The sequence below is a fragment of the Corvus hawaiiensis genome, chromosome 2, assembly GCF_020740725.1.
Source record: "Corvus hawaiiensis isolate bCorHaw1 chromosome 2, bCorHaw1.pri.cur, whole genome shotgun sequence".
NCBI classification, from domain to species: domain Eukaryota; kingdom Metazoa; phylum Chordata; class Aves; order Passeriformes; family Corvidae; genus Corvus; species Corvus hawaiiensis.
This window is the reverse complement of record NC_063214.1, coordinates 2,698,977-2,771,065: the sequence shown is the minus strand read 5'-3', so window position 1 is coordinate 2,771,065 and position 72,089 is coordinate 2,698,977. Positions and strand designations below refer to the sequence as shown.

Genomic DNA, 72,089 nt, shown 5'->3' with positions numbered 1-72,089 from the left:
CAAAACTGTAAATCAAAGACTTCTGAAGAGTTGCAGCGAACTTTCTCCTGAATCAGAGATTGCTTCAAATTGAAGGATCCAGATCCAAACCCAAACAACCTATTCACACTAAATAAAATCCCTACAATTATACAAATTCATTCCTATTCATTCCAGCTTAATTCCTATTTCCTTTAGGTGCCACTCCGACGAGAAAAATCTTAGTAAAAGAGATTTCTCCCACTCCTAGGATGTACAGCACATGTTGCTTTGTACTGAATGTGTGAACATGCCACTGCTGAGCTCTTTCAAAGAGCACATGCTAACACCTCAGGATTTCCTGGAGTACAACTTAACAACTGACACACAGAAAACTCAGAAATATCGTTCCAGCAGTGTTTCCCACCTTTCCCACTTTCTCTGAAATGCTACTGTTAAAAGATCACTTTAATACCTCTGCTTTGATTTATTTACACTCTCCCATCCCTTATAACTGCCTTGTTATGATTCATTCTGGCTTCCCAACATTTCATCAGTCATATCAGCTCAGGGTGCAGCTGTATTTCAAGCAGAGATTTACATAGAGGGCACCAAATTTCTCAGCACCAGAATGCAGGATGTGCCCTACACGCACATTCCACTCGGGCTGCAAGGTCAAGCTGGAGCAGGGGGCTTCCTTCTCTTAACAAAGAGGGGAAAAAATTAAAAATCCAGGCTGCTCTGAGACGAGGCCACTTGTTTTCTCCAGTGTGCCAGAGTCTGACATTTATGTGATGTCAGTATAAACTGTGTGACATTATTCTGTGACACACTGTGGCACGCAGCAAGAATTTATGTCCTCATCTGACAATCTATGGGCTTGGTTTGAAGCTCGGAAAAATATGCACTGCTGATCCTTCTTTAAATGGGATGCCTCTGGAGAAGGTATTTTCCTGCCTTGGATCACTTTTATCACTAATCATGACAGTTGCTGTTCAAAGGGCAACTTGCATTCAGAAAAATCATTGCAGTGGTATTTCAGATACCAGGTTTTGGTCATTATCAAAGAAGGAATGCTGATTCTTCTGTGGAAATCTTTGCCCTAGAAGAACAAGGAGAAAACAAAAAGATGAATGATCAAATGAAAATTGAAAGGAATTAATTTTGCCTCCAAGGAAATGTAGGTGTCAGCAGCACAAGTGAATAAAGGCTTCAAGAAACAGAATTTTATGCAGGTGTTAGAAATTCCTGTTGCAAAACAGAACAAATTGCCAAACACACTATGAAAAAATCCACTTAGAATAAGTAAAAATTTAGCTGTTAAGAAATTAAAACTTCCTTATTAAATTTTTAAGCCTTAATGAAGCTCCATATTATAAAAATAGTAAGAAAACAAATTGAGGGGGGGAAAAAAGCACTAGAGAAATTTAAAAAATAAAATCTTCAAGCTTACTGGTTTTAGCCATTCTCCTGCCAAAAAAGAATCTATCTTAGTTAAATTTTCTTCAAAATGTTTTGCTTTTCACAAGATTTCATTTCCTAGTAGAAGGCATTTCAAATAAAAAATTTCCAAGAACTGCTTGGAATTTATAGGGTTTGATAAACAGTATTTGTCTTGTGCTTCAGGTTTCTGTGTCATCAAGAGCTACCATGGCACAGGTGAACAATAAAATAAACAGTGTTACTTCAGAATTGATCTTGGTTTTATAAAGATTTACAGATTGTTAGCAATTTTCCAACAAATCCATCTTTCACAGAGAAGTTTGAAATGTTACAACTTCTAAGCGGTGCCAGCTGCTTTGAAAAATACATTTTGAGGTCCTTTATATTTAAAGGCTAATAAAATACAGATTCTGGGAGAGGGAGAGCAGGAAGGGAGCTTCTGCCCTCTCTCTTAGCATGGATTGCAAAAAACGTGTTGGGATGTGTCTCATAGAAATGGGAAAGAGGAAAAGACAGGACAGACAAGCAATTGTGACAGCGTTGGGTCAAAATCCTTGAGTGACAACCTGAAGGGACATGGTGGCATTTCCCTATGAGTCTAGTGCAGGATGGTGCCCTGCTGATCAGGGTGTTCACTAACTAATTAGTTTAAAAGTAGAAGAAAAATAATTAGTGAAGCCTATTGCAAAAAAAGTAATGGAAAGGGAAAAGAAGAATAATGGATAGGGAAAGAAAAAGTACGACAAATTCTTTTATGGTGATATAATTAGCACCTGGAACAAATTGCCAAAACCGGAGCAGGCTTTTTTTCATTGCTAGAAACTTTCCCATTTGAACTAGATAATTTCTTAATTTGAAAATATTCTAATTCAAACAAGATTCATTTAAGTTATAAGATATTTGATTTGTGAAACAAACAAAAAATAAGCAATGGCATCTTCTTAATTAGTAATTTTTTTTCTTTTTACTTTCTCCTTATTTAGTCTTAAAGCTGAAGTTCTGAAGGCCTTTATTCATTGGAGAACCCAGGCCCTGGCCCATGTGTTTTCCCCAAGTGCACACTGCACCATAGATAAAAAAAAAAAAAACCAAATTCAATAATGCTGGGAAGAAAAGCTGAGTATTTATTTTGATTTTTCTGGCTGCTGCTCACATGTTCTCCACACTCAGGACTGGAAGGCAGTGCACTCCATAGTACAGTGATGAGGTGATCCTTTATATCATCCTGAGTGACAAGAATTTCTGTTGTCCAGGTTGGACCTTTTGATCTCACCACAGCTCTGTGTAAACCTCAGGACTTCCTTCACACAGACAAAATCAGAAAAACAAAATAAATCCCAGATCCATCTCTATTTTGTTTCCAGTGAACTCTATCTGTTTAAAGTAGAGATGAATGTTTTCCCAGAAAATAATAAATATTCTGCTTGGAATTTATTTACTTTTAGGTGATATTGGCAGAGAGATTTTGCCCTTCAATTGAAATTTCCATATGAAACACTGGAAAAATTAAAGAGTTCTTTACCTTAACCTTATTCCTACCTTGAAGTGAAGAAATGTGTCTGTAAAGACACATTCTTAGTAAAAATCTGAGTAAAGTATTGGAAAGGCATCAAAGTTACCCAAAGAGCCTCTCTTTAGATGTCTGTGCTTCTCAGACTCATCAAGCTGTTTCCTTCTATATTTCCTGGCATACCAAGGCAGAAATTAAATTGCCTCTCTTCCACTTGGAAAGCAAAAATCCACAAAGTTTCTATTTTAATAGAAACCTTGTCTCTATTCTGCCCCAGCTTCAATGAGAAGCCCTGTGACACACGATCCACCCGTGTGTTAAACACACCAGGGCAGGATGGCCCAAGTCAGACCCTGAACACACCACTGAGCCTCCAAAAGGAACCTGATTCCCTTTGTCCCTGGGTGCCACAGAGAGCTGATGTCATGGAATGCCTCTGAGGAAGAATAATACCATCAGCACTGTTTATTTAATTAGTAACGAGGGTAAAACCCTCCTAATGCAGCTTGATCAAGGGTCAGCTTGAGGGGTCTTTACCCAAGTATGGGTAGCCTTCAGTGGCTGAGGCTTAATAATAATCTCTAGACTTCAATTTCCTACTAATAAAGGGTAATATAATGTAGGGTAAGCCCTCTTATTTGTTCAGATCTTTTTAACCACTGAGGAGCTAATATGCAACAACTGAACAAACAGTGGCCACACAGGTTTCATTTTTAGAAGCACAGATGACCTCCGATGAAAGAAATGATCAGTCAAGCTCTGAGGCAAGGATGGAAAGCCAGCTAGCAAGGGCACTCCTTTTTTTTTTTTTTTTGCTGTACACCAAAAGAAAAATTACTTTTAAATAATCATTTATGATACCAAGTAAAAGTGCCTAAAAATGACAGTTGAAAATACTAAAAAAATGTTCTGGCTTTCAGTGAACTTGTGTTCTAGGTTCTGATGAACACTGCAAGTGTGTTTTACTAAATAGAGGCAGTAGAAATCTCAGAGTTGTTAGCACTTCATTTGTGATGGAGTTGCTGAAGTCTGAACATGGTCTCTGTACCGTTTAACAGCACCAAAGCTCACTGCGTTGTTGACTCCCACACACACTACCCCAAATATCTTCTAAAGTTCAATCTGCCTCAGGAAACCCCTGCCTATGCAGCTGCAACACAAAAAGATTTTTCCCACTGCAGAAAAACATGACGAAAGCATGACTAAAACATGACTTTGCCCTTTTTTTTTAAATTCTAAAATCTAGATCCTGCAGTGGCCTCCAGATGTCAGGGCCGATTTCAGCACAAATGCAAGACAGCAGAGACACGTACAGCATGTCCACTTGCTGGAGGGAGAAAACAATTCTCTTTAATCCAGGATTTTTAAGAACGTGTTCCCCAGATTTTTTCTGCTTGAAACTTGTGGGGTTTTGTTTCCAGTATGCCCACAGGGGTTTCAGTTTTGTTTGCAGTTCTTTGCTTGCCCACTGTTCTCTGGCAGCCACCTGCCCCATCTTTCCTCTTAATTTGCCACCTTCTATTTTACCTGGATGGTTGCTCTGACAGCACTTCCCTCAGGGATGACCCTGAGTTCCCACTTCAGGGTTTTTAATCCACTGAGTCTTTTTCCTTGGGGTGGGTGATCAATACTGAGAGTCAGATTTGTGTCCCTCTAAATGTATTAGTTATGAAATAATTGTTGCTATACTATCAGGAAAGAGGTGCAATAAAAACAGTGCTATTGTGTTTTTTGCTTCTTTGACCAGAATAAATTTAAAGGCAAAGTTTTTAAAATCAAATATTGAAAATACTTGCAAATATGCTGTAGTATTTTACTCAACACCAGATTCCTTTTACCTGTGTACTGAAAGAAAGAGAAGCAAATTAAAGAATATGGTCTCCAGTGAACAGGAAATGTAAATCCTATTAATGCTTATAGGAATTAAACCTACACATTTAAAGGGCACTATAGGCGACCTTTAAATTGATTACCTAACAAATGGCTATAAAATGAGAATAACCTTTTTTTAAACCGCTATATGACTCTATTTCAAACTCCACATTTCATGGATTTTACAGCCACAGAAGCAGTTAGTAAAGGTTATAGAAAATGTGTACAATATAGAACAATGGAAAAGGGCACAAAAACGTAGTGTTTGCCAAAATAATAATATTAATGATCGCTAAAAACTGTGGTTAATTCAACATCAATAAAATAGGTGACAATATGGTTGTGATCATCAGGCAGGGGCACCATATTGGATAAAGAAGGAAGTTCTGGTGGTTGTAAAGTAACTTTAAAGCAACTACTTAAAAGCCAGAGAAATTAAATAGCAGCAAGGTTTTGGAGCATCTCTGGGAAACTTGCACTGGGCCATTTTGAAAGGTCCAAGATTGGTGTAAACAAAATCCTGCAGCAAGTGAGAGAGAGGGAGAAGGGCACAAAGCGGGGAGACAATATCAACTCTCTGATTTGACAAAAACATGATCTGAAAGAATCTGATGAAATTCAGAGACTCTGACAACCTCGTGCTTAATTTTTCCTGCAAACATCCACAAATGGTACAGAATTCTCAGCATTTATTCTGATTCTCCCCTTGCAGCAACAGAAGAGGGATTATTTAGGATATTGGTGGGAGCAAACGCCTTGCCAACTCCTTCCAGAAATGCTTGATTCCAATGAATCCTGACACAGTGAGAATTTAGATTGTTTCAGATAAGGTTATTGACGAGGTGTTTGAGGCACATACCCTCTTCAAACCTTCTGGTAGCGCAGCAGTTTGCTTTCTGTTCATGTATTTCATAGAAGTTTTTTGTTATCAGCACCCCCCTTCTCTCATCCCAACTCTCCTCTTTCACATCTTCCACTCCTCCATGCCCTGGATTTCTGGTCTTCATTCTGATTGGTTTCTACAAAGGCATTATCAATATTTTTTCCTCTCATCTTCAGATTGACACAATTTCTGGTAAGTTACCTGCAGCTGGATTCCCATCCTCCAATCCCTCTCTGATGACCAAGCAGGAAACTTTCCCCAGACAGATCCTCAGCCAGCAATGATGGAATAAAACTTTAACATCATTTCTCATCCTTCCAGAGCTCCTAAGCCCTTTCTGCTTCATTTTTCACTGTCATTGGCATGGCATAGACAGTGACTTGCTAGATTGGAAGAGGTTGCATTGCAAATTAATAATGAACTAGCTAAAGTAATTAGCTAAGGACTGATTGCATCCTATGTCCTCAAATGCTGTAATCAGCCTTCAAAAGCGGGCACAGTCAAACAACATCAAACCACAGTATTCCTAGGGAATAGAAAAAAAAACTCAAATAAAATAACCCAACCAAAAACCCCAGGCAGTCTTTTCTCAATCTTGGTTAATAAAACAAGCTAAAAATTTATTCCTTGACAAAAAGCAAACTCTATGATCACATATAAAATGGGGGAATTAAGAATTTACTTGCAACACAATACAGGATGTTTCTTACATGTAATAAAAAATGTACATAAAAATATCACAGTTGTTGAGTTGTGCAGGTCAAACAGATGTCCAGGTTAAAAGGTCCTGAGCAATTTAGTCTGCAAACCTCTGCTTTTCAAATTGTTGACTCTCTGCGATGCAAAATGAAATAAACATGGGGCCTTTATCCTGCATTGCTTGCACAATCACATCATTAGATAATTAAAACAACAAAAGACACACAGAAATATTGGCTATAGATAGAAATCAATTACTCCAGAAGCAATTACTTTGGATCTAAATTAGCCAGGGTTATGTGGGAGACATATAATATTTAATTTGCTGTATGACTCTGGCACATATCCAGTCAGCAGCAGCAGCAAACAAAAGTCACCACTTCTCATTCAAGGGAAAGAACAACCCAATCACTCTCTACTGGTGACTCCAGCTCTTAAAGCAAAGATGTAATTAGTGCTGCAACAAGTTATGGCATGGAAAGAAAATTGTCCTATCACAATTCGACTGGGAATGAGAAGAGCTGACCAGAAGGCAGAATGAGAACTGGGATCACAAACCCTTCCAGGAGAAGGCAAAGTAAGGAAGGGAAGATTTCTTTAGCTTCTCTCATTTTTCTGTCTTTTTTCCTGCGTGGTTTTACCTCATCATTTTGAAAGGCACTGGTTCTTGCCTTTTTAAAGGAAGAGAGAGGACACCAGGGCAGGCCAACCCCAGGCAGAGAGACATCCCCACACAGACAGTGTCTTACCTGGCTACAGATGAGCAACCAGGGAAAATTCCTCCAAACTGGAAATCACAGGTGTTTCTTCTATTTTGAAAAGCTCCATCCATTTGCTCATGGTAAAACTCACTGCAACACTTCATGGTTTCTTTTTTCCCAGTCTCAGCCTGTGCTACCCTTCTCCTGCCATTCTGGGATCTGCTGCCTGGCCCCCAAACCCCTCAGTCCTGCTCAGGGCAAAGCCTCAGGGGCAGCTTGGATTAGGGCTGCTTCAGGGTTCAGTATGTGGTCAGGTGCTTTGGGCAGTATTTTCTGTTGTTAAGAAGGACCTTATGCAGGGTATGCTCTGGAATTTTCAGAGGAAAGATTTGCATTTTCACCCGTTTACAAAAAAAAGTCAAAATCTTGGTCCACAGCTACATAAAAACATCTTTCTTTTCTCGGTCAGTCACACAGATTTGGCAAGGGGTGCTCTGGCACACAGCCCAGGAGCACCAGGGAAAATCTTCACCACCATGTTCAAGTTCACTTTGCATGGGCAGAAGTGTACAATGAATGATTTTACTTCTCCAAAAGCCAAAAAGCCCCTTGAAAACAGCTGCAGCTCTAAGAGCTCTGACGTTTGGCTGATGTTACTCCTGTCCCAGGAAGAGAAGTCGCTGTAAGTGACCAGTGAGAGCACAATCCTGAGGTACAGCTGGCCATTATCAGGGCAGGTAAAATACACTCACGTTAGTTGTAGGACATGCAGAATCTCTCACATGTCCCAAAGTGCTAAAAAAAGCTACATAATTTCAGATAAATTAATTTCTGTGTCAGGCCAATGTAAATCTAAAGCCACAGTTAAGCCTTTTCTTTTTGGTGGAAAGCCCAGTGCAGGCAATATAAAGTTTCATTTTAATTCCCCCTTAGAGTGAGAGGAGGTGGGGAAAAGAGGAGAGTTGGGGTCTTTGGTCAGAGGGAAGGAAGGAATAAATGCTACAAAAGGAGAAGGGTAATAGCTACAGCTCATCAAAAAGAAAATTGCTCAAAATACCATAAGTAGTTCCAAGAAAACCTCAAATGCCTCTTAAGAACTTAAAATAGGACAAAACTGGGGCTTGGAGTTGTTCTGAATCTTAGTCTGTGCTGCTAAATCAACTCTCTTTCATTGCACATTTAATCTGCCCCTCTCTAAACAAACATTTGGGTGAGTAAAGTTCAAGGACAGGGTAGGGATGCAGGAAGGTTCCGTTTTGGGAGCCAGTCTCTCCAAACCAGTAACTTCAAGACAGGCTTTGGAGAGCTAGCCCCTTTTAACACACTAAATAAAATAACCCATTAAGGCAGGGGGACAGAAGCTTTTGCCATGCCTGTGCCTCAGCCCTCACCACCTCCTGATGAGGGGAGTCACAGCACAAAGCCCCCATCCCTGACCCTGTGCAACTACTGGAAAAATAAATTACTGAGCTAGGAATGTGAGAGAAAGAGCAATTAATTTTTTTCCCCCTTTTTTAATCAAGGACTGTTTTGCCTCGGGGGCTTGGAGGGATAGGAAATCAGGCTTTTCAAGCTTTTGCAGACCAGGCTTTGGAAAATATCTGTAACAGACATCCCCGTCCTTTACAGATTGTGCTCTGCCCTTTTTCCTTTCCCTTATGGCACACGTGTGGGGGGGAGATTTGTTAGACCTTAAACTTGTCGCAAACGTAGTTGCCAACCATTTGCCCCCATGTTCAGATTGCTTTCTCCAGTAATTACTCAGTGGGAATGTCACAGTGAGCTCCATAAGTTACAGCTAATCACTCCTAAGTGCTGGAAGCAGGACTGTATTTGTGCAAAGAAACAGCAATCAAATACAGTAAGCAGATGGCTGCTCCTTGTCCTGTTACCACACTGAGCACAACAGATTAAGCCATGATGGATTTATCAGCACTGATGGATACATTAACACCATACGCTTTTATGGAATAAATAGCTTCTGACATCTCGTCATAACTTCTGATGCCCCAATTTTTCAAAATCTGGGTTTGGTTGGGCTTTTTTTTAATGAAATCATAGATGTTTCCAACAAAGCCTGTAGGTTTTTGTAGGTTCTCCTTAAAAGCTGCAGCTCAGCACCTTATATTATGAAAGACACGATTAAAATCTCAGAAACAGTTGAAGAAATCCACAGCATTTCTCTCAACCATAAATTCAGTATTCTAGAAGCTTTGTGACAATCAATTCTTGTAACTGATAAGTGCCAGTATTTTAAACTGATGAAAGCATTAGCTCATTTGCCATATCTGGAGAACAGCATATAACATTATGCAAACAGCAGTAAAACAAACGTACGTATCCAAACCCTTTTTCTTCCTGATTTATAGGCTGACCTGTAGGCTGGGGGAATGCACTTGAAGGCTTAACTGCTATTTTGCAATCCTAGCAGAAAACATACCCTCAGATTTTTCAAAAGCCCTCATCTTGTGAGATGAAGAAGGGATAAAAAAGTAAGCAATTTTCGAGGAATGTGGGTGTCAGCTGCCCAGGCTGCTCAGTAAATGAGCAGCTGAAATGTTTAATGGGTGCACGGGTGCACTGACACAGCAGACACTTCAAACCAGGTTCTGAGCAGCCACAGCCACCATACAAGGACTGATCAATAGATATTCATTTCTAATCCTGCTGCCTCTAGACAAGCAGAGAGCAGGCTGCTTAAACTACTATCAAACTGTCGACAAACCCATGTGCTTTCTGGGGACAATAGGCATTTTGGGGTTCCTATTCAGGGGCTCACAGTAGTAGAAAACAGGCAGAAAAGCCCATTCAGTGTCACCAATCAGAGCCAGCTGCCTGTGTGTGTGCGCTGCTGCACCTTCTCCATTCCTCTCTCTTCGTATTCGAGTTCCTGCACAGGTCTCAGCCTGGCGTTTGCTAATTGCCAGTCTGCAGTCTAGGTTTTAATCACCTGATCCATCAAAAGCCCTTCTTCCCCTGCCTATATTCATCTTGTCAGTTAGTGACATTTTTGGTAATGAAAGCAGCAGATGTATTGATAGCATCCCTCAACAGAGTGGAAGGCATCCTGCATTAGCTTTGTCTTCTAAACCAGCCTGTTCTATTACAATTGACCTTCTCCTCTTGATTACTGCACAAATCACAGTCCTCTCCCCACTCCTCCCCCTGCTTCCCTTCCCTCCCACCCCTCCCCCAGTGTCTCAGATTATTTCTTCTGTCGCCATTCAATTGCCTGACTGCAGCTGGTAATTGGATTCATGTTTGGAGCACAGCTTTCTATGTACAAGTCTGGAATAATTCAAAGAGGACCGTGGCCTAGGGCTGAGGCCATATGTTAAATTCAGATTTGAGTCTCTAAAATCTGGAGTACCCTAACAGAGGTATAATCCACTTAGCAGCACAAAATCCTGTCCTGTTTGGAACCTGCACTTATTCTCTTCTCTGAAAGCGACGTTTCAGCTCACTACTCCTGTAAGGCATTAAGGGCGAGGCAGTTTTATCATGGTGATGTGGTGAAATGTAAAGGTGATGCTACTTTGGCAGCTGTCTTGACTCACTCTAGGAAACAATTTGAGCAGTTTTCATGATAAATAATTAATAAAAACAATAATTAAACTCCATGAAACAATAATAACCCAACCTGAGAGCATTCTCTCTGTATAAAGCAAACCATTTCACAGGGTGTCTCCAGAGTCTGAAACTCACCACTGGGACCAAGCTCAGCATAACCAAGCTGTTACACTGAACACCTAAAGTGCAGTTAGTGGTGTCAGCTTTCCTGCCACAGATATTGTATGATTTCAGCATCAATTTACTCACCTAGAGTTAAATAATAAAGAAATGGAGTGCAGTCAGGTTCATCCTGCTCCAGCTCTGAGAGTGTGCAGTTTCTCCCTTTGTGTCTCTCACTCCCTCAGAGAACCAGCCATAGATTTTGTACTGACTATTTATTAAGCTTACAGAATTCAACTTAGCAGCATCATTTAAGGCTCCTGAAACCTTAAAAAGCTAATATTGCCATAATCTCCACTTTCAGTGTTCCCATCATGAGAAGTAGCTGTTGGCTCCACTCATGGTGTCAGCTTCCTACAATCCAGTTCTTCAAAACACAAGAGATTTACTAATCTCTTTTTTTTAGATATGGAGCTTAGAAATTAGGCTCAGGTGTTATTATATCCTCTCCACTAAAGTATTTTCTTCTGAGATCAGTTCCTTACTTGAGTTTCGCAGTGTATTCCAGCTTGAGACCAGGCCTCCACCTCTCTTTACACCTCTCTTTTAGCTGCCAGGGGAGCAGAGAGCTTTGAAAGCTCCTGTGCTGCCTCCCAGGTGTGTGGTTGTACAGGTGAACACCAAAGGTGCCTTCACAGACAGTCAATCAATGAAACAATCAGCCTCAAGCAACTCATTTCTGCCTCTACATCTTCCAGAATATCACAAAATAAAGGTGCCATCTTAAGAAAAGATTTCAAAGCTTTGACATTTGACTGAGGGGTCATCTCATACAGACAGAGCAGCTTTTGAGTTTCTGGCGATAAAGCACCTGCATGTGATGTGGAAGATCTGGGTTATGCTTCCAGCTGTTCTGGGTTCAGAGCAAACTGGGAGCACAGGGGTCTCTGACATCCCTGGGAAATGTGCTCTGGCTGCCCTGCCAAAGTCAGCCTTGCTGCTCCATTTCTGTAAGCAGCTCTTCTCTATTTAGCACTTATCTACCCCGTGCACACTCTGCAACTCCTGGTGTGTTCCATGGAGTTCAAAGCAGCAGAGTTTCCTTGAAACTCCCCTACAGAAAATTTAACTCTCCCTTGTTCCCATTTCACTCCACGTTCACTGCAAGGTCTACGTTTTCTGGCCGAACATATCACCCAAAGTGACACATTCCCGCAACAGCCTTCCTTTGGACAACTTTTCATTTCCAAATGGCCTTTCTCCAGGGACAGGTAGCTCTGGAGCAGCACACCACCTCAGGAGTCAGGCAAAATTAGCCAAAGTGCCACCAGAATAAGAGAAGAACTTAGTTAAATTTTTTTTCTCCTCCCCTCCAAGGCCCCTGCATAAAATTGATCACTGCCACCTCTTTCATCACTAAAATTCTGAGCTATAGGTTGATAATGTTCACCTGAGCCCTTTGGCTCATGTTATCTATTTACATCAAGAAAGATAAGTTAAACTATTTCCTAAGCCTACAAAATTCAGCTCATCAACAACTTTTACAGATCCTGAAACCTTTAAAAAAAAAAAAAAATCCATAATCTCCACTTTCAGTGTTCCCATCAGGAGAAAGAAGTAGTTGTTGGCTCCATCCATGGTGTCAGCTTCCTACATCCCAGCTCTTCAAAACACCAGAGATTTCCTAATAATTTTTGAACTGCTTATTTCTGACTCTTTTTTTTTTTTCTTTCTTTGCCTCTGGGACTTCATCACCAGAATCTGTCTCTGAGGTTTAAATGCTGGTGATGGCCTGATTTCCTCAACTCAACAAAAAGGAGTCAGCACTAAGCACAATTTATCTTTTCACCTACATCTATCCTACAAATAAAACTGGGTTTCTTCTGCACAACCTGATTGAAAGTGTACTGAAACGAATGGAATCTGTCTGTTGCTGACAGCATCAACACTCTTTGTGGTGGATCTTGTGTCATTTACTTTCCCTAGAATTGCAGTTCTTAAAAGTTAGCAATGAAGTAAAAACCTCATCTTCCTCTTTCTCATTTTCACTTACCACTCACCTTGGGAATTCCTACCACTACCTCACCCTGGAAACCTGAAAATGTTGCAGAAGTGAGCTTTAAAGCCATTAAAATGATAGAAAAAAGCCTTTTTCTTCCTTTCCTCCTACTATTTTATAGTTTTAAACTCCTGGCAAGCTGAAATGCCCTCCAAATTGAGATTAAAAAGGCCATTTCTGGCCATGCAGGGATGGAGAGCCTCTTCACAGGTGCTGATCAACTTTCACCTCACAGCAGGAGGTTGGAAAGATCTGAAAAGGGACCAAAGAGGTCCTTCAGATTGCAGAGTATGATTCACCTCCTGACAAGTCTTCTCATTACAGCTAAACTCACTTGGCCAGACATTTCCATCAGGTTTTTGGGCTGGAAGAACTAACAGTAATTTCAGTGGGAAAAAAAGCCCACATAAAAGAACAAATTCACTTGTGACAGATTACTTCTCTCTTGGTGGTCCTGCAAACATTGGAAAATAAAGAACACAGGTGCTACCATCTGTATTATCCTAGTTTGTGAAATTTGCCTTAAAATTACATCACAATGTCTCTACTAATGTAACTAAACCATAATTCTGTCTGTGGGAAACAAAACCTGTCAATACACTTATAAAAAGTGCCTTACTGCACTTATCTCAGTCAACATTTATTCTGTGAATTGTAATCAGGATGTTAAATGTTTCTGGGAGGTTTGAGATGCCATATTTTGCCATCTGTTCTAATTATTTCTGAATAATTTGGCAGATCTTGATTTTGTTGCTGAACTACAGAAGCAGATTTCACCAGTCTGAATTGCATTAAAAAAAAAAAAAAAAAAAAAAAAAAAAAAAACCACCAAAACAAACAAACAAAAAAGATGGTATTTAGTTCAAAACTTCCACATTAAAGAGTCACATACCAGCAGGATGCAAGCAGAGGTCCAGAACATCCTGGATGGGGAGATAAAGTAGAGGTAAGTCTTCACAATTCTCTGTGGGGTGACATAAAAGTGAGGAAAAAATAGCAGACACAGATAGGTGCTGGCATTATATTGTGCAGTACATTCTTCATTTCCTGGATTATTTTCCTTGAAGAACTCAAAATGAATTTTTCAAGTTATTCATCTCTTGATCAGAGGCCCTGAAAGGGAGACAATAATTATTGCCCTTTTTTAGATATGGAGAAACAAGACAAGAGGCAATAAATTACTTCCCTGAGGTCACACAGGACATTCTGGGGGAAAGCTGAGGGCAGCACCCAGTGCTCTCCAGATCCAAACTGGAATGTTGGGAATTATCAGGGGGTCTTTTTGGAACAGTCACTACAAATGGAGCTGCACTGTTCTAGGACATGGAAAACTCACTGAAATGTTGGACAGAGTCCAACGCAATGAGTTTCCACTTCCTAGTACAGTATGAAGGCTAACTACACAATATTCCAGGCTACTGGAAAAGTATGAGGAGCAGGATGACCCAGTAGGAATTGGTATTGAGTAGTGCACAGCAGATTGCCCAGTTATTTATTTTGAAGGTAACTCGGCCACTTCAACCTACCTTGTCCAAAACCACTCTGATTTTGAAGGAGAAAAACAGAACGAAACAGAAACATCCCGCAAAACCCAGCTGGCATTTAAGAGCCATGAGTTCTGATGCAGTTTCTGACACTGCTGGACACATGACCTTCAGCAAGTCCTTTCCCACCCTGCCTCATTTTCCCATCTGTGGAAGAGACCAGAAATTCCTCCCTCTGGTTTCCAGCAGCGGTGCTGTGAGAACCAGTGGATATTTGCACAGCTTTCTGAATGCAACAGAGACCAGGAAGAGATAAAACATCATCTGAAGACTGACCTTGCCAGGGTTTGTGTTATGATGACTCCCACGTGGATTAAATTTTACAGAAACAGCAAACAGCAGCTTCAGTAACAGCACCAGTAAGGCAGCACTGACAGTTTGCAGAGTATGTAAATAAATGTGCCTGATTCAGTGATTGAATCAGAGACAGAAAGGAAGAGTATACAGGCTTGCTGGGTTTGGTTTTTTTTCTTCAGACTGTATCTCTGTGCCAGTGCTTGGGTTCATGATCAAATCAGGGCTTTCATCCCCCAGGCTTAGATAAAGCTCAGGTGCAATGTGCTCTGGCTTAGATCTCTCTGCACAGCCTGCAGTGGTGCCCTCACAGCCAGATCACTCAGCAAACACAGGCCACAGGAACGCTCTCTTTTTATCAGCTGAGCAAATAATAACACTTCATTGTCTTCTGCAGGGAGCAAACAGGCTGCAGTGACTCAGGAATAGCAGCGTTGCTATTTTTGTCACTGTGCATTGAGCAATGTGTGGTGTGGACAGGAAAGATGAGACACCCACCCCTCCTGACTCTGCCCTGGCACCACCAGCAGGGTTTGACACCAAATTCCTCGTCAGAGAGGATCTCTCTCAGCCAGATCACCAGATGATTTCCATTATTTCATTGATACCGCTGCAGGGACTGAGACAAGCAAAATGCATTCTCATTTCAGACTTCACGACAGATTTTAAATGCAATATTTTCAAAGATTGCTCTTGATTTGGGGTGTGCAATGTAAGGTCTGACAGGGCCAAGGAGTCACTGTAAAAAGCAGAAATACAGGAGCAGGACATTATTTACATGAGTTTTTCTGTGACATATTTCTTTAGGAAAACCAAAATCAGTCTGTGGTAAGCAAGACCCATTACTCTCTCCCACTGTGATAGCATATAATATAATATTAACTTCTAAATTGCAGTAATTTCCTTCAGCACCATAAAAATACACATACAAACAAGGTATTTTAGTATATGAGACTACATTTATATGACTTCTGTAATTAAAAATAATTCAACTAATGTAGTTTCTTTTTTTGTGCCGGTCTCAACAAAATGTTAAAGAAACTCCCAACATTTGCTTGCAGTCTTTCACAGAGAAAATAGGAACATTTCTACAATGTTCAGCAGAAGCATTTTTAAGAAACTTCTTTTTTGTGAAATGCTCCAAATGAAAAAATTTGATTTTCCAATCAGCTGTAATGAGAATTGCAATGCTAAAGCAGAATTCACTCCAGACACAAAGAACATGCAGAAACAAGCAGCGTATTTGGATCAGTCAGTGGACCAAATTCAGTTGTGTTATAAGCAAGAGCTTGTTAATTTTACTGAGAAAGGAACCAGAAGATAGCAGGGAAAGAGAGACAAATAAATGAGAACTCAGAAGGATGTGGCAGATTGCCAGTAAGAGATGGAGTGTAAATTCAAGTTTACATAAGGGCAAAAAAATGAATGAAGATCAAAAGGAAAATTTCCCCAAGCTGTCTTAAAGGTGAGATATTGAAAAGTTTTTCTTGTTTTAACAAAAAATAATAACAACAACAACAATTTTATCCTAGGAAGAACAAAATCAGCCAGTAAGACGACCTGGGGGAAAACAGGGAAGACTTAGCATAATTCCTGATTTAGAACCTCATAAAGCAAGCAATAAAGAACGTAATTAGGACAATTTCACTCTACTTTTCAGACCTAATGCTTACTAAGATGCTGGGCCAAATACATTTCTTGTGCAAGTAGGCATAACCCTCGTTATCTTCAGTTCAAATTACACAGCTAAGATACATAAACAAATACAAACTTACAGTGGAATCATGGGCATGAGATGGCACCTGGGGAGATGCCTGCCTGAGAGAGGTTGGAGCATCTGGGTCCTTTCCTGAGCCTCCTGGAGGTCTCAGGATGTGAGGGATTTCAGGCTCACCAGGCACCTGTGGGTCCAAGCTGTAGCCTTCATCTTGCAAATGCCATTTGGCTCCTCTTCCCTCTGTGTTTTATTGAAGCATCCTCTCCCCCACACCCAACAACCATTTAGCATGTTCAGTTTATCAGTCAGATCTGGATTTGATACTTTGAAAAATGGTGACATTTTCTGCGAAGTGTGGCAATTCCTGTCCCCATCAGGTGCAAGTGCAGCTCAGTTGCCATCATCTCTTGCCATTCAGAGGTTGGAAAGAAGCAATGTTTTTGTTTTGCTTTCCATCCAGGATCTTCCTAGGATAAAATTGTTGTTGTTGTTATTATTTTTTGTTAAAGCAAGAAAAACTGCTTTCCTCAGTAAGGAAAGATTAGCAGTAAGATTGTTCCTTTGAGGTTAGGAGTCCATGCAGAATAGTCCTGTATCCTGCAGAGTAGTCAGGACCTAAGTTTGAACACAAATACCAGCTGTCTCTGAAATATCTCCTTAACATCAATTGCAGCAATTTCAAATATCTTGAGAGAGTTTTATGTTTAACATCTTAAAGTCCAAGCCTTCTTTAAGAGAAAGATTTTCCTATCTAGTCTTTATATACCAATCATCAGGGGAAAACTCAGCTGTGCATCCCTCTCTCCCTAAACAAGCAGCTACATCAGCTGGATTCTCACCTCAGAGATGTCTGAAGACAAAATAACATTAAGAAAATATTACAACATGGCATGGAAATGGATGAAAACAATCACATCCTTACTTAAAAACATGCCTACAGAGAAAGACTAAAAATCTCTAGCCTTGACAGTGGAATAAACGCCAAGCAGGTCAATTTTCGTCTTTCAGATTCCAAGAATTATATGGCTGGAAAATTGTATCTAATAAAATGTATAATTCAGCTAATTAACATCATTGCTCATAAATTCTGACAGAACTCACCCAGCAATCACAGTAAGTGCTGTAAGTGTAGGGTGAACAGTCTTTCTATAAATCCATATCTGCCAAAGCAGGTTAAAACATTTTTAAGTGAAAATTTTAACTGAGGAACTATTGCATAGTTTATATTAACACATGTAAAAGATGTATTCCCAGAAGAATACTCTCATATTGCCTCATCACAGACTGAAAAGTTCTGTGCTATGTTTATTTGCAGCAGGGAAACACAAAATGCTGACAGGAAATCCCACATCCAAGGGGGGGAAATGCATATTTAACAGAGAAATTCTGCATCCTCAAATTACAGCTGAATCCAGTACTATGATATGTTCTTCAAGAACCTATTTTTTTTAAGGAGCTCTACATAAAGTCCTCAAATAGAAAATTAGAAGGCCTGAGACTGCTCAAATTGTTTAGCACAGAAGATGGTGAATATTTGCTGTTGACATTGTACCAAGCACACAGCCATGAAAGTTGAAATTAAGCATGTCTTGGCCTGCTCAGATTAGCTGTTTATTTTTATTTATTTTTTTTAGTTTGTATTTGAAGCCCTGTTTGAAATGGAGCTTGAGGAAGGATGCCTTTGTACAACCTTCAATAAAGAAATATCCACATCAGAGACAAAATTGTAATTGAGCTCCTTTCTAGTAATCTGTACAAAGAGGCAGAAGGAAAACAGAGATCAAATGTCTTAGAAGTGGAAAATAACTGCAGACAAAAACAAAATCAAAAGAGACTACAAAGTTAGGTGAATATAGAAGTGTAATAAAAATCTGCTATGAATATATGGCTTACGAATAAAATAATGACCCACTAGAGCTTGAATACATTTTTAGGGCTTTTAATAAGATTACATAGTGTTTTGCTAGGTCATCCACCCTAATCTCATGCTCTGGATGTTATATGGATTCAAACACTAACTTCCACATACGGCAAAAAAGTTCTCAAGTTTTTTCTGTTTTGAAGAACAGCCCAAGAAGGAGGATTCTTAAATAAACCCACATTTTACTGGTCAGGTTCAGAGATAGCATGCCTTGAAATGTCTGTGGAAAGCAAGAAAAATTTACATTTAATATGTAGTTGATTACATTATGATAAGGAAATCAAAAATAGCCAACTCCAGGAGACAGATTAATCTGATCCCACATTCCATCACCACTAAGCAGAAGTACCACCAAGTCCCTGCTTTAGAAACAACCAGAAAAACCTTCTCATTGTCCAGATCAACCTGCAAACTCAGTTTGAGCCTTGCAACTGAACCAGGAATGAAAATCTCTATAGCGACAACTTCTGGTGGGAAGTGAACTCTCTTAAAGACATGGGTTGGCTTACCATGAACATTTAATTTTGGGACGAGTGGACATAGGTGGCAATGGCTCAGTTTCTGTCCCTACACTGAGATGAGCTGGCGACACAGGAGAAATGGGGGGAACAAGAGTGGTAGACAATGGAACAATGGGTGGGAGCTTTCCCAGGCAAGCCTGAGCACCTCTGTGTCAGATTTACGCTCTCCAGAGGGCCATAGCAAACACCAGGGCCCACAGCCAGCTCTTTCTCCCACTAATGACATTTTTAGAGGGTGAAGACCTCATTGAATCCATTGATGCTGACCCACAGGGCTCCATTTTCTCTGTGCTGCTCAGTGAATTAGGCAGGCAAGTGCTATTAATGAGAAGAGGAGATGTGCATATCCAGTTTCTAACTCTCAGGGTTGCTAACACACCCCATAATTTCAGACAATTATGTCTTAAAGGCTATGCTGGGATAGAGAAATCACTCGTGATGAAGCAATGTTTAAGCGGTGGAAGAATCTTTGTCCTAATGTTGAATGAATTCCTCTAACACAGAATTTCAAGCAAGTGTTGGATGAAAATCTCACCCTTGGAAATACCTAATTTAAAATAAGAGCTTATATCTCAGGTGCTCTGGAACACTGAAATGAGGAGGCCCATTCCTGTGAAGTACCTGCCCCAATTCTTTTTGTCTGGAACGTGCTGCCCTACTTAATCAAAACAAAATCTGAGACATGGACATTTAGGGGGTTTTTTTTAAGTGATTATAATGATTATGAGTGGAATTTCCATGCTGCTTTTTTCAGGAAGAGGTGGGTACCCATAAAAATCCAAGTGACCTACCAGCAATGCCATTATTTTAACTGACATCTGTGAACATACTTTCTTAGGTTGCATCAAGACAGATGAGGGCCCTTTGTGCTCTTCTGACAGTGATGGCAATCATTAAAGATTTACCAGGGTCATTAAAGTGAGAAATAGCAGTAATGCAGAGCTGAATACCACCCTCCCATGTGGATTCCACTGAAGTGCAAAGAAAGGCAGCACTGAATAAGCCAAGATCCTGCACTACCACCTTAACCTCATTTTCCAGAAGAAAAACAAAAAGGGGGGAAAAAAAAATCACCAACTTGTCTAAAACACATGAGAGAAGCACATTGCACTTGCAGGGAGGCATTGCCAGCAAAGGACACAACGCTTCCCTCCCCATTACAGCAATCCCTGTGCTTCCACACGGTGAGAGCTGGGGGGGGACCTGGGGTCACTGCGCTGATGCCAGCCCAGGAAATGTCTCTGTCACATTCTCCTGCAAAGGCAGCAGGAGGTGGCTCCTGGGCCGCCCCTGAATGAGTGCAAAGGGAGACCTTCAGGTGGAGCTGCCAGGGACACCCACCATCCTTCGCTGGCTGAAAGTGAGCAGAGCAATCCCTGAGTCAGAAGGTTGCACCTGACAGCCCAGCCAAGCCTGGGGACTCTTCCCACAGCTCCTGCCTTCCTCTCAATGCTCTTTCCTCTGAGCACAAACCAGATTCTTGCTGTTCATTACTGGCTGTTCAAATCCAATGCTGAAGGAACATCTCACCATACCTTTGAAATTTACTCCTTATGAAGGCACTGGGGCTATTTTTAGCAAAGATTAAAAGAATGCGAAGAAACAAACAGCTGCAGATTTAATCAGCTTTAACATGTTTAACTACAAGCCTGGTGACTCACAAGGCACACACCTTGCCAGAGCAGCTATATGTAAATTATTCTAAGGTAAAAAAAGGAAATTTTCTAAAATCATTATCACACATGTGTTCCATTATTGTAATACCTTGTGAGCTGACATCACAGAAACTGCTGGAAAAGAAGGTGCAAGGGGCTTCTAACCTTGCTTTGATTCTCCTGTTCATTATATCAAATGAAACAGGAAAGCGATCTCCTACGGAAATCAGTCACTGCTCTTGTTTTAATCGCCCCCCTTTGATTTCCTGAGCAGCTCAGATTAAAGATAGACCTTTCTCCTGTGTGTGATGTGGAGCTGTGGGCAGGAGCAGGCAGCACAAAGCCCTTTGTCTGCCAGAGGTGTGCTGAGCAGCCAACCCTCATCCCAGGGACAGTGCCAGGCTGTTCAGTGCTGCCGGAAAAAATGCTCCTTGTCAGTCACCTGAAAAATGAAACAGCTCACAGCACCAGGCAGGGGGCAAAAATAATCATGGGTTGAAAATAAACACGGTGGAGATCACTCTGGGCATGCAAACACTCCCATGCACAAATGTATTTGTAAAAAAAGGAATAATACACACCAGCTCTGAATGCTCCACTTGAGCCAATTACATGTGAGCACTCTCCTGCATTATGGATGTTGGGTTTGTTGAAGCTGTGCCACTCTGGAGCTCAAGTCCCTCTCAAGATAACTTTTGCCAGTCATGCGTATCCCAGTGAAAACAAAAAAACCCCAAACACTTCATGCTCCTATCGCCTCACACCTGATATATTGGTCCTTCAGAGTCAGACATAATTATCACATGATGCACAAGGCTGAACATGTTTTAAACATATGTTTGACATGGTGCAATCAATCACAGGGCAGCTAATAATGCTGGTAGCTGGTGTACAATGGCAATGCCCCCCCAGGCTCGTGCAGCGCTGAGATAAATGCGTTTCCCAGGTCACTGGAGGCACTCATTTCACCTCCTGCCTCATGATACTTCCAAGGAGCGTGTTATCTCAGGGCAACACATGTCTGCTGCTACCTGGCTGTTTAATTACTGTACACAAAATTCCAAATCAGAGTAATTGGCATCTCAAGGTACCGCCGTGTGCTGCAGGGTCCTCCCAGTGTAAGTGAGCAACTGATGCAGGAAAGAGAATGACCTTGATAGAGATTTCTCCCCAAAACTGATGGCATCTTGTGACTTTAAAGCACAACCTGATGAAGAAAACAATATAAATATTGTAATTATATTTTAAGCTCAAAAATTCACAACGGTTTGCAGTTTGATTTTATAGGTAATTTCTCTATACAGAAGGTGTTTTTTTGGGAAAAACATGATTCAGGATCTCTCAAAATACTTTCTTTAGGCCATTTTTTAGGAGTAGTGAATGCTTCAGTCATTCTTAGTGATAGATATCCACTTTATATAAACAAACACACACATTCACACTAAGCTTGGGGTGTGGGAGAGCCAGTCCTGAGTCGCCAGTGGAACCAGCACACACAGACATGAGTTTGCACCTGAATATCTGCTGTCTGGGGTTTGAACACCTAAAATACTCAGCATCTGCTACAGACACCCAACTGGTTGTACATTTCTTTTAGGAGAAACCTGATCCTGGAGCTGAGATGCATTTTCTCCTAATCAAACCCATTCCTACAAGCAATAGGATCCCTGATCAGTTGCTGTTATCTATCACTCCAAAAAGAAGTAAGGAGCAATCACCTCAATATCCACGTGCTTCCAAGTAACTCAAAAAAAATTCAGTAATTCGGTCACATCTCGTTTTCACTGATTTTTTTAAACACTCAAATACTGTGAAGCATTCAGACACATTTACTTACTTTAAATGAGGAACTTTGTGGGCAAATGAGGGACTTCATGGAAACAGAAGGCTTCATAAAATCTCTGTGCTGCTCTGAACTACGGCTGCACCACCAGTTCTATTCTGACCCCAAGAGCAATTGGTCCTGACCTGTCCTGGGATGGAAATCCAGCACTCGAATTGCTTGATATTTGCAGTGGCAACCCATTATCCAAGCTATTTGATACACAGAAAATATCTTACCATAGCTCACTAAAGGAAGATATGGAATAATAATAATAATAGTAATAAAATAGAGCCCTAGAGAATCAATAAAGGTGATGTATTGCAGTCCTCAACCCAAGAGCAGGTTCATTAATACCAAACCCCATCCTGAGTGATGTTTGTGCAACCCATTCTTTTACATAATCAAAACCGCCTTAGCATAAATGAGGAGCCAAGACACAGTAACAGTTATAATTAAATAAAGGGACTAAAAGGTAAAGAAAGTGGCAAAAACATCAATTAGCTCTTAAAGAGAAATAGTCACAATATTTTTTTATTTTTTCCTAGGGTCAGGTTATCTTCCAGAAGCACATGAGCCCTTCTAATCAATTTTTTATGAATACATGCAACTTGAATTCTGATTTTCTTCTTACTCGGACAGTCTCTTTCAAGACATCTAAACCTACCAGGACTTCTCTAAAAATTGCTTTTCTCTTTAATCCTTCCTTTTTCTTTTTGTTGATATCTCCATATGTAACTAAAAGTATTTTATGAAGATACCCAGCTCTACAAACTGGAATTTATTTAGTCTCTGTCTACATTTACAAGTCAAACTGCCTAAAAGAGAAAGATCTTCTTGTGCAAACCAATATTTCTGAGGTCCTCACATCTATGCTGAAGGCATTTTAGGGGTTTTGCTTTGGCCTACAGCGAGTCTAACAGCCCAGCTGAACACCCCCACTGTCCCATGGCTCTGAAATGGTTTAAAAAGAAAATTATACTAATTTCTAATTTAATTAGCAATTTCCCCTTTAAAGGAAGGTAGTTTCACACATAAAAAAGAGGCTGTTTGTAGGAGCACTCACACACACACACAAAAAAAACCCCCAACCCAACCAACCCCAAACAGACAAGCAGAAAGCCATCAAACCCACATCCTTTCATCTCTTGGATGGATATTTTTCAGCTCTAAAAGGTGTTGCCACAACTCTTGCCCACCTGTGATTTTTCAGTGTCGCTTTCCATTATGATCCTTCTCAGCTGCAAGAAAGGAGAAGAATTATGAGCTCTTTCACAAAGGATTTAGTTTGATTTTACTCAGGATGAGAAATTAAGGATGCCCTGACTGACAGCATGGGGTTTCTATTTCTGTCTATAAGCAGCCTCACAACAGTAGGTCAAAAGGATTAGAGGGAGGTCAGTGTTAGTGTTTCTAGAGGAAACCAGGAATTGTAGATTCACTTCAATGTTCTGGCTTTCCAAAGAAAGTGAAAATCTTTATATGAAAGGGTTTTTCAAACACCTGCTCTTATTCACTTTTTCTTTAGTAATTGAAGTAAAGGAGTAAGTTGTGGGATTGTTTACTCCTTTTTTCACTTTCCTCCATTACAAAATAAGCATTGTATGTAGAGGAAAAAAGTTAATTTGCTGTCTGATATAGGCCCTATTTTTTTTAACTACAAAGCAAAGAAGCAATAATATCAGTACAACACACATACTATTTAAGGCATGGAGAAGCTATAATAACTCTGGGAAACATCACAAGTATCATAGAAGAACAAAAAGTTCTCTGCTGTCCAGTGTTTCCATTTTCCAGTCTCTCACAACAGCCTAACCTTGCTGTTCACAAGCATCACAGGTGACAAAAAACCTGCTCAATTCATGTGGTTTTACATCAGTTATTGATTTATTGACAACTTGCTAATAACTGCCAAACCTTGACCTGTCTATGCAGATCAATTCCAACAACAGAGCAGGTGAACCAGTATTTTGGGGACTCAAAACCTGTAAATTTCTGCTTGCAAACATCCAGACTTCATGCTGCTCTTTCATTCCTCTTCTAGCTGAGGCCTTTTTCCAAAGTTTCCCTGCAATTCCCTGGGTTTTGTTTAATTCAGCTGATGGCTGGCTCCCTGTTTAGCCTGATGGGTGTTCAGTGTGAGTGGAGAAACTGCTCCTCTACACAGAAGAGCAAATGGGGCCCATTTGAATTTTCTGAATTGCACAGTGCAAGCCTCACTCTATTAGGAACTCGCTCTCCTTCCAGAAAAAAAAAAAAAATTAAAAATAGCTGTAATGCTCCAGTTGCTTTTAATGGATGAAAAATCATGTTCCCCTGAGTGAGAAGATAAGCTGAGAGGATTTTTAATTAAAACTCACTCTTCCTCATCTTTATCCCAAAAGTCTGTTTCATGCTACAAGCCAATCATTCCCTGACACTCCCAATGTCTTGCAGTCTACCTGGGTGCTCTCTTTCATAAAAAACCAAGGTTGCACAACCCAGACACCTCCTGAATTCATCTAAACCAACACATTTGTGCCAACCAGCCTGTAAAATGACACTGTTGCTCTGCTGCATGAAATGGATGCATCCATTCTTTGCATTGATGCATCCAAAAACCCCTCCAGCAGGGACATTCCAGCTGGGAAGGGCTAAAGTTAGGGGTGCCCCCTGCGATGCCAAGCAGCAAAAATGCTTCTAGCAGCCTCCAAAGTATCAGGTACACATCCTCAAATTCTTGGCCCTGGGATGATTTGACCCTGGAAGTGCAGATTGGCAGAAGGACGGGTGAAATTAATTTCCCAGGAACTTCTCTTTCAAGAGAAAAATGAGTGGGAATGGACTTTTACATGGATACATCATAGAAATGCAAACCTCCTAAAGAATCAGGGCTCATCCAGGGGCTTCACTGAAGTTGCTCAAGGCATGGAATTTACCCCAAAAGGCCAGGAATATCACTGACCAGAACTAAACCAAAATCAACAACTGGCAGGTCGAAAACAGTGTCAACAAATTAATCCAATACTGTCCCAACCCCAAAACTCTGCTTCCAAAGGCAGATTGCAGAGCACCAACGTGCTCTGCTCCTCCTCCTCAGTGAAAGCTCCCACAGAGCTGCAATATCTTTTTTGTACAGATTCCATGGATGGATTTTGCTGTGCTCACAGCTGTAGCAATGAAAAAAAGTGGGCAAAAGTCTCGAGAAAATCTAGAACCTCAGTTATTGCTGCCTTTAAAGGCAGCGTGTGGTATGTAAATAACCTTCTTTTGTGGGGTTTTTACATGAAAGTAACTGAAGAAGCAAAAAGGGTATAAAAAGAACCAGCTAAAGCCTAGACAAAGAAGGTCTATGTACTTAAGCAGAACACTTAAATATGGTGAACTGAGCTTTTTTTATATGCCTTTTCCTCAGTCTGTGTTTATATCACGGGATTTTTGGAGGTGAGGAAGGTACCAAGGCACTGGGGACACAATTTCCACTGCTTTACTCCCTCTCCCATTTTTAACATGTTTTGTTTGTTTAGATAATGTTTTATTTAGATTGGCTGGGGTTTTAATTCTTATTTTTACCACAACCTTGTTTATGCTGCAATTTTCATGAATTTGCCCTGAACTCCTTTGATTACTCATCATATTTTTATGACTTTCATTTGCAGCACTGTTATCTTTTGATCTTCTGCTGTTTTCCCGTATGTTTAAAGATTTCCAAACTAATTAAGACAATTAACTAAAAAAGACTAATTGCATTCATAAATGAGTCGTGGCGCTTCTGATTAGCAGGTGGCTCCTTTCTGGTTTAGATACATAAAAGCAGATGGAAATGTGGCAGACTTAGTTATATTTAATGTGCCCACTTCCTTCCAGACTGCTCCTCTTTCCAGTTAATGACAATAAAACCTATAAAATCTTCAGACTGCTCTTTTTCTTTTTTTGCTTTTGCTATTTCTTATTTGAAATCCTAGCCATTCTTGACTAAGAGTTTCCAAACTGTTTTTCCTAAATGTTTCTTCCCTTTTACTTACAGGCTTTGAGGTGCCTGGAAGAACAAGAGGATCAGACATACTCAAAAATAAGAAATCTGCTCCTCATTTTGATGTGCAATCAATGGTAAAAATAATTTTTAGTGATTTTTTTAAAGAAAATTTGCCTTAAAGGACAACTTTTGTTCTTATTTTTTGCTATATTTCCATATAAATCAGATATATATCACTCTTGTTCCTATAGCACAAATTTTTTCTGTTCACTTTCACGTATTTTCTCCAGTGTCCCAAAATTGCTTTCCAGAATGCATAATTAATTCCCAACCAAATGCATTGAGGATATAGAGAAGCGATTTCTTTGTTGCCCTGACAATCCATGACAATTTTAGCACAGCAAAAATGGAAAAAACCCAACAAAAAATAGCAGTACAACCACATGTCAGTGTGGGAAATTACCAGTTTATAGATGCCTGAGGAACATTAGTAACTCATACATTTTATATCTAAAATAAATACACTGCCTTGAAGTTCATGAAAACAATATCACATTTTAATTGTTTGGAGAAAAGAAATTTAACATGAATCCAACGTTGACCACCCTAAGTTTTAGTTCTTATTGTACAAAACTCTTTTCTATACATTTATGTGAGACTAACTCTGCAAAAGATTATCTGAGATTTATGCAAGTAAGTCTTGTTCCTATTGGGCAAAATGGTTTATTTGACATAACTTTTGGAGGGTGCAGCACTTTTGAGTGGAGGTATTTCAGAGTAAGTGAGAGGAGAAAAAAAAATTAAAATCAAACCATAGAGATTAAATTATGTTGAAGCAAAAAACCTGAAGTTCTTCCCTACCAAATTCTGGTGCTGTGATTGTCTTCAATCCATCTGATCACATAATTTTTATGTAAAAATGTAAGAAAGTAGTGAAAACTTTTAGATGGTGCCTAGCGGCTTCATTTGTGTTGTGTCATGCAACCAAAAGCTGGTTAGAGGATAATACAGACAGAAGGGGACACAACATCTGTTGTTTAGAGTAATGTGTGAAAAGAATGAAAGAAAAAAAATCATCTGATAAGCATGACAGGCTGGTGATGATCCAGCTTTTCACCTGCATCCAAGAGCAAGAAGTTCTCCCCTCCCTAACTTTGGCTCCCTTTTATCTCATTTCTCCTCCATTCAGAGACACCCACTGAACAATAGGGCTGAAATGCAAAGATGTGTAGCTTTTCAGATAGCAGTAATGAGAAAGTGTCCTAAGTCCCAACCACAAATTAAAAGCACTGCCATGGCATCCAAATTAGAAAAATGTGACACCAGGGGATTTCCTGAATTCAGGGCTTTTAATATATCCAGTATATTATTGTGAATAATAGTATGCCAGGATTCTAAAATAACTTCAGTCTTGTCTTCAATTCTTATTCAGGATATCTGTCTTCAGCAAAAAGTTCAGATGCATAAGGACTTGAGCATTTCATGAGTGCAGCTCTGTAAAAATACCTACTTGCTGTTCAGTAAACAAAACCTGAAAGTTATGCTGGCCCATAAATTTGAGTAAGTGCTCCTAGTGCAGATGCTATCGAGCACCAGCATCCTGCATCAGCTGTTTAAAGCCCTGCTGTAAGGAACGGGATGACTCAGGGAATTGGTAATGGGATCCAGAGCCTTTCACCCCCGGGTCAATGGTTATAATCTGAAACAGACGGAGAGAGCCCGGGAGTCAATGCCATGTCAGCCCCGTCTCCTGCCTGCAGCCAAACCCGTCTGTGGCCTCCAGACAATTCCTGCAGAAGAAACACTGCAACCACAACAGGCAGGAGAGAAACCCCTGGCACTGACAGCTGGCACCAGCAAAAGAACAGGAAAGCCAAGAAATCGTCTGGGGAAATATGCAGTGCTTTTAAAATAAGTAAGGGGAAGTGTTTCAGGAAAGAAGTTAAGGGGAAAATGGTTTGCAGCAACTTTTCATCTTTCTATGGCACTGACAATTCTCGAATCTACTTGAAATTTAAAGTGTTCACCCCTCACACAAAATGTCAGACAATGCTAATTTTGTGTCCCATAAATACGGAGCAGAATCCTTAACCTGCACATATCAATACGCTCTGTGATGTCACCTCTGTAACTACACACAAGCTTCAGCTGCCCTGACATAGCTCAAACCTGCAGAGAGATGTGTGTCACCATCACAATAAGAGCCATTCAGACTTATTTTCAGATCTGTTAACAGCTTTTTGCTGAGGCTTTCCAGGGATTTGCTCCATGTTCTGATCTTTGTGTGTCATTGTACAGCCTCAGCCTGTTGCTCCATCACACCCACCTCCACTCCCAAGGTGACAAACTGCACTGCAAAGCCCTTGCAGAGTTTAAATTTCAAAATGCTGAACACCACTTCCCATGCAGCAACAGACTTTCCACTATGGAGAGGCTAACAATGAATAATTATCAACAACATGAAGGAAAAAAAGCATGGTTCAGTCGTTCTGTATTGATCTGAAACATGTTTAACCTCACCACCAAGAATATCAGAGAAAAAGACATCAGAGGTACGTTGATCTGGGACACATGGTACTGCTGGGCAGCAGCTGCTTTCTGGAAAGATGATCAGGATTAATTTATTCTGCTGTTTATTGTTTAACTCCAAGAACAAGTGACAGGAGCCCTGTTAATCTTTAACTGTGACAACAGTGACAAATCTATCAACCTGAAAAATACTCTAGTGTCTCAGCTCATCATACACAAAGTTTCAATCACCAGGAGAAACGTATCAGACTATCAGAAACTTCCCTACAATCACATGGATGGACTTTTATTATTACACTTAATACTACTCTGAATGAGCCAATACGATTTCTTTAGCTGTTCTGTACCTTTTAAATTTATAAAAGTTCAGATATGTTAAGCAGGAATCATGAATTTTTAAGATAACTTATTTTCCTTTCATAAAACCTGCACTATTTACCTTGATTACCAAATGACAAAGGTCAGCTAATAGAAATTAGGCATGTTGGTCCTCTCTAACCCCCACAGCATTTTTATTTTAGAGCACCCCTTTAAAGCAAGATGTTACAAGTAGTAACTTTGTTAATATTTTTCTTCATGTCTACGGAAGTTTTTTTCACTCCTCAGTTGTGACTCATCTCTTGTGAATTATGCATATGAGTAAAACATATGGAAATATTTTTGTTAAGTGGAGATTAAGCTTTGACTATCTTTTCTTCACCCACTCTTTGAATGTAAAAATACTCTTGGTGATGAAAAAGAAATACATTTCTTAATTTCCATTATTTCCTCCTAGTTTATGCTAATACCTACAAAGACTGGCAGGTTCTGTACCTAGAAATAGTTTTCACTAGAATAGTAAAGAAATTAATGGTTTTTGTTGACTAGTGGGTTTTTTTTAAAATTTCCTTTAAAATGAAATTTAAATAAGAGAAGAATATAGTTTAAAAATGAAAAACATTTTCAAAAATACTTAGGTGGGTTTCTTCTCCCCATCCCCACCCCGCATTTTGGAGTAGGCAAAGACAAAAAGATATAAAGAAAAAAATTACTTTGAAACTGGTGTGATATCAGCCAGTGCCAGTCAGCTGAAGAGGCATTTGTCTTTCTCAACTCTCTCCTGAGTTTTTTTTGGTGCAGGCAGATTTATGAGGTCAACACCAGGATTTTGGCACCTGTTTTCCCACCAGTTTTTTAATGAGAGAAGAGCATCCAAATCCTCTTTGGACAGCTTTCAAAACAGCAGTCCCAGCTCCTTCATTAAGCTTTTTTTGGGGGACACAAACGTGGCTATTCCAGCGCTCAAGACCATGGGACCTTTCCAGGGTGGGGCAGCCACGGGATGACCGCAGGGGGAGAGGCGCAGACCAGAGCTGGGGTTGTCCCTGAGCCCCCCACGCTGATGGATGGACCCTCACCCACCTTCAGCCCGTCCTCTCCCTCACAAGGATCCCCAGCACCAGCGGGAATTAGGAACACTCATGCTGGCAGCCAGCTCTTGGTAGGAAAACCAAACCCACACACCTCGACTCAAACACCTCCTCCCAGCCCTGAATCACATTTGTGCCCTCTGGAAATGCATCCCACCCACCATGGCATTTACTTGGGTCATCCCTCTAACCCCACCTCTTCTCATCTATACTGAATTTTAAGTTTCAATAGGTACATATACAGGAAAATGATGCCCTGCTTAATGTGTTCAGTTTTCTGAATTTATCTATTAATGTTGGATCTCTTGCTGTTGCACATGCACCTTACACTTTTATGAGTGTCTTTTCCTGCAGCTGTGATGCAAATAGCTGTATATTTTAGATGGCTGAGATCATACCTAACTGGGTTTTCAAATTTGACTTTGATTTGGCCCAGAGGTGAGCTGAGTTGTCCCCACCAGGACTGCTGCTTCCTCAGCAATCCTGGCCTGTGACAAAATGGGGGAAGGAAAAGGGGCAGAAAAGAGAGGCAGAAAACAGGGATTGGAGAGGAAAACAGACAGGTATCTTGCTCTCTCCCACAACAAATTCATCCTTGCTGAGCGGAGGAACATCATTCCCAGAGGTCAGCATGAATACATTTCTCACTTGCATTTGCCTAAACCCAATTACCAGCTACTTGTTGGTTTGTTGGGTTTTTTTAAGCAGTCTTTTTTGATATTCATAATCTCCATGAAGATAATTCATGGCATTTTGTCCAGTATTTTCAGCTTGTGGAGCAGAGCTGGCTGAACTTCTTGCAGAGGGCGCTGGATTAAATGCAGGTAAGGGTTATGAATGGTGAGCTGTAATTTACTGACTGCTGCAGGGAGGAGACAGAGGGCATGGTGTGGTTTTCAAGGCATGAATTAGAGTTCTCTGGTGAAATGAGGGTGCTTTGAGCTGATTAAATTATAAGAAATGTGCACCTGGGCCACATAAAGATCTGACGTCCTCTCCCTGGAGTTTGACTGATAATATAAGTGATATACATCATAATTTCTGCATCATCTGAAAGTTTAATACATGTAATTGTGAGCTGCTTTTCTTCTCTGAAATAGCAAACACAGTGAAATTGCAGGCTTGGTGCCACTGATGAGTCATTGTTGGCCTGCTGGATCTGTATTACAATGGCCATACACAAAGAGAACCATGACACCCCAGTTTACCATCATTATCTGTTTCCTTTTGAGTTGTTTCCACAGCTGAGCAGCTCAGACAGAGCCTGGGTCAAGTAGCAGGGGGAGGAGGAGTTGAAATGGCAGCTTTTAAGGGAGATGAGTTAGGTATGATCTCAGCCATCTAAAATATACAGTTATTTGCATGACAGCTGCAGGAAAAGGCCCTTACAAAAGTATAAGGTGCATGCGCAACAGCAAGAGATCCAACATTAATAGATAAATTTAGAAAACTGAACGCTTTAAGTGGCAGGGCATCGTTTTCTTCTATATGTACCCATTGAAATTGAGAATACAATATAGAAGAGAACTATTTTGCTAAAATGGCATCTAAAGATACCTTAATTCCACCGAAAAAACTTCAGCAGTTCAGTTGTTGAAGCACTCTGTTGCCAATGATTTCTTCTTTAATCTTGTTTTCATCACAGTTCCAGAAATCTGTAATGTAAATGTAGACACATTATTCTTTTCAGGCACTCTGAATCTGAATTTAAAACCCCCAAATGTTCTAAATTGGGGGTTAACAGTGCTTTTTAAACAGTTGAAAGAAAATAAATTACCAAAAGAATGTACTCTTTCTTTAGAATTAAAATGGGGGGAGCTGAGGAGAAACATCCCTATTTACTAGATCAAATAGAGTAATATTCATATTCTTGAACATGATAATAAAGAAATATTCGGGCAACCAGTGTTATTGGCTTCACACAAAAAAAAAGAAAAGAAAGGAAAACAGGCACAGATTTTGTTCCCAGTTTTGCTGATGTAACAGTAAACCCCCTTCTGTTAAAAGCAGAAATTTTCTTCTCTAATGTGTAAAACCTTCAAGGTGGAAAAAATTTTTTTAGCATAGCTTCATCCTAATTAGAAAAGGAATCCAACGTATTTCAGCTGGTACCAGGGCTTACCATAATTTCTACTCTGAATAAAACCGAAACCCATTATTTTCTCCACGAGACAAAGTGAAAATAAGGAAATCTGAGAACCTGTACAAGTCAGATTTCAGGTACAACCAATAACAACTCTTTTAGGATAGGTTTTAAGGATTCACCATTTCCTTCTTCAGTGATTGATACAAAGGGAGAAGTCCAGTTTAGAGAAAGCAGAAGGAAAATCCCATGGAAATCCCTGGACAAGTGCTCTGACTAGAGAGAAAAGAATTGTATATTGCATTATTTTTCTTCAGACCACAGAACCAACTGAGAGACAAAGTATTGGTTTTGGAGTCTGGCTTGCTGGTTTTTATTCCGAACTCGACAGATAAGTATATTAAATTCATGTTTATGAATAAGAGCTAGTTAAATTTTAAAATTATTTCAGACAGAGGACACTTTCATGATCTGAAATAAGAAATTGAGGCCTGGCAATATATGGCTGTGGCATAAAAAAAGAAAAAAGGCTTACGGTCACTTGGTAAATAAACATTTTCAGTCATCCCTAGCAGTGATACCAGTGTGGACAAAATCACTTCACTCCCGCTGGTGCTTTAGCAACCTTTCCTCCACCACCACCCCCCCCAGATTACGAGAAATAATCAGAAAAAAATAAGCCAAATGAGCAAATGTACATGTAAAGTGTTGAAAGTAGGCTGGTCCAGGGAACAATCATGAACTGGACACAAAGAACATTGAGCCATAAACGAACAAAGCAGAAGGACACAACTGCTTATTTATTAAACAATGCTCTGCCTGCCTTACTTTCAGTCCACAGCATCTTAAAACAGCCTCATTGGGACCATTACCAGAGCAAATTACTGCTCAACACGAATAAATGTGGAGAAGTCTGGGTCTAAGCTTTTAAGTGGTTTGGGTTTTGGTGGGTTTTTTTAACATTTTAATGGGTTTTTAATTGTTTTTATTATTATGCACAGCTACATCATAGGAGCAATTCTCTACAGATGAGGCTGAGCTGAGCTCTCTGTTGAAAGGTCAAGGCTTGCAAGTGTTACTAATTAGGGACACAGGCACAGAGTGAGTTATGTTTCCTTAGATAAGGAAAAGGAAAGAGAACCTAGCTGTTGTTTAACATTACAAGAAATCACTTGTGCTTCTCCATAGCTAGAGTTTAAAAATATCATGTGACAGATGTCCTGATTCTGAAGCTGCTTTCTGCCCTACCCTGTAGGTGCAGAATCACAAAAAAATGAAGGCAGGTATACACTAGGCTATTTCAAACTTCAGGAGAAAGCTTATTTATCACAAAGGTTTTGTCAGTCTCCCAAGAAGAGGGGCTAATATGGGATTTCTCTATCAGAATGCAGCTCAATGAATCAAATGCCAGTGCGGAGGAGGAGGTGATGAGAATGCACCAGGTACAGAGAAAGCAGGAGGGGATACACAAAAGCTGAAAAGTCTATTTTGTGAGATCAGAGAGGTGACAATTGAGACCACTGAATCAGAATGATCTTTCCAGGCTGCAATCCTCATCAAGGTGAGGGATGCTCTCTTTGAAGGAAAAAAATGTTACAACAATTACCTGCTACAGCTGGTACTTAAGTGTAACTGCAAACGAGAACAAAAGTTGACCACTGCTGGAGCCAACCTTTCCTTACAATATCAGAAATCCCTGTGAATATTTGGAATTTCAGAACTAATGGCCTCTGATGGCCATACACATTCTAGTGAGACAAAGGGTAATGCCTGCTACTCAACATTTTGCATTGGATATGGGCTCACACCTTCACCCTGTACAACTCTCAAGCAGATCAGCTACTGACAAAGTGAAACAAAGCTTATTAAAAGGGCAATGTTAAAAAAAACCCCACAACTTATTAGAGAATGAAAGTTAATTGTTTCCTTCCAAATCACAAGTTAACCCAGCAGGTTGAGACTCACCTCTAAGACAAACAACCACACCTGAGTTCCTGTTATTAAGGTGATGGAGACTAGGATAATTCACAGAAGTGAATGCAGCGGTTGCACTCCTGACAGCTTTAGATTGCCTTGTCTAAATTAATAACAACTCTGAATAAAAGCCATCAAGTCCAGCTGTACAGTCTCACACTCAACTTTTCCATTAGTGTCACTGGCCTCCCAGGGGTCTCTTCTTGTACCTCATATGTTTATGGACAAGACATAAATGACCCTGTATGCACCAGCCGGTCTCAGTGAGCATCTCTCTCCCTCTCCTCCTCTGCTATCCATCAAAACTCTTCCCTGTGATTACGCCACATGCCAGAAACACAGTCATACCTTGAAATGCTAAATGGAAAGCCTACCAGCTAATCTGGGAAAGCTTATTCATGCAGGCTCGGTGTGAAGCAGGGGCACTGCAGCTGATGAGGCTGTTGCACCTGCGTGTGTGAGTGGCACAAGTGCCTCTTGCAGACAGATCCCTCCTGCTTTCCACTCGGCTTTTCCTTTTTCCTGCCCAGCAGGCAGGGAGTTTATGAGAAATAGGGGGTGTGCATGATGAAGGCACACACAGAATGTGTGAAATAATAAACCTCTCACCTCCACTCAAGTCTCAGAGAGGCACAGCTCCTGTTGTGAGGCTCTGGATGTGGTGCAGAGCTCTGGCTCAGGGACTCTTGCTCAACCTGGGATGGGGTCATCAGGCTGCCTGGGGAACACAGGTAACACTGGAATCAGCATCACCACCAATAACATCTCTTTATTCTTATGGATTGATTTATTTTGTCACTGCAACCCAAAAGATCAAAGAATCTTTGACAAAGAGATGTTGTTAAATGGGTGGTTCCCAATTTTATTAAAATGTTCATTTCTAGAGTTGTACTTTGGCCCTTAAAGGAGTTTCAGGAAGGTCACTGGAGGAAAAAAATGCTTTTCAAATATATACATTTGCTGAAAACTAAGTAACTGAGTGACTGATTAGGGCCTGAAATTCACAGCAAACTGGGCTTGGCTGCTCCCAATCACAATTCTGCTGAGGGACAGGAATTAGCCTTCACAATGCTGCCTGCTGATCTGGTCAGCAGCCTGTCTGTGGCATTTACTGTTAGCTGCATCATGTGGCCTGATGGGTTTATGATGGGGACAAACAAGCCTTAAGGAGTAAAACATGCCTATAGAAACTGATTTCCAGTGTGACCTATGGCAGGATTAAAGTGAGGTCTCCAAAGGTGAAAGGGGAGTGTATCCATCAACTGCTCCTTGCAAGCACCCCCTCAGCCACACAGCTCATATCCAATACAGTTAATTACCAAATCAGCTTATGGACACAAGACAATGAAATACTATTTATTGATTTGCATTTTCATCGAAAGGCAGGAAAAAAGCCAATCAAGCTGGTTTGGTGTGGAAATTTCAAAGCATTTGTCTCACATATAGATAATACATTGAGGATTTATTGACACTATAATGAAATCTTGCGGCCCATAAATATTGGGCTTTCTCCCTTCTACAAAAGGAAAGAAATTTCAGCACAACAAAGCATGTGTTATAGATTCTGAAATGATCCTCTCTGCACACTTATTCCAGATTTCAGAGTGCCTGCTCATTTTCTATCACAGCACTTGCAAGAGGCTTAAACTAAATTGAAATAAAAGGCAATATTAATTCGAAATTAAAAGCGCTCTGTTTCAGCACATGCAGTGTCAAAATACCTGTCTGTACTGAAGGGGAACTTTCAGGCAGAAAAAGCCTCAGAGGAAAAGCTTTGGTGAATGGCCTAAATCAGGGTTAAAATAACTCTAAAACAAATATTAGAAATATACCAAAATTCAGCATTATTAAAATTCTGCTTATTAAAAATTCTTTCCAAAAAGAAAACTTCAGAAAAAAAGCAGAACAAAAGCATATTATAAAACAGCTTAATGGTCTGTTCTCTACTATAAATATAACTGTTTGTCAATATAATTATGCAAACAGATCTAGGCTTTTATTGAAAATTCAGCAGTAGCAGGAAAATGCCAGAAAGAGGCAAAGTCTCAGCACCAAACTCAAAAAAACTTTTTGTCACGCTCCTCATTCTGTTTGGAGACACCAGCAAATAGTGCAAAAGTTCCTGGGAAAATTTCCCCTTGTCCAAATGAATTTAAGAAAAAAAAAAAAAAAAAAAAAAAATCAAAGCACTATCAGAATATTCAAGGCAGTAACAAAAATTAGCATGGGATTAGTCCAACGAAAACTTTTACACAACCAGGACATCTCACTGTTTGTCTGGACTTCAACAATTAAATTTTTTTCTCCTTTTTTTCTAAAATTTGAAATACTTTCATTAGGCACGATCTTGCTTGATGTCTTTTAGATTTGCAGCTCAGGCACTGATTCTGCAGAAGCTGTACAAATACCCGGAAGTCTAGAGACACCCTCAAGTCTCTGACTTCAATGCAAATTAAGCCTGTTTTTGAATGGGTACTGCATAAAATAGATTATTGTTGCAAATATTTGGAACTCGAAACTCACTTCCCATTTTTGTCCCACAGAATTAACATAACATTTATTGCTCCAGTGAATATTCCCTTTATATTCCTTAGAATATTCATGGAAATTAAATGGAAGAGAGGTACAATCAGCTTCATTGAAAATTCAAATGAATGTTTTCTATTTTTGGCAACATTCCTCACACATCATTAAAAACCAAAACAGTTATTCCATGTGAAATGCAAATACAAATAAACAAACAAAAAAATGCCCAGGGACTCCTTCTCCCTGTCATTGAAACTATCTCCTCCTGCCACCCTCCCTCCTCCTTCTCAAGGAGGAAGATTCCCTGGTGACACAGGAGCCACATCCTTTTGGGACTTGCTGCTCCCAAGAGATTTGGTTGATGTGGGCCAGCAGCTTCCAGGAGAAGGAAAAAGGGTTGAGGATACAAAATGAATGCATAAAACAAGCTGGTACCAGAAAGAACACAGCCTACTCTTCCCCTTATTGATTTCCTTCTCCCCTGTCAGCTGCATGTCATGTACAATGGGCAGGTGCCTAAAAATGGCAAAAATAAACTCAAGAAATGAATTTTATGATGTGGTGATACTCTCCAAAAGGAAAGTTGCAAAATAAGTCGTTGTATAAAGCCACCCAGGGGCTTTGTAATTTAATTTTTTTCCCAACTTCTGCTCCTTAAAAACTGCTGCTGTCTTCAGACACCACTTTTCACAGTAAAATCAAAACTACCTTTTCACATTAGGACTTGAAATCCCTGACACTGAAAATAGACTGAATCCAACAATGAGGTCCAAGGAAGTGGCACATTCCGGTGCCACGTCTAAGCGAGGGGGGAAAATTATGCAACAGCTTATCCTGGCCAAAATCAGGTCAGAAACAGGTGGCAACAAGATCACCAGTTCAGCCCATGACACACAGAACCTGCTGAACACTGAAAATCAGCTCCCACCCTGGACAGAGTGAGAGGAGCACACAGCCTGGGGACACCTGTGTGTCTCATGGTGTGGAGCAGGGAACTGCTCTTCCAAACCAGCAGGACATTCTCCACAGACAAATCATCCCCCTCCACCTGCAGGCCCACCTTTCCTAACCTCAGTGCACACAAATAATCTCTAGCTACTTCTCTCTGAGTATTTATTTTGGCTTTAAATATGAAATATTAGGAGAACACCTCACACCACAACACGGTTTTTACAAAGCAACTCGGTGGAGACCACTCTGTCAAACCACAGCTTGGCACCGGTAGCCATGAAAGGCTGCCAGTGATCCATCTGAAACGTCAATACATCGCTTCAAATGTTCTCACTCCAAGCTGCTTGAAGCATCCAAAGGCAGCAAAATCAAAGAGAATGCTCTCCCTTTTTCAGGGGAAAAAAAAAGAGTGAAAATAAAAAGGCAATTAAGTTCCCCCCTAGAAGCAGCCCCTTCACATTAAAAGGGTGATATTTCAAAAGACAGTGAAAAAGGAGACAGCGTGTGTTTCAGACAAGTTAAATAAGGAATCCAGGACAGAGTGATAGGCCTGTCATGCAGGAAATCTAGCATTTCAACTAGGAGTTAGAAATTAGAAATGAGGTAGAAGCCAAATTAGTTCTTATGCACAGTGCCCACCTAAGAGAAGAGCACCCAGAAAGCACAATACTGGCAAAGGCACTTTCATGCTCCTCTCCCGAATGTGAACAGAACTTTTGCTCTGGATCTCATCAAATTATTAATTGTGAGAGAAAAGGACAGCCCAACCAGGACGTGGCAGCTGATGCTGGCCTAAAAACCAGATTAAAAGTAAATAAAATTCAGTGCTTGGGGACAGAGGTTTCTTCAGGCATCTCTCACAGCCCCACACAGAGAGCAAAGATTTTGTCGTGCATTTCCACCCCACCGTGGTGGTACCATCATTGCTGATGGCACCCCGGGGCTGGCATGGGAGGAGCTCCATAATTCTGAGATATTCCCTCGTGCTCCCTTCCTCTCTTCCATGAGAGCCCCTCTTTTCCAGGCCTCTTTTATCTCCTTTTCCCTAAAAAGCCAGTCAAGAGCACAGCTGAGATGCAGGGGCTGAGTCTCTTTGGGCTTTCCACCCTCTCTCTCTCTTTGAAAGCACCAGGAGCTGTTGTGATGTCAAACCTACAGAGACAAGGACAGGAAATCTGTACCCCTCAACCAGACCAGCTTCACTTAAAAGAGAAAGCCCCTGGGAAACAGAAAATTCTGCACAGAATAAATATCCAGAAAAATCAAACAAAATTTCCCTTTGGAATTTTTTTCCACTGGTTTCTATGTACTGGCACAAAGTCTTAGACCACTGAAATTCATGTGTTTTTGGGAAGGATGCAAAAACAAGCAATGAGAAACCAAATACCATGCAAAAGTCTCTGTTTCTGGTAAGACTGCTCTGAGTTTATATTGCCTGTCATTTTTATCTGTGTAGGAAATTATCTATAGCTTTAATGTGAGATTAATGGAGTTGAGCACTTCTGGATCACTGGCAGTGGCTACCACGCTGCACAGATATTTTTGTAAGCCCTCCATCTGGCATAAATTTCACAAGCACTTCTGAAAAAAAAAAAAAAAAGGAAACACTTCACAGAATTAAATAAAAGTTCAACAATTTTTTAAAAAATAATATTTGAGCAGTGGGGAAGAAAATAAATTATTTATAATGAATGTATGTATCCATATGCTGAGCATGTATTCTTTGATGCTATTGAATGTTTATAATCTAGGAATAATATGACTGCTTTGAAACTCCATCCAAGAGTCTCAAGCACAAAAAGTACTTTTGTTCCTGCTTGTTCTGTTCGTCATTTTTACCCATCATGAGCATATCTATTATCCCACACTGTTAAAAGTTTCTAAGAGGTTTTTTTTTTTTGGGAGACTACCAGAAAATGTAATAAACTTTTTAAAGTTATTACTTTACTTATTATAGAGCATTTCTGTAAAATGTAATCATATTTCAACCGCTCAAAAGAAAAAAAAACCCTTTTTATCAAATTCAACATTCCCTTAAAATAATACTTCCAGATATTACTCAAAACCTTCAACTTTTTTGTTCCATTTCCATAAGGTTTGAGGTAAAAATTCCCAGAGATGAATGGTATCTCGAGGTAAGAAGACAATGGTCACAGAGCATGCAGTGTTTGAAAGGCAGGTGAATATTTAAAGGCTTTTATCACAGCTTTATTTGCTGCTTTCATCCTCAGGCTTCTTTTCCAAAGTTCCCTCATTGCAAAAAGTGACAAAATTAAAAGGATGGCTCATTCTAAGTGATTTTCCTTTGAAGTGCTTTATATGGGCTAAAGACCCATCCTGAAACTGTCCCTACCCCTGCAAATGCAGGAATAAATGTAAACTGCTGGAATGGGAATAGTGCAAGAATTTCAATACACTGCACCACCACTGCACTGACACCAGTAGGAAACCTGATGAACTGCCAATGGATTTGAAAACTGATGGTCTTATTAAAGCTCCTGATGCTGGTGGGATCAGCCAATGTGGTTTAACTCAAAGGATATTTTAAAGATTTTCTATTTAAGCTGCAAATCCACACAGCTTTCAGGTTTTTTTCAAAGACTTATTGATGTCTTTTGGGTTTTTTTACATCTAGTTTTGTCTTTTTTTTTTCTTCTTTCTGCTACCAAATTCAATAATGATATCAAGATACATTTTGGCTTTCCCTTTTCTGAGTTTTCTCTGCTTTTTTCTGAAATAACCTTTCCTGCTATTTTGTAAAAAGCAACTCGTACAATCCATCATTTCTCACAATAAGTGACTAAGATTCCAATTTCACAGAAGCGTGATTTAAAACATGGCTCTTTTCCCCAAGAACTCCAGCAGTCATTTTTGTATTGCATCAGTTCCTTAGGTCCCAGTTGGGCCGGAGTTAAGATCTGTGCAAACACACAAATGCAGGGGGTTCATCTTTGAAGTGGTCACTCAGCATCACCCAATAAAGGACTATCAAAAAAGAAAAGTGCTTTTGAATTTTTCCTCATTTCCATGTGGTGCAGAAGCACACCAGCTTTTGCTTAATGTTAAGACACCCTTCAAAGCTACAAAACTTAAAACATTTCTTAATGCTGTATACACTGAGACAATTGGACAATACTTCAAAGCTCTTGGGTTTAAATCTTTTGGTACCACTACCATTCAAGCAAAAAGTATTTATACAACATTGTCAAACAAAAGTTATTTTGCAGCTAATCTGACATAGTTTTGGAACAGAAGATAATAAAAATCTACTGCATCCTGTTTATTTTTGGAAAAGGGTGAAACGTGATCAGATGGGGCGTTTAAGCTCTGAAAAACCTTAAAAACATTGACGTTGTTTACATGACTTCAATATCGAGCATTTATCAGCTCTAAACCAGGAAAGGTGCAGAATAAAATTCAACAAGCTTTCCAAAAGAGTGCAGTAAAGGATCTGATAAGGCCAGCTGAATATTCATCAAGCTCTGAGACTCGTAAGCCACTCCTGACGGGGCATGTGAACCAGAAACACTAAGATGTATTCCTCTATAAATTCATATGATCGAGAAACACTCCAAAAAATTAAGATCATGTTCTGCCCAAGAGCCTCTTACTAATAGGAAAGAAACTTATTGCTGCCTATTGCTTGGCTGGGAGCTGGAAATCCTTTTACTAATTCATTCCACTACTACCGAGAAGTTTATGTGAGCATTTTCCACAGGTTTGGGAAGTGTTTAATCATCAGCCTTTTTACATTCATTTCCTTCTAATTCAGCTGCCTTAGAACAAGAGGTAAATGCATCCATGCCCATAAATGTTCAGTCTTTCCTTTCCTGCACCACCTCCCACTCTTGTAACAGCCAAAGAGTGGTGAAATAGTCCACACAGCAGCCTAAAAAAATAACATAAAACCCACCATAAAACCTACCTGTCCCTGCTGCTTACGATCCTTGTAAATATCACTGCTGATTTATTTATTTGTTTTAATTCCATGGTTTTTAATCCATGTTTTGGAAACCTAATAATTCATCTTTTCCGGGCATATCATTAGTTTTATGAAGTAAAATCACTCACTTCACTCTATGTAATATACTAGATATTTAAATAAGCCACTAATTCCTGAACGAGAGCGACGGGCAGGATATTGGGTGAACACACATGAAACTCAAAGATCTGAGTTTTCAATTCAATCAGCAACAAAAGCGTTGCCCTCCAAAACAGCTTTTCAAGCTTTCCTTCAACAACCACTTCCTCATAAAAAGCAGACAGATCTACCTTCAGCCTGATATGTTTGTCAAACTGTCTGACATTGGAAATCAACCTAGAAAAAGAAGATTTTAGCACTATTTTTTAGAGCTGGACATATACCCTTGGACAGAAGCACACAGGAGCTGGAAATTTTGACAGTTCAATAACCCATTGACCATCTCCAGCTGAGGAGAACAAGAACCTCTCAGGGCTGAGATTGAGCCCTTGGGTTGGATATGGGGCCATGCAGCCCACCAGGTTTCTGACCTCCCCCTCCCAGTTCCCAGCATCAATCTAGGTCTCAGTAAGAGAGAATACTTATTTTGTCTGTAGTCAAAAGAGAACTGTCAGGCACTGTAGAGTACCAGGCACAGCCACTGATCAGTGCTCCCCATCTTAGGTGAAATGAGAAATCAAATTCCCAGTGTAACTTAAAGATGAGCATAAATTGAAGGCTCTCTGTACTCTGGATAACCCATGGCATTGCAAAATTAATTTCAAAGCTAATATCCTGTCTCATCCTCAGCATGATTTTTCCTGAGTTTATATTTCACCGTTATTCCATAACAAAGACAGTTTTAATTCACGTTCTTGAAATCAAAGAACCAAAACCATAAAACTTTGCTGCATATATTTGAGTCTTGTTAGGATTGCAAGGAAATACAATGAAAAACAACAAAAATATTATCATGACAGTTAAACACTTTGGTTCAGGCCCACATCCAAACACATTCAATGTAATTCTATATGGGTGCTTGGAAAATATGACTTTCTTCAGAGCTACACACATTCCATTGGACAGCACACATATTCCACAGCTGTCAAAACACTAATTCCTATTTAAATCAGTAATTTACTGTTCCTTGTTTAGATTTCATAAACCTACTACAATATTAATAAATAGAGAAACAATTTCTGAACAGAGACTATTGAAGCAGAAAAGTAGCTTCTATTTTTTAGTTCCATTTTCTGCTCTTCCAAGTGAGTTAAGCAGATCCTAAGTGTCACTGAAAGTGACTTTTGAAATCCATGCAAGAATGTCAGCAATTCTACTGCTCGTATATAATTTTCTACATCCTGAAAACAGTAATTTACGTGGAAGTAGGACTGAAATGTCATGACACAGCAGAATTACAATTGCTTGGATGTTTAAACTGTACTTTTCCTGTTTTTGAATGTACTTTGGTTCTTTTAAAGGTGAGATTATATCCCAAATTCCTGAGGTTTATGAAGATTACTTTTAATAGAATTGTTAAAATTCTTGTAGCTTTTAGCAGCAAAATGTAACTATTACCTTATCAATAAAAACAAAACAAACCTTAAGCTTAATTCCAGCATCACTTCTGGAACAAAGGCAAACAGATTTGAATTTAACTTAAATATTGCAAGTTTGAATCAATAGAATCAGAGAATCATCAAGATTGGAAGAGACCTTTAAGATCATCCAGTGCAACTGTCCACCCAGAACTGCCCCTGTAGCCCCATAATACCTAAACAGTGAAAAAAATTTGTTTAAGATCAAATCTGAATTTCCCCTGTCTCATCGTAGGGACATTTCCTGGCATCTGTAGGCATGGCAGAAGAGAAGGAACTCTCCTTTAATATAGCCAGTAAATAACTAAAAAAACCCCAGCTAAGCACAACCTGCATTTAAAAAGGACAGAAATAATCAAAATAGCAAAAAGAGTAGCAAACTTTTCTAGATATTACTCTGGCTAATGAAGTGAGAGGCGAAAGTAAACTGTCTGAAAAATATTTTGCCATAAAATTGTGTTCTGGAACAGTCTCCTGCCAAATGAGAAGATAACAACAGAGGCCCTGAAGGATTTGTTACTGTGACTGATTTTGTTTAAGGGATTCATACAAATTGTTTGGAAAAATGAAAGTGGCTGTAGATTGTCAAAAACTGCAGATTTATTAAAAAGAGCAGTAATGGATGGAAGCCTATCAGGGGTAGGAAATAAACATGAGGAATCTGAACAGGGTAGGACAATAGGGATTGAGAGATCATGTGCAGTGTCAGGAGATATGATATAATGCCTTTAGGGAGGCCCAGCAAAGGATTAAAAATAACTCAAGTTTGACAAGTCACAGAGAAAATGAATCACGGCTAATGACAAAAAGAAACAGCATGAAGACAGGATCACACAATTTGTGTCGTGCAGCAGTAAGGAAGTCAAAAGGTCAGTGAAGAACTGGGAAGTGAATCAGGCAGCTATGCCGTGGATCCTCATCAAATAAACAGTTTTCAACTTTTAGGAGAACATTTACAGACTTGGTGCGCTTTTAAAAGGGAGCAGTGATTTTTTTTTTGAGAAAATTCACCTTCAGGCTAGCCAGGATTTTCCTCTTTTTTCCTCTATCAGGGCTGCATAACACAGTTGGAGAAAACAACAGTTGGAATAAACACTTAAAACAAGAAATTGGTCAGCGATTACCGTGATGCACATACCAGGGGCAAGGGAATGGCAGTGAAATTCCTCTTCTCTCTTTTGGCAGATTATCTATTTAAGAGAGTGCTTTACAAAAGGTTTGCTCTGTTGTTGTAGTCAGTTTCTTTGGGAATTTTTTTTTATGGCAGGGAAAATGGGGAAAGGAAGAGGGGACAGCAATTCTCAAACAAGAACTGTTCACAAACTAAATTATCTGAAAAGGGAAAAGTACCATTTCCATAAGAGGCAGAGCAACAAGCAAAAAAGCTCTGAGAATTTCACAGTTAGAAGACAAAACTGTTGCATCCAGTTAGATTCTATGACTCTCACATTTTCAAACCCATGCACAAAAATAGATACTTGCACCCTCCTGAAATCCAAATTTTTTTTCAGAATTCTTCTTACCATTTTCTATAGTGCTCACCCTCAGGGCCTCATATTGTGTTCCATTACAATAATTCTCAAAAACTACATGTTGTAAAGTCATATTTATGCCACACATTGAACTATTTGTACTTACCATTACCAGTTAGAAATATCTCTTATGGCAAAATCATACTAAGAAAAAAAAATAGAGCAGATTTTTCAACTGTCAAATAATGGTTCAAAGTAAATATATTTCCCTCAGAAGAGCAAGATTTTCTTTCTTCTTTTTTTTCCTTAAAAGATATGCACTGGCTATGTGAATTGTGCATAGCTTTGAAGTAAAGCAACTATTCTGTCTGAAGGCATAAACATTAAACATTAGCTTTTATTCAAAGAGTGATAAATTGTATTTATGTCACTTGGATATTAAAATACATTAATATTTTATTTTGTTTCCAATTGCTGGGATTTCTTGACGTTTTGTGGGTTCTCAGAAAAATGAAATTATGGTTCCAGGCTTGGTTTCAGGGCAGGATACTTCAAAATCACAAACCCAACTTATTAATGATGGGAGAAGAGTTTTTGGTTTGATATATCTGTAGACTCAATTCATGCATGTTACACTTGAATCTGCCTGTGAAAGTGAGTGATCAGAAACCTCACATTTTTCAATAAAAACATTATTAGAAAATCCTCTCAACACATTTTTTCTTGTTTTACTGTGAAAGGGACCAGTCCATGTTGTATTATCAATTTTTTTTGGGCAAAATTGAGACTGAAAAACAGTTTCAATTAGAAAAAAAACCCGAACTCCAATTCTCCATCCTTATAGGTAGAGTGACAACCACACAACACTTGCACATATTAAGATCATTTTCCATCTTTCCCACAACTTCCAAGGACATTCTGATGGTATGGGGTATTTATTTTTATTTTAATGATAAGTAATCATTTAAATCTTCCACATAATTTTAAAAAATTGCCATGATACTCCTAAGGATTGCAGTACTGTTAAATATGCTAAGGGAAAAAAAGCCAATTAATTTTAAAATGGGGCACTAGAGGGTGAGAGCAGAAGTTTTCTGCTGTAAACTCTGCATTGCAGTAGAGCACCTTAATTCACAGACAGAGCATGTTTCTAACAGAAACAAACATTAACTGCAAAGTACGCAAGAACAAAGCAGTAATTTCAAGTTCAGTTACTATTTCTAGAGGGCTACAGCTACAAACATTGAAATTAGGATGATAATTCACCTTCCAGTAAGGAAAACCAGCCAGGGAGGTGGCCCTGCACACACTCTTTGCAAGGGTCCATTGAGAGCTCCAAATCTTTGGTGATACAAAAATCATCAGTAACAATCTCGTGTCTATGAATTTTGTCTTGAACAGGGCTCAGAAAGATATTCCTTTTAAAGCTCCATCAATAAATCACTTCTTTAATTCCTCTGTTCTGGAGTTAAAGCTTGGATCCTTACCCAGAATGAACAGACTTGTTGCAAAATAGCTAAAAGCCATCATAATATCTCTTTAATGAATGCAAACCTTATTGACTGGGGGAAAATAAGCCACAATATGAATCAATTTGTGCCTGCTCTGACTGTGCATTTCAGTGCTAATGTTGTACAAGATAAGCCTAACAGTACTTGGGGATAATTTGCGCTTTTAATTTGTTTTGTGGCACAATCCAGGGGTCAAGTTTTATTTTTCTTTCAATTCACAGCACAGCAGACCCGAGTAGCTCAATTTTTTTTTTTTTTTTTAAATATATTTACCTATTTGGTTTCCATATCTGGCACAGGGCAGACCATGCCTTCTCTTCACAGAACCATCCCCCAGCACCTTTTCACCTATGCCCACTACCAGTCTAAATGTGACCCTCTGATCCAAAATTAGGAAAATCAGCAAGGAAACAGTGGGAAGAAGTTGGTCCTTCAAACTTATCCTGCAGCTACACCTCAGCTCTGAATATAAGGCTTGAGTCTCGCCTGACTGCAAATTCTCATTAACACTTGGCAATTTGAACTGCAGTGGTAATTTCACGAGAAGATTTGGCATTAATGGGAGACCAAGGAATAAATAAAGGAAATTGAAAAGTTTTTTTCATCCCTTCTTCTTCAGGGCTTTTTTTCACTGTTTAATGCCACCTTCTATTGTACACATTCAATTGTCCCCCAGCCTTGCCCAGGATGGTTACAGCTATAAAAGTACCTGAAACTGAACACACACATCTGCTCATAAAACAACTGCCAAGAGAAGTTTCTGTACTGATGCAGAGCCACTCCTTGTCCTGAAAATTTGAATGTTAGCCCTTTTTGATGGCTATAATTAGGGACCAGATTATGGCATTATGTTTAAATAATTTGTCCCAATTATCTGGAAATTCGTGGATACAAATTTATGGAGAGTACTGGGAAGGAGGGAAAGGCAACTGTTACGATTATTAAATTCTAATTCATATCAAGAGACTTAGGCTGCACAATCCTGTCACTTGTACAAACACAAAAGAGGATGCAACACATGAAGTGAAAGACCAATCCCGTGAGGATCACTGGAATGACTTTGAAGAGAACAAAACTGGCACCAGATGAAAAATGAGCCTAAACTTTAACACTACAGCTAAGGTATATTAAAAATTGGTCCCATTTCTCTGTCAGCATACAAGCTGTTTAAAGAATTACCACTTAAGGTGCAAGGAATCAGGCCCCCTTTTGTCCCAGGGGATGCAAAGGATGATTATTGAAATCTGATGACAATAAGCAGATGAAGTGAGATGCTCTGCTCTCAGCTCAACACTGGCTGTGACAGGCATCAGTACAAGAAATTGATGATGGGTGAAATCAGCCTCACATATTTTCAGATGAGCCTCAGCCCATATCCACTTTTTGCCTTTTTTTTTTCATTGTTTACTAGGAAAAAAAAAATGTTTCTTAGGCTAATGTGTCTTTATTATCTACTTTCTAACTCTTTCAAGGAGTTATTTTCCTCAGCTGTTGGACAGACCCTGCTCATGCACAAAATAAGATATGTACTTTATAAAACTTTTTTTTTTTAATCTACTGAATAGATATTTTAAAATAGCTGTTGCCTTCCTTTCCCATTAGAGCTGGCCAAATTCTATGCAAGTGATTGCTTTATTGTGGAGTCCAGCTTTTGGCTCCCTGGTGCCAAAAGGCATAATAGATAAACAGCTGGAGCATTCTCTTCGCTTGGAGATTACATTTGCCAAGAATGCTTTTGACTGTGAAAGCAAACACACACAGAGACATGCACAGACAGGCACACCAGGGAGAGGCTGAGAAAACCATCTCTGGAAAGCTGTAAACATTGCTCATTCCTCCTTCTTTTGGGATGTTCTGCTATGATTAGGACTGGGCTGTGCAAGCAACTCGGAGTGCAGGAGAAAAACCATGCACAGAGATGGAAAGTGAATTCCCTAAGATCATAAAGATCAGCTACAACATAGACAGGAATGGAAGGCAGCAACATCCATACTCTGATTTGCACACCATTCATTCATTCTTTCCCTGTTTCTGGGAAATTTGGATTGTACATTTAACTCCACGTGGATTCTGCCTCTGGTTCAGTGGACACTTACTATTGTGTGAGTCCCCACACATGCAGGCTATGAAAAAGGACTTATTTTAGAAAACACCCAAATGCTACAAGCTGAACTCTTTAAGAAAGGAGAAGCAATGATATAAAGAAGAAAGGAAGTCATGCAGTATTATTTTAGCAGCAGCACTTCAAACCAGCCAAGTGCAGTGGCAGCAATCAAGGCCAGGGAGAAGATGGGAAGATGTGACTGCTTGGATTTAGGGATTCTAGGAGGAAGGTCTGGAGACCATTCCCACACAGCCAAGAATTAGGGTTATGTCAAAGATTACATGCAAACAACGTGTCTCAGTCACTGAGAGGATCTCCAGCAGGAAAGGGTGGGGGAGAGGTGGAGCCAAGATGAAGGTGCCACCCTAAAACCTGCACTGAGGAAACCTCCAGGGGTGGCAGGCAGGACAGTTCCGGGGAAGTATGTAGGCAAGGGTGGTTTAGAGATAATGTGAGGGGAACCTGAAGGGGCAGGAGCTGCAGACAGCACACACAGAGAGATCATTAAGGAATTCAGAGGTGAGGATGGAAATGGATAGTTTTAAGAGATGGAAGCGTCAAGTTTAAAATTACTGTTGGTGGATGGGGCTCTGAGCAACCTGAGCTGGTTGAAGATGCTCACTGTAAGGGGAGCTTCATCCTCAAAAGTCCCTTCCAACCCAACTTATCCTGTGATTCCACGACAGATTTTGACAGAGTGGGCTTTTAACGGGACAAGAAGAAACTCAGGAGAGGTTTGAAGGAGGAGAAAGTTAGGCTCTGGGCTAAGCTTGTTGGGAGTTTCAAGGACAGGCATTAAGACCACCTGCCCCAAAGAACTGACACTTTCCACAACTGAAGTTCTTGCCCAGTCTGGGGCTTTCCAGAGATCCAACCTTTGTTAATACATGGCTCAAACTCACAGACGAGCTCCGAGTGTGAAATATCCCATCCGGCCTGCAGCACTCACCAGCCCTGAGACAGAAATAATAATAATAATAACAACGTGGTGAAATGGGATATGGCACACACCATCTGGCAGCTGTGCAAACAAGAAGAAGAACCCTATGAAGAACATTATTACACGTTTGGGGACCTGCTGATTACATTGCACGTCTAAGGTTAGACATTTTGGTGTGTAAAACTTGAGAACACAGTCTAAATCGTGAATAATTTAATAGGTTGCACATGGACTTCACCTCCAGTTTATTAATTCTTTTTTTTTGTTCAACAATACATCCCTTTTTAAAATACTTTCTTGCTTTTATGGCAAACTACTTAAGCTGCAGTTTCAAACACATGAAGCTGAAAAAAAAGATTTGTTTTTCTGTACCAGTAGGAATATGTTAAATGGTTGGGTCCCATCAAGGTGTTCAGAATTGCCATAGAGCTAAGAGATCATATTTCAAATTCATCTATCACCTGCACAGATGGCAAATCCTCCTCCTCTTAGAAAGACCAAGGGGGTTTTAATTCATATATTTTTACCTTTTTTCCCCCACCTTTTGAAAGAGAACAACAGAAAGTGATTCAGGAGAGTGTGTTAATAAAAAAAGCTCTTTAAACCAACAAGCTGATGGATTTTGAAGGACTGCCAGGAGAGTCATTAACAGAAAAATATTCAAAAGGCACTTAAATGTGTTCTCCAAGTTCAATAGATTTGTTTCTGTCACCTCACAAGAAAACAGAACAACAGAGAGCTCAGCCTCATCCCCTGGCTGGTTCTGTGTGCTCGGCAGCACATTTCAATTACCCACTCAGGCCTGCCTTTGCTGCCAGAATTGCTCCCTCTCCATCCAAGAAATGCTCATCTTCCCTTCACCTATCTCACGTGGACTGTTTCTGCTGTTTGAAGCTCTGACTTCTCACTCCTTGAAGCCATCTCTATTTACCAGGGCAGTGTTATTTCATCACACATGATTTGTACGTGGTCCCCTATGCATTCCTGCATTCTTTTTTCAATCCCCTCTCACTGCCTCATGCCAAATCCCTCATCTCTCTGAAATGCAGTGATGTGTACATCACTCTGGTGCTGCAGCAGATGGACCAATCTAAATTGCAGGTGATTAAGTTTTCAAGTTATGGAGGAGTTGTTTGAATTAGATGCCCCAGTAACTTGGAAACTGACCTCAAGCATCTTGAACCCATGGTCCTACAAGCAGCTGGCCTTAGCATCACCAAGAAAAAAATTTTTCATCTCAGTTCCCCTCTAAATCCCCTATAAGCAGGAACATTATCAGCTAATATTGTATTCTCTTCTTCTTTCACACTGTCTCAGGATTTAAAAGCATTGCTGCAGAATGTGGAGCTGTAGAAAATTTGTTTTCTATGGAGTTCTGTTTCCTCAGGTCTTCTATCACCCCCACCACAATACCTTTACACCTCATATATCTCCTAGCCTAACCCTATGGTTTTCGGCCTCATCTCATCCTTTCTGTGATTGTCATAATCCCAGCTCCTTCCCTCCTGGCTTTTCCTCTTCAATACTCAGATTTCCTTCCCCTACTACATAAAATTTTGGGCTTGTTGGCTCCCTTGGCAAGGAACAGTGCTTGTTGTGACTAGTCCAGCTCTGTGCATTCCAACCATCCTGATGACCACTGCCTTGCTTCTGCCTAGCATCAACATGAATTGAGTCTCTCTTCTGGATCCCAGATGCTGACTTCCACAAACTTCTGTCAAATTTGGCATGTGGAGTGACTGCTTAAGCCTCATTTCCTTAGGAAACCAGCTAAAACATTTCACTTCCTTTCTCTAAACTGGATTAAATAACTGCAAGCTGGATGGTGCAGCAGCAGGACAAACATGACCTGGTCAGGAACGGCGCCAGGGCTCACAGGTGCTTCTCTCCAAGCCTAAGGAAAACAGCTCATGGTGTTGACTCATCTTTCAGCCCTCAGATTCTCCTAATTGCTCAGTGAATTATTCACCTCAGCTTGCTCTTCCCTCCCTCCCTCCTCTCACACCTACTTTGCTCTGAATTTGCGTTGGACACCTTCTCCTGAAGCATCAACAATAACAAGATCAAAAGGTTTGCTCCCATTTCCACAGCATCAAGGACAGACCCTTCTGAGGGCTGGCTACAACACCTGGAAGACAAAACAGAGAAACGTTTTGAAGTCCTGAATGATGAATGAACATGTTGTAATAATCAAGGTACCACTGCAATTAATGAAATATCCTGCAGGGGAAGGATGGACCTGTTCTAATGCTGGAGAAGAGCTGAAATTCTTCCAGTATTTGTGGCAAAATACAAAAGGAGGATGGATCAGCAGTAAATCACAAGCTGGCACAGCACTGTGCTCATTGGCCCTTAATTGAAGTGGGAAAAACACTTTTTTTTTTTTTTTTTTTTGCTGTACAATATATTCCTTTAAAATACACAGAGCATGTAGCACCATAGCTTTTCTCCCACTGAATTCAGCAAAATAAATGGCATTTGAAGTTACCTTCTTAGTAGCACTCAGAGCCTAGCATAATATCCAGTCAGAATACTGAAACCAAGGTCCTGAGCTGTTTGAACCAGTCTAAAAGAAAACAGAAATACTCAATTAAATGCTGGCTATAAGATCCTGGGTTTTAAACAGCAGAGTTTGTACATGCAAGGCTGAAAAAACAGCAGTTCTGCCTCCCCAGGTCCTGTCAGCGAAATATTTCAGAGGTTACAAATCTTAATTGGCCACAGCACCACATGTCAGGAAAGGTAAGCAGTGCCACTTGTGTGCCAAGGAGGAGGAAAGGAGGATAATGGGAAGGAGCAAGAGGTCAAGGCTGGGCAGCAGGACAGCCTGGATTAACAGCCAGGCATTGCTGGATCTCAATCCAAGCTGAAAAATCACAGCTTCAACAACAAACAAAAAAATTGGTGGTCAAATTTTATTGAATTTGAGAGACTGTTCTATAATCAATCATGATGGGGGGGTTAAGTCTCCTAAATTCTCACTAGCAGATGCTAATTTACCCTGGAGTTCATCCATGATTGCAGGGTAATTATGAATGCAAATCTTCAACAGCAGTTTCTAAGTGAAGAATTGTGTATACACAATTTTATTCTTTTGCTCTGCCTCCCAAAATAATGAGGGACACACGCACACAAACAAAACCTTTACCGAAGGCCTCCCATTAAAAACTAGAACGTAAATAATATCACACCTAGGAGAGGTGGTGATTGTACAGATGGATTTAAACAAAAATTGAGCTCAACAAATTTTGAACAGATTTTTGTACTGCCAGAGGAAAACAAACAAAAACTAAGCAAATCAAAACACAAAAAAGGACATCCCAGAAACCCAATCAACACACAGAAACCACATTCCCTATAAGGCTTCTACCAATGTTTGGAGAAATAATACTGCGAGTACTCAGTCAAAAGCCCAGTGCCGTTGAGTCCTGCATAAAAGGTAAATGAAAGAAGAAATGGGTAGAGAAATTAGCAAGAATAAGAAGTTCTGGAAGGAAAAAAGCAGAATTTAAATAATGGACTTCAATGACAAGGGGAGACACGGGGTTACAAGCATCTCCTGCTGGTGGACTGATGTCAGTGAAACACATTTATAAGTGGAAAAATTCAGCATTTTTCCCCCTAAAATGCAAATGCTTTGCTGCCTGTTCTGGCGGGATCACCCTCACACTGTGTTCAAGATGCTTTTCTCCACCCACCAGTAGACAGTAGGGGTTTTATATCAAGCATTACACATGAAAGCAAATGAACCAGCTCCAAAAACCTGAAATCTCCTGGAGGGAGCCCATCACAGCATGAGGAGCTTTTGCACACTGATTGCAGTCGTTCTGAGAACAAAACGGTCGGGACTGGAGCACGGCTGTTTAATTTCCCAAACAGAAGTTACAAAGTTGGGGTTTTCTGAAGTTTTTTTAAACTTTCTTGGCTGCTTTCCCTCACTGGCCATGACAAGTACAGTCCCTCGCTAAGATGAAACACTCAGAGCACCCGTGAACTATGTTCAGGCCATTCTCCTTCAACTTGCATAATTTGGGGTATTTTCTCTCATCCCTGGATATCTCTTGGGAAACTTGCTTTTGAACTTTTGATCATCTTTGAGACTTCAGCTTTGTTTTCAACTTAATTTAAAGCAGGGGAATTAATTTCAAAATAGTTTGGGAAGGGAGAAGAGAGAGAGAGGATGGGACTGAGAAAACAACTGATCAAACTTTGTTTCCTTGGGACACAAGCCTAAAAAAGCATCCCTTGCGAAGCTGACTTCAGAACACAAGGTTAGAGTTTGGATTCTGTAGTAGGCAGCGTTATCTTAAGTAACGAACTAAACCCAACAACTGAGAACCCAGATATTCTTCAAAATAATTTGAGAGTCACAAGGAAATAGTTAAAAAAAAAAAACGGGGAGAAAATCCCCACAACACCAAACAAATAAACCCCACCATTGCCCAGTTATTCAGTCTTTCTAAAGACAGTCAAGACTGTCCAAAGGTCCTTGTGGTTTCACCCGTGCTTTCTCAAAGCATTTTGATCTGAGTGCTTTTTATTTGTCAGAAATGGAGTTAAGGCAGGAAACGTCCACAGACATGGATTTGAGAGACTGGAAAACAGGCAGAGAATGAAGAACTGAATCCCTGGAGCTGACTAAAGCAGCATCTACACCCAAGCATGGCTGAAGATGATATTTCTACAGTCAAACAAGCAAGTGGTTGCCTGGCATCAAACAGAACAATCTGATGAATGGAGAGGTGTGAATTTGCAGAGATTTTTTTTTCAGAAGTTAAATAATTTAATTTCAGTGGCAGTGAGGTCAGTAAAGCATAAATCCAAAAATACATCTCTAATTAAGTGATAAAGCTAATTGGATCTGAGTTTATTTCCTGATTAGAGCCTGCATGGCTGAGATAAATGCCCAGGAAAACCTGAGGGAAGGATTTCTCTTCTTTAAGCTCCAATTGAGGGACTAGCTATGACTTGATTTGATCACAACACCATTTTTAATGTTTAAGATGCCTTGAAATAGAGATGACATTGATTTCATCAGTTAAGGAGATGTAAAAAGCAAGTGAGCTGATACATGACCATCGCTTGATTCCCAAGCTCAGAAGTTTTTGGTTTTACAAAATCTGAATGAATGAGGGTCCATTGAAATACAAAGAGATGTTGTGCTTGTTGTATGTTAAATAAATCAAACTTCCATTTTTCTGGTTAAAAAATAACCAAAAAAAAAAAATTCTAACCTCCACAAGCAAACAAGAAAAACCTCCACAATGCAAAAAACCCAAAATTTTCTGGTATTAACCAGAGTAAAACAAATGGCTTAAGTACATTTCTTAAATAGGCACTGACTCTTGTGGAAAATCTAATTTGATTTTACTTAGGAAGAAAGAAGCAAAAAGCCAGTGAGGAAGCTGATCCAGTTAGTATTTTGCTTTAAGGACACATTTACTTTCAAATGCAAAACCAGTGTCATTGACTTTGATATTAAAGCATCCCACTGGATTGCATCAAAGTGCTAAATTCATTGCAGAATCAAGCCCTAAATCTCCAGGTGTAGCAGCAGGAAAGCAAACATGGATGTGAAACCAGAGAAATGTCTGCCCAAGTCTAAAGGATTGGCTCCGAGAAGTGGAATTTTTCCCAGAGGTCTCAGTAAGGGGTTAACTCAGATGCCAAGCAAATATAATTTAGATGTCAACATTGTTAATTATTTAATTGCTCATAAAAGCACAATTGGTGCAGACTCAGCTATGAATGACATCCCATTCCCAATGCAAAGCTGGGGGGAAGGGAGGTTTGCTTTGGGAAAGATCTCAGTTTGTATTGCCCCTGCATCCCCCACCACCACGACTGCTGGAGGCACCTGTCCCAAACTCCCAGTGGGGACACACTTCCCACAAAACCTCTTGAAGATCCCATGGATTCACCCACTCACACAGAAGGGCCCAGGAGTGTGACAAGCTCTGCATCTTGTCCTGGAGGAAACCAAAGCCATCAACAACGACCATTTTCGGGTTGCATGTGATAACATCTGGTCAGGAACAACTGGACGTTTCTTGGAGTAATTACTCTTCCTCACAGATTTACATTCTGAATTTATCCTTCTGTGTTCATCCTGAATGGAATACATTGTTCTGTCAGACCTCTTGTTTGGTCTGATTTTTAACCACAGTATCTCGAAGCTGATTAAGAAAAAATATTCCTCACTGGTGGAAACCGTTTTTCACAAATAATTTTTTCCTTAACTGAAACAGAAATTTTCACAGAATAATTTCTTGGAAAAAATATTTCCTTTTAAACGGTGTCTGGAGATGTATATGTAAAATAAATGTTTCATCTTCAGAAAAAGTGAAAAACAAAGTGAAAACCAAAGTGAACACCTGACATTTTTCTCTTCTATGATATCCTTGACTCTTTCTCCCTTGGAAAATCCAGGTTGGGAGAAAACGCTTGGCTATCTGCTGTAGCTATTGCCACACAGGCATAGCTCTGAAATTCATTTTATTATGCTTATCAGACCTGCTTTTGTGCCACATTGTAAAACATCCTATAGATTTATTCCACACTTAACAGGACTTATTAATAGACTTGTCAAAGAAACCCAGACTAAATCACAAAACAAAAAACTCTGTGGTTGTTAGGCTGATTTAAAATCATTTATGATTTTTTTCAAAATTCCAGTTGAAGATTTTAAGTTGGAATGAAATAATTAGCAATTTCAAAATGTAATTTTTAAATTTCAAGTGAAACGGCATAAAAGCAGAAAAATATTGTGCAATAATGTTCAGTATGCTAAAGAGATGAACACTCTCTCCCTACATGTTTCTGTCTCTCTCTCCACATATTTCTGTGTCACCAAGACCTTACACAGGAGTCAGATTTGCTCTGCTTTACACTGTGTCCTAAAGAATGGAATTAGACTTAAATAAAACATACCCAGCCCCACCAAAAACCTCAAAAATTTCCAATTCAAATCACAGATTTACAATTTATTCATATTTTTCCTCAAGAGATTTGGATTCTTTCCAAATTACCAGGTAGCCTGATAAAATTTGAGCATTACAGGTCAAAACCACGTAGCCAAAAGTATTTTGGTGGAAGGATTTCTTTGAGGAGAAGTGAATTTCTAATGCAGAGAAGCTTTTGTGAATACTTCCTATTATCTCATTAGCATGTTCTCTGACCTCTGGACTTGGAAATCTCTTGCACAGTCTGGATTCCTAATCTCATTTAAACCCATATTTAAATGCAGAATAACTGATTAGCCAATGTCCTTTGTGCTACACAACCACACGTTTCATCCTTTTATAATGAAAAGTGTCATCCATTGCTTTTTATTTCTCTAAACTTGCACTGAAAAAAGCCACAATGGGGTAGTACTCTGTCTTTTCCCTGCAAATTCAAGGCTTTGGTTTTTTCCACAAGTAAAACAGAATTAAAACCACACTTTCCTCCAAAGATATTTGCTGGGCTATAGAATAAGAGTTCATATTTCTTTTCTAGGTGAACTACATTTAGAGTTTGTCTATAAACCTCCTTTCTTTAAATCATGATGCTGGTATGGATTTCACGGCATTAACAAAATGTTTGTAAGCAATACAGATATTACAAGATCACAAATTCGTGTTTCTTTGTATTGGGTCTTCTGGCTGTTCTCTTGAAATGAGATTCAACCTCTACTTCTTATATTCTATTCACCATAATTCGATAAAATGAGATAATTTGAGTTAGGACATACATTTTTCTCCCTCAAGTCTCAGAAACTCTAAATATTTTATAGTTCAAATTAGATCTTGCCATACAGCTTGAATATTGTGAGGGACTCACAAAGTATTTCTAAAGTGAAACATATTTAGGAGTAGTTATGAATCGCATTCATTATTCTACTTCTTTGGTTTCCTATTTTGAATCGTAGGACTTACATTTCTCATTCTTTCAAAGTCACAAGTACATCATTGAAATTTTCATGGTGGGTGCAATGCTGGGAGAGTGACATTAAGACCAGTTTCACATGGAAAACTATCAAAATTGGCTTCACTTTCTTCCATTGCTTTACAGATCACTTGCTGCAATTACTAGGACTTTTTTTATTTAGTAAATCAAGGAAAACTAAGCAGAAGTCCCTCTTTCAATTCTCTAAACTTAGTTTTTGTGTCATTTTAAAATTAGCAATTACATCTAAGAAAATTCTATAATGAGTGAACAATTTTTTTTCTAAAATGAAACATACAATAAAAACAATTTACTGTAAATTAGCATAGCCATTCATATATGAAAATATGCCTGTATTTCTACTAAAACTGTATTTTTAATACTAAAAGCTACACCGTGGTGTAGATGTTAATTCAGAGCAGGCTTTGAGGAATGCAACTGTCTATTTCACACTGAGTTTCATCAGGGATATCCTTTAAAGGGTACGTGCTGATTATTACTGCACAGGTTTGTGGTTCAATTTGTGACCTTCATGTCGGAATTAAAGCTGTGCAGTGAGATGGCTCAATTAACCTCATCTGCAAATAATTTACAACACAGAACACCACGAGTGTGATACCAATCCCTAAATGTCTGGGTTTTTTCCTGTATCAAAGTACACATGCAGTAATTGCTATTAACTGCCATTAATGCTGCTGGTATTTAAAATGGGATTAAGGATTTCACACTGGGAAGAAAAAAAGACCAAAGACACTTTTTTGCTTCTAATTCAGTCACATTCATTTGAAAAAGTAAATTAAGGTTATCTAAACTGAAAACAAGGGCCAGAGAGTCATCAGAAGGGGGAATCTCTCTTTTATCCAACTTGGGGCTTAATTAAGTTGTGTAGCAGAATATTCCCATTTCCTGACATATCCAGCTGATCCCTTATTCTCTTATTCTACCATTAAACCTGTTCCTATTCTCTGGGAGAAGAAGAAGGGAGCTACCATGGTTATGAAACAAAATAGGTACAGGACATTTTTAATTAATTACACAACAGTTTGAATTTCATTGGAAATACAATTTAAGGGGCAGAGCAACAAATGTATAATGAAGAGCTAATTAAGTGAAGCCATGTGCCACTCTGTGTCATTGTCACTTTTCCTGGCTTTCCTTTTAGGAAAATAAAAATAATTTTCAATTTTGTCAAATATAAACATGACATTTTAATCAACTGATGCCTCATAAGTCACTTGGTAATTGTGGTTTTGCTTGAATGTTAATTCTAGTTTTAATTTTTTTCTTTGTCTTCTACTGGCAGTGGTTCTCAGCACTGTTCTGACTTTCATGTGCCTGCCTTTAGGAGCTCCTGGAGTAAAAAGGAATATTGTGCCTTTAAGTCAAACTCCATGTGCGTGTTAACATGCAAATATTCCACAGACACCTGATTTATAAAATTGCACACTCAGCCTGGTAACTTTTCCTCCACCCAAATGCAGAGCGTGTGACAAGAGAGAAGCTTAGGTGAAGGGGAAAAAAAAAGCCACAAGGGGAAGAGTGCCCCAGCCTTCTCCCTCTGGTTCTGTGGGCTGCTCTCCTCTGGTTGCGTGATCAAAACAGAAAGGAAAAGCACGACAGACAATCTCTGAATACCCAGCCTTTAAATATGCAGGAGCCTCAGGCACGCAGAAGCACGGTAGGTAAATGCATTATATCCAAATTGGAGGTGTGGAGGCAACAGACAGCAAACCCCCTCACCTCCAGCCTCCAACAACTCCTTTCAAGCTTCAAGCTCCTTTGCTACAAGCAAAAATTTAACAAATTAAAGGGTGAAAGACAACTAAGGAAAGTCGATGTATGATTTGTGGTTGTAATGAAGCCGTCGCTTTTCACGTCTATCTAATGAGTGGTTGACTTGCAGAGACCATCAGGTACATGCTCATCTCATCTGTTTGCACCTGCCACCTTTGTGACAGCATTTCAGAGGCACAAAAGAGAAAATAATCATTATTTAGCTCTTCTATATTAAACCAACGTTTTTCAAACTGCCAGACAAAACTCATTTAATGCATTTATTGCACCTACTAAATTATTGTTACATCCAGCTAATCAAACTTGTAAAAAATAAATTCTCCACTTAAATATAAAACCCAAGGATGTTGTCAGAAGGAGGTGCACTCTGCAAAATGCACGGAATGGAAAGCAGCTTTTAGCAAACTCACATGATCATTCCAAGTTCAGCACACTGGGCTGCAAAACAGTTCCAAATGTAGGAAAACCAGGACTCTCCTGCACCGTTCCAACAGCAATCTCATTGCACGGCCTCTTGGAGCACCTGATAAGAAATACAATATATTCAGCCTGGTTTCCACCAGCAGAAGCAGAAATATGCCCCTACATGTAGGTGATATGCTAAGCAATGAGTAGCAAAAGATGACTTTCTCCTACTGGATTTCTCAAGGGAGCAGGTTAAAAACATGACTGAGTGCTCTCCAAGCTCCAAAACAGCGCCCCAAATTCCCTTCTCTTGTCCCCATCCCCTGCTGGAATCCCAGGTCAAATCCCTCCCGTCACCCCTGACCCTGCCATGTCCACGCCAAACACTTGATTTTTTAAGAAACGAAGGAGTTTTGAATACTTTAGTGTGATGGAGAAAACTGAAAGTGTAAATACAAGAGCTGTTAGACAACAGGGGGGAAGAAAACATCATCAGTAAACAGCATCAAGATTGTACAAAGTGAAGAAGAAATACCAGCATAAAACATAAACAAGGGCATGCTTAATCACAACGAGAGAAAAATTCAATTCATGATTTTCACAGTGGTTTGGCTATCATTAACTAAAAATGCCTTGTGAACAAGTTTCCCATTACACAAGGAAATAATCCTAGCTATGTTTCACAGCCACTACAAAGCAAATTCCCCTCAGTTCCTTAGCTAGCAGGAAAGCTAAATGAGGTACAAAGAACTCAGCTTCTAATTGTTAGCGAAGCTAATAAACCAGAGGTAAAAATACAGTCTCAGTCACAATATTTCATTTTATGGTGTTATAAAAATCAAGTATACTAATCACCCCAGCAATTAGGTGAAATCACACTTAAGTGAATAGTTAAATGTAATGAAATTCACTCCTCCTCTACCTGGCCCCACAGCCAGCAAAAGAAAGAATGAACCTACTTCGATGTGTTAACTGCAGAAAATAAATATTTAAATATTTTATCTATTAAAAATATAAAAACCACAAACAAAATAAATCCTAATGATAAATACAGAGTCCAGGGATTATGAACAACTAAAGCAACACAAGATGTTTCACTCCACAGCATCAGAGAAAAATGTTTATTCTCCTTAAATATTTGCACACGAAGCTGCAGAAGAAATGCACCAGGGGACAAACTCCAGCCCCTACTAAAACAAATTATCCTGATGTGTTGCTCCTAATCAGGAGTAACACGTCAAGAGAATACACAGGCTAGTGCTTAACGTAGCTTTGACCTTGGCAACCTCTCTTAGAGGGGTAAAAATTAAGGCTAAAACCAGAATTTCACAGGAAAAATTGCAACTTTGTTCACATTGTCCTAAATCCTGCTGAGGCTTGCATCACAGTTTGGCTTTGCCACACATCATTTTTGTGAGATTGCTGCTGTTTGGGGGTTTTCTAACACAGTATTTTGTTTTAGTATCCATCATCCCTTTATTTGCATATAAAAGCTTTAAAAATGGGTAGCAATGTACTCCATTCCACCTTCCCAGAGCCAGGATAAATCCAGAGGATTAACCAAACAGATATTATTTGAAACACAAGTTACATTATTTTATTGTGGGTTGATAGATAAGTTCTGATATAGTAAAGTGAAGTAAAATTTGAGCCATTTTAATAAACGTTAAAAACAAAGAAAAAGCTCTAATTCCCAACAAGTTTATTCCACTTGTCAGCTTTCATCCACAACAGAATTAAATCACAGTTGTCAGTATTTGTTATGAAGTTTCTCATAAGTAGTTAAAAAACCAACTATTTCTATTTTCTCAGCTATATCTATAAAAAAAAAAAGTGTTTGAATTCTTGAATTTCTTCTTGTTCAAGTACTTAATTCTTTTTAGAACAGCAGCAAAACTATTGTTCCTGACCCTTCTATGCCTTATAATAGCATTAATCATGCTAAATTCTTTTGGTGCTCAAGTGGATATAATGTAATTATAACAAATTCCTGAAGATAATTTCTTATTACCTCTTGGTCTTCCAGGCAAATCTAAAATACACTGAATTTCTATAAAGGAAAGCATGCCAGAAAATGGTAAAATAGAGGTTATATATTAAATAATAAACAGCAACGAAGAGGAGTAAAAATTATTAAAATAAATGTGCTACATGATAAAGACCAATTCATTTCTAATGTATTCTCCCATTTTCACGTCACTACCCAAACCAAACAATATTTGGAGAACCAGATTCTGTATCAGAAGTTTATGATTTTAAGAGTCCTCTTTTCCTTCTTTTTTTATAACGTAAAACCCCCCATATGAGATATTGGATATTTAGGATATATTCCTTTTAAAACACAGGGAAAACAATCAGGCACTGAACTTTCACACTCTCAAATAAGAAAGTTTAGCAAATGCTCAAATTTAAGATACAAATAAAAGAAAAAAATATGCAGAAAAAGAAGAAACGTTAATTGTTATTATGGAAGTTTGACATAGTGTATTTAGAAAGGAATCCTGTAGTAGGACTTCAATATGAAAAGTGTACCCAGTGAGATTTAAGATTAAAAAAACCATTCCTGCAGCATTTCTCAATAACGATAAATACTAGACACGAGGGTGTCTATAACATATATTTTAAAATATACATTTTAAACTAGTGTATTCTTTGAAATAAGTATCATCTATGAGAAAATTATAACGTAACTGTGGTAGTTAACCCATAAAGGAGAAAAACTTTAACATTTCTTGCAGCTGAAAAAGATCAATTACAAAAACTTGCAGTATCAATTGTTCAGAAAAAGTAGAATTTAAAATAAATTTTTTTTAATTGCTGCTCCTATTGTAGCCTTTAATATGATTCTCTTCCTCTTAGAAATCAAATAAGGTTCTACTGGACATCATCAGGAACAGAGGGAAGTTTAGGATCAGAACAAGATCGATTTCAGAGCAGCAAAACACACAAATAAAATAATTCTCTGAGTACATTTTACATGCTGCAGGTCCAACATTGTCCAGTTAACAACTTAACAGTAATTATTTATTATTTTATGTGTTGTACAATGTCCATGAAAATGAAATACCATTAAGTTCCTAAGCAGCATCTTTTCATTATGTTTTATAATCCTGCCCCTGATCCCTTCATTATGCACCCTTTCATACTCTCCCACATTATATCTCATATATCACACACAGAGGAATCCAATATTTTGAAACTTAACTGGCTGATGCAATACAAGTACTTAAGGTTTCATGAAAAGAAAAATCCTCTACTGGAGAAATGGCTGATTATTGCTTAGATTTAGGATTAAAGAACAAAAACAGGGTTTAAGGCTATAAACTTCCCAGTAGCCAGAAGTATGATTTCCTCTGTTTACACGACACGAAGCACAGATGGTGCCCCTTCCTGCTCACACCCTGTGGATGTTGCTGCAGCAGAGTAAATAATTACAAACACTTCCCTTTGTACAGTCTGACTTTGTTGATAACAGCAACTCCAGCAAGCCCCTTGCTCAGATATCCAATAGTATGTGGCACTGGAGTATTTATTTTTCTAAGACACAATTGGAAAAACTGTGGATGCAGGAGCAGCCTCTGATGTGTCAATACCACTTCATTTTCACCTTTGGGCACCACTAAAATAGATGCTGCTCTCCAAGGTTTCCATAATATCGCGTGCAGCGCAGGGCAGGCTGAGGCCAAGTGACAGAATCCACTCCACGTGTTTTCACAGACTAAAACCAAACAGAATCCAGGCATCTCCAAGGAAAAACCAGAGCAAAATGGATACACGCACATGGAAACAGGGATGTGCTTAAGGCAAATCCCTCCCCCACCCAACAAAATAAACCAAAATAAAAATCAGATTGTCTCTGTACCGAGCAGTGAATTTGTAAACTGCTTTCCACAAGTCAGAGGTTTGCCCTTTGTAAAACCAACATCTTTGTAAAGAAAATGTGAGTGACAGAAAGAGACACTCAATAAATCCTTGCTTCCTTCCCAGCTCTCCACAGACCAGGCACGGGAATTCCCTCCACTGACCCCTTTATTTGTGAGAAGCTGAACAAAATCGAGGAATGAAGCCTGGAGCTTCCCTTCTTCCCTGACCTCTCACTCCCCAGCCCAGTTCCCCCTTCCTACACATTTACAGTTATTCGAAAGGGAAAGATGCACAAACCTCAGCAACGCATTCAAATCTCCTCATTCTACAACTGGGGGCCTTTATTCCTGCCTGGGTCCACACTTCTCAGCTATTTAGTTCAGCTCCTGGCTGTTGCTCTGTGTGGGGAGGGAGAGGAAGGTAATTCCCAGTTCCCAGACCTCCTTAAACTGCTCAGAGCAGCATGGCTAATCTGACCACGCAATACTCAGAACAAGTGCTCATACAGGGAACCTTCCCCTTTGTTTAAAAAAAGCAAAACAAACCAGAATTCCCTTCCCTCCCACAGCCACCTTGCCTGTGCATTAAAAGCAATTTTATTTTTTTTCCATACTATGGCTTTTCCCTCCCCTCCACCCCCATCTCCATATGCCTCCCCAACAGCCTCTTTTGGGGGGCCTGAACCAGCTGGTATTTTTGCACATACAAATAACACCCCAAGAGTGTCATCTTCATGGAAATAACAGGACTGCTCACATGAGGAAGGTGCCTGAGATGCCCTTCACAAAGAGATTAAAAAGCAAAATTAATAAAAAAACAAGTAATCTTTGGCTTTCAGTTGCTTGTGGTTGAATCCATGGCCATGGCTGCACTCTGTGTGGTGTTATCTGCTCCTCCCAGCAGGCCCTCTGTCCTCTGCAGCAGATTTTGTTGCCATTCCATCAGGCTTTCCTCCTAAGTGGCTTCCAAACCACCAAAAACGAGCAGTGTGAGAGAAACTCAGCTGCCACTGAGGACAGTCCAGACCATGTGCTGCATTTGCCTTTCCCTTTACACTGAACGTCATGTTCTGTACCAGATCCTGGCTGCCTCAAAAAGGGAGGATTTTATTATCATGTGAAAAGTGAGCAGTTCACATAATTGTCACCATTTTTTCCTTCCACTGTCTGAGTGATATTAAAAAAAAATTAATGAAAAAAGGAGGAGAACATTGGCTCTTTACAAGGAATGAAAAAGAAACACCATTTCATTTCTGTCTGGGGGTTTTGCTTAATACCCGTTTGTTCACACAATCCTGCTTGCAAAAAAATATTTGTTTGATATAAAGGACATTGAATAATTTATGCAATATTTAATAATGCAGTAAACCAGGGAGAGTTCAGCAAGGCAGGCATGGCACTCTACATTATTTGCCTTGCCTGCCTTGCTTTCCCAAATAAACCCCCACCCTTAAACACCATTAGTGCACATGCAATATAACAACAACAACAAAAAAATTAGAAATACTACCAAATTTGGAAGTTAAACAAAGCATCTGCCATTAGTTCAGAGACTACAGCATCAGTTTTCCATGTCATGTATTTTTTATTAAAAAGAGGGCTTCAAGAACAAAATCAAAATGAATGGAACAGGATTTATATCAGCCTCCAGTTCATTCCAAGTGGGTCCAGAAACATTAGGAACAGAGTTACAGCAGAGCATTAGTGTGGTAATAAATGACTGATGGTTCTCCAGCCTCCTGCACGGGGTATCCTGAAAACAAATACATTTTAGAATGCCAGTAATTGCACCAAGCCAAGTCCAAAGCTTTCACAGCATATTAAAGGACTCCTGACTTTTCATTCTTTAAACAGCCATAATATGCATGAGCAATAGATCAACTTCCAGGGCAATTTGCTTTGTTTTGTGGCTTTTTAAAAAGCATTTAATATACTTTTTACTCCTTCCTCAAACCCAAGTTGTTTTCCTGTTTTGGCATCTCCAACCTAGCTTTCAAGAGATGCTGTTGTTCTGAGTAAGAACAGCAGGAAGAACACTGTATCTATGGAAAAATGTTTAGAATATTATGTAGCATTATAAAGATCTCCATTTCTTTCTCCTATTTTCACATTTCTTAAATATTTTGGTGAGCCTTACTCCAAGACCTGATTTTTAAATAGTAGAGAGATAAGTAGGGCTTAAAGTCTTGGGATGTTAAAAGCTAAAATATATAAGTCTAGGTTTTGAGTACTTTTGTGTCCTCCAAATTATAGCTCTATGCTTAGTGTAATGAATTAACTCCATTAATTATAGGTTTTTTCTTTTGGGACTGTCCATATTGCTGTTCAAGAACAAAATGTGGTTTACTGAAACCAATGTGATCTTGCAGTTGTCCTAAATTTATTATTAATAGTTTGCTTCTTTTTCCCTTAAAAAGACCCAACCATTCACATAAAAAAAATGGGCTAGAGCCTTTAAATTGTATTATTTTGTACTGAATAAAAGGCAAAATATTACATATTTCCTACCAAAATAATATGTCACTGAAGAATATACATATTTATATTTCATCTTTCCTTTTATAAACATTAAAGATAAAAAAAATAGATTAGAAGTGTACAACTTCGCTTTCATCACCAGCCTCAGGGTCAGTTTTCATTTGTCTGTACTCATGTCAAAAAGTAAAAATTAAAATCAATCCTTATGATCTCTCACCTGGGCTAAAGCAAATTGTTCTATTTGTCAACATCCTCGTTTGCCATGAGAATTCCTAATGCAAGTTATGTTTCATTGCAAACCACAACATGCATTGAATGCACTGATATTACTTCAAACAAGATTTTCTCATGGATAAATTTGATTCCAAATTTTATTTTCCCTAACAGATTTATTGTTTTAGTCAGTTCAGAAAGAGTTCACTGCTTCAGTGACTTAAGTGTCCTCTCATGCCACAGGATGAGAGGGATGGCGGCCTCAGGGTTATTCAAAAATCGCCCCCCTGTTGAAGCAAAGGCTTTTGTCAGTCTCTACTTGTGCTCTTCCAGAATTTTTGTGGACTCTCTGAGCAATGTAACAAGCTCACAACACTCATAACAAGAGGCTAATAATAACAATTAATAATAAGCTCCAGACTCTACCAAGGAGAGATCACCAACCATTAATCATTGTGGTAATTAATCTATTAGCATTGTAGAAAGCACCAAAACAAAGGCAATGCCTTCTCATTATTGTATTTAAATATTTTATACAGTTCATGTTCATCAATGTAGTCATAAGCCACTAAATTACAAGGGAGATGAAGGAGCACATCAAGTTCAATTCCTGCAAAATAAACAGGAGTGTGCAGCTGCTTAATGATTGTGTTTGCATCTAGAAAGGCTTTATCATTACAGCGCACTCTGCTATTTACAGAGGAGATAAATCCCACTGGTTCTCAACTGAAAAAAGCCCAACCATTAGGCTAAATTTCATGTTTGTCTACCTAGTTCCACATTTGCCATTCTGCAATCCATCCATTTCAGAGCACGTAGGGTGTGCAGAGATAAAATAAAGGGCAGGAGGGCAGAGATTTTTTTCCGGGTCTGAAAGCAAGATCATTTTGTGGGAAGAAAAGCACATACGTTGCCTTTTTTTCACCCCAGAATCCAAGCCTGAAAAGCAAGTTAAAAGATGCAGATGGCCTCCTCCATTTCCAGCAAGAGGCAGGGGAGGAGGGAGATGCAGAGTGGGCAGCTGCTGAGGCAGAGCTAATCCAAGAGGACAGCTCCTGCTTATTATAGAGCCATTGCTGATAATAAAACCTGAATCAAACTGCCGACTGCAATCCAACAGAGACTTCCCCCTTCTTTAATTTTTAAACTTATGGAAGCACTTGACACTGAGGTGGATCAAATATCCCTAGTTAGCGTGCAAATACTTACTTAAGCAGCCCAGCAGGCCCCAATCTGTGCAAAAATTTCAGGTGAGCACCATGAAACAGCCCCTAATTACGATGTTCCATTACCCCTTTTCCGAGCGTCACAATTGGCCCTAAGTGGTCACGGCTGATTTATTTCAATTAGTTTTTCACGGGCTCAGAGTTATCACAAATTCATGTTTTGGCTGCAGGAAATTGGTGGCAATCACGAAACCACCAAAACATCAAAACATCAGGGAGTGGCCCTGCTAGCAGGGAATTGGTGGCTCAAATCCCTGGGCTGGCAGCAGGGAGGAGAGCCTGACAGAGGGTGGGGAGAGCACCACTCCAGCTTCTCCTGCGTGTTTCCTGCCCTTTTAAAGGCTGGGAAAAATAAAAAGAAATGCCTCCTCTAGATGGCACTAGGAAAAGAATGTTGTGTTCTAGTGCTCCAGTAAAGAACAGCTCTTTGGATGCAGAATATTTATCTGGTTTTTTGTCTTTTTGTCTCTGTCCACACAGAAGCTGCACATAAAAAGCAGTCGTAGAAGTTGTCCTCAGTTTGTATGGGTTACACCTCAAATGATTACATTAAGCAGTGCATCCAAAAAAGCAGGAATTGGCAACACAACAAAAAAAATTCCATTTATGCCAGCAAAAGAAATCACATTTCAGTCTTCCCACAGATTCAAGTGCAATGTCAAATTCAGATGTAAGCAAATTTCTGAAATCAAAGGAGCTGAAATTGACTCCTTGTCTTTTTAAATAACACCTTTACTATTAAAAAAAGCATCAGATTCACGCTCTTTAATGTAAGCATTAATTTTAACAGCCTGAAATGTTTTCATAGAGTCATTAATTTAAGCAGCCTGTCAGGTAAATTCAAGTGATTGAAACTCACCTGTCTTTTATAGATCAAAATACCTCGCTTCCTTCCCAAAGTTGACTTCAATCCATAAATCTTCTGGTTAGTTATTCTTTCCTTTCTTAGTTTTCCCTTTCTATACCATAGAGGAAAAAAAACCAACCTGACAGCATTAAGAAAAATGCTGTGATATTAAATGCTAGTAATCTACGGAATCTATTATGATGCAGTCTCATGGCATGACTATATTGATTTTCTGTAGGATATGCAAGTGTGTGCCCTATAAATATTGTCATAAATTAAGCTCCAGGAGGATAATTTTCATAGTAGTACAAGGAAATTAAAGCTGTGTGGAAACTTTGCTACATCCAGGAAAGGTACAGGTAAAAGCATGGTTTGGTTTTTATATATTGGGGGCCTATTTCTAAAGTACCCACATGCCTCAAATTACTTCAAGAGCTCACTGCTACAATTTACATTCCAGAAGAACATTTGTCTTCTCAAACCACTGAATTTGTGTCTGGTAGAAGCGCTGGTTGAATATCTTCTGGAAAAAAACCAAAACAAAACAGTTTTCCATTTCAAAAACATGAGCTCTTCATACAAATGAAACTTTTGACAGGAATGTGACTATTCTGAAGAATGTTTTTACTCAAATAATAAAAATACCTTTATTTCTTTATATTCTTTAATACTTCACTGAGAGACATATGTATGTATATAGGAACACTATGAAAACTAAAGGCTCATTTCCAGATAAGAAAGCACTAAAATCAGTGTTCCACTACAAAAAAACCATGTTTCAGAAATTAGTCATTTTGGTTCTTATAGAAAAGCAGTTCTTATCTCTTTTGATGCCTATTTCTAGTAACATTGGAATAGATTAAATTTGTGGAGAAAAAATTACACCCATAGTGACCAAATATTTTTTTAAGTAAAAAATAATCCCTAAAATAAAGTGACTCCATCTCTTTGATTTTTCAATAAACATATCCTAAATTTTAGCATGTTTAATCAATAGTTTTTTAATCATTTTTCAACTGAAATAATATCAGTAATAAATTATCAGTGATAAACTTGATCTGAACTTCCTAAAACTGTCAGCACCCCCTGACCAGGACGGTGGCAGAAGTGGTAACTCTAAAACCATATTCAATTTTGTTCCAGCAAGATTTGCCAATGAGAAGGCAGTCTGATGCAGTTTTAGAGAAAATAATTAGGTATTTGTTCATTTCCAATCAAAACCTTAATCCATCAGCTCCATGAGAAAGAAATATGGATTTTCACAGTGGTCATGAGCAACATTGCAGTTTGGGAGTTGTTTAAATATTACTTAAAAATTCATTTCCTTCTGGGAAAGAATATTTCCCGAGAGTTTTAAGAATCTGAAAGGTCAATGTTTGAGGCTAAAATTTACATTAAGCATTAAACAGTTTCATTTTCTAAGGATCTAAAGGAGTTGTATGGTTCCACAGCAGCACAAGAGAGAGGTTCCTCATACCAAAAGTCCATATTTACACTTGAGAGTTCCTCTTTGTTTATAAAACAGTGTAATTACTTTGTAATTTTTTGTCCTGCTTTTAACTGCAAATTAAACATCTGGCCAAAATGTACTTCTAATAAATACTTCCCTGTAAATTAACCCTGCATGGAGATACAGGCACTCGGGAAGAAATACATCATGCTGCCCAAATTTGAAAATCATCACAAAAATACATTCTTTATATGCCAAAGAAATTTAAAAAACATAATACTTTGCCAATAAAAATACATCTATAACATTTTAATCACTGCCATCTTAAAGAATGTAAAACTCAAACTGGGTAGGGTTTCTAAGAGCTGGAAAACTGCAAGCTCTTCTGGCACGCAGGCACAGGAAATAACTGCCTTGTGAGGGCACACCTCAGCTTTTTCATGTATTGAAAGTTGACAAAATAACATTTTCTGTTATATGGGAACTAGTTTTGTGGATGAGGAAAAAAAAAAAAAAGATTGAAAACTTTCACTACACAGCCTTCAAATCAAATGCTGACTTGTATGTACTACACTTTTGACCACATGCAACATAGGAATCAGGCAATCAGCTGAAAGTAGGTGCGCTTTCCACAAAAAGGTGAATTCCAAAAAAAGATGAGTTCCAGTATCCAGATAGCTAAAATAAGAAATTTCAAGTTGGAAGAGATCTTCCAGGTGAACCCGTCTAGAAGTTATCTGATTTCTAGTCAGAGGCAAGTGATGCTTAGGAATGGCTTTAAGCAGGGTGCACTGTGTTAGCTCTGCAGCAGCCCTTTTGTCAGGCTCTGTATTTTGACAGAAGACTCCCATTACACTCACTGCCCTGATTAATGGGAGGGTACAGTTCAAGCAGCTTCAGATCGACCAGCAATAACTGGAAAACCCTGAGTGTGTCTAATCTGCATATACTGTCTGTTAAACAGAAGCTTAAAAAATGAAAACAGCATTTAACCTCTGAGTAGAAGCACAAAACATCACCTTTAAACACCAAAACTTGAAGACAAGGGCAATTATGTTTAGAATTTTTGTTTGGTTGTTCAGCTTTTTTTGTGACATAGCTCTTTTAGATACACAAAACTATTGTATGCACACATCTTCATGTTATTTTGTGTTCCACTGGCCGTGGAAGTTGCTTCTAAAGAAATTGAAGACACTTTGGTTTTTAGGAGTGCTGCTTGCATGCAAATCGCTGTTCTGGCTCAGGGACATAAAACAGCCTGCAGCAAAGAAATGTCCAGCCCAGACCCTCAGGAATCCCCTGAGAAAGTGGGTACTCACAATATTTTTCCTATTGTTCCTGGGTTTTTTTCTCTGTTATGGCCTGTTCCCTTCAAACTTTGAGAAGTTTCAGCATCAGATCTAAAAAATATCCATCTCTCTCAGGTTTTCATTGCCTTTTGTTGTTATTTGAGTTTTCAGCTTTCAGAATTCACTTTCCGAATTTCCAAGCAATCCTCCTCTATTCTTTTTTCCAGTGTTACTGTTCTTTTATGGCCTCTTCCCCAGCTCAGGACTTACCTAAAGCAAGGAACAGCATAAGCCCACAGAGAATGGAATTTTCTGCTTTTATGGGCTGTTGGTCTTCAACGAAAAGTTTCTAATATGATCTGTTAAAGTTTCTGCTGAAGAACTTCGGAGTCTGCCAGAACCTGACCTACCTCCATGTTTGAAAAGCTTTTGCAGCACACATTCCTTGTTCAGTCTTTGCAAAAAAATATTCTAGTCCCTTTATGGCTTTTTTTCCTTTCTTCCTTTTTTTTTTTTCCATCTGTTTGCACAGTCATTAATGACCCTTCCTAGACACTTGATCCATTTTCCATATGACCCATTTGCTCATCTGTTTCTCCAACTGTAAAACCAGGGGTCAGGAATATAATATGCTTGAACAGGAAGTCTCTAACTTTTCAGTCCCAAACATCAGCAAAGTTACACCCAGGATTTTTAATTCGATGCAGCCTTACCAAAACACAAAAGTGAAGTAATTTAAGGCAGTCGTCGGAAAATATAAAAAAATTGGAAACAAATATGGCAGTGCGATGAGTTTTATTAAAATACTGGGTTTCTTCAGGCTGAGATCTAAACTGAAACCACAGCTTTAATCAACCCTTAATTACATAACTTAATGCACGCCAGAAGTTAAATTCAGCCATCCAATTAAGAGAAAGTATAAGTAAACAAGGATTCATTTCGAAGAAGGAAAACATCACAGGGAGGCCATCACTCAATTCCATCGCCTCCCAGACCTCATGAAAACGAAAATATTTTGCCAGGGTTGTTTTGCTTTCTGTTAACATAACCAACCTTTGAGTTTCAACATCGTTACCTCTGACTATCATGGTAGGTCTTTTGGGAGGATAGAAAATTCATGAAAGGTCAGATAAACAACCCAGGAAGATCCTCTCCTTGAAATGGAGGGCATAAACCTGTAGGATACCAACTCAACACGAAATACTGAAGTGTTCTTGTGGAAGAGGTTTTGAATGACAGGATTTGTTAAATGCAAAGGACACCCTGAAAAGACTTTTCCTGTCACTGAGTAGATCAGAAAACTTCTTGATGGAT

At 39.3% G+C, this 72,089-nt stretch overlaps 1 long non-coding RNA gene across 1 annotated transcript; it reads right to left on the bottom strand.

Moving 5' to 3' along the window:
- Positions 1–20,577: 20,577 nt before the first annotated feature.
- On the bottom strand, positions 20,578–51,850 carry LOC125322021. The gene is made up of 5 exons (XR_007201809.1): positions 51,773–51,850; positions 51,294–51,412; positions 31,722–31,819; positions 23,471–23,512; positions 20,578–21,656 (listed from the first exon to the last, which is right to left on the bottom strand). It is a non-coding gene; the product is annotated as an uncharacterized LOC125322021 (long non-coding RNA).
- Between the last annotated feature and the right edge of the window lie 20,239 nt (positions 51,851–72,089).